The sequence below is a fragment of the Haliotis asinina genome, chromosome 4 (assembly GCF_037392515.1).
Source record: "Haliotis asinina isolate JCU_RB_2024 chromosome 4, JCU_Hal_asi_v2, whole genome shotgun sequence".
NCBI classification, from domain to species: Eukaryota; Metazoa; Mollusca; class Gastropoda; order Lepetellida; family Haliotidae; genus Haliotis; species Haliotis asinina.
Window position 1 is genome coordinate 12,949,300 of NC_090283.1, and position 72,089 is coordinate 13,021,388.

At 41.0% G+C, this 72,089-nt stretch overlaps 2 protein-coding genes and 1 pseudogene across 3 annotated transcripts; 2 read left to right on the forward strand and 1 right to left on the reverse strand.

Moving 5' to 3' along the window:
• The first annotated feature begins 24,245 nt into the window (after positions 1-24,245).
• Positions 24,246-56,663, forward strand: LOC137281296 (chitin synthase chs-2-like). Of its 2 annotated transcripts, none has more exons than XM_067812460.1 (16): positions 24,246-24,338; positions 24,766-24,974; positions 25,883-26,309; positions 29,895-30,856; positions 31,143-31,236; positions 35,496-35,665; positions 37,181-37,257; positions 39,850-39,958; positions 40,674-40,827; positions 42,741-42,951; positions 43,722-43,922; positions 46,129-46,295; positions 48,424-48,654; positions 49,958-50,456; positions 51,951-52,013; positions 54,647-56,663. In XM_067812460.1, the coding sequence occupies exons 2-16, from the start codon at positions 24,865-24,867 to the stop codon at positions 55,768-55,770; spliced, it is 4,599 nt and encodes a 1,532-aa protein (XP_067668561.1). In that variant the 5' UTR covers positions 24,246-24,338; positions 24,766-24,864; the 3' UTR covers positions 55,771-56,663. The 2 variants fall into 2 exon arrangements, with proteins under 2 accessions (XP_067668561.1, XP_067668562.1); XM_067812461.1 differs by lacking the exon at positions 24,246-24,338 and adding an exon at positions 24,523-24,619 and having other exon boundaries at positions 24,766-24,890.
• Positions 56,664-63,687: 7,024 nt separating this feature from the next.
• LOC137281297 (uncharacterized) lies at positions 63,688-66,308 on the forward strand. Its single transcript, XM_067812462.1, has 3 exons — positions 63,688-63,781; positions 64,864-65,612; positions 66,080-66,308. The coding sequence occupies exons 2-3, from the start codon at positions 64,883-64,885 to the stop codon at positions 66,163-66,165; spliced, it is 816 nt and encodes a 271-aa protein (XP_067668563.1). The 5' UTR covers positions 63,688-63,781; positions 64,864-64,882; the 3' UTR covers positions 66,166-66,308.
• Positions 66,309-71,161: 4,853 nt separating this feature from the next.
• LOC137280778 (uncharacterized) overlaps positions 71,162-72,089 on the reverse strand; it is an 8,384-nt pseudogene continuing 7,456 nt past the window's right edge.

Consider the following 72,089-nt stretch of genomic DNA (forward strand, 5'->3'; position numbering starts at 1 on the left):
ATATCAACATGCATGAAATATTTCCATTGGCATGAAATAAATTGTCACAGTTTCCCCTCAATTTCTCTTCATCATGTCTTTCCTCCATGGCTTCATCATTTGATTTTTATCATTCTTGTAAATCCAACATCCCCTAATTTTTTAATGGTACATATAAAACCCTCTTTCGCGCTGCAATGAAACTTGCTACTGTGAAATGATTCCGTGGAAAGTGAAACTTTCTCGTGTGTGTATATCTGAAGCAATAAAACAAATTACATGTCATAAACAAGTACCATGTCACACATTGAAAGTGTGACACGAACGCCAGAGGCCACTGAATCTATTGAAAATGACTTATTTCTCACCTTAATGCCTAACGTGGTATTTACCTAGTTTATCCACTTAATCAAGTTTATACACCCGCCCTCTGTGAATGACCTAACCGCTGACATCCTCCTGTTGTATAGGGTACTAAGACCCAAGAGCAACTGAGGTGCATTCCGATCACACCACCCGAGAACGCCCCTTTCCCATTTTCACCCGGGTAGGCTCGAAACCCGATCTTCTTGCTCTGCGAGAGTTGTGCCATCTGTCTTTTATCACCTCAATTACTTATCATTAATTCCGTATTGGAATACCTGTTGATCGTGACCATTAGGGTCGCATTACGATCATAAAGGTTGTGCAAGATTGGAAGACCCTCGAGTGCCCGGATGTTGACCGCGCTTTGGGCTGTTCGGGCATGCTTCTGTTCGGTATGGAACGGAGATGCGTGGTGTTACTGGATAATTACTCAGCGGTATCTGGGCACAGTAGGTAAATAGTAATTGGGTTTATTGTCTTGGTACAGTGATATGCTGTCTGTAGGAGAATAATGCTGTAAAACTCCTGACTGGCAGGACGCTTTGAATACACGGTGCCCGTTTCGGGAAGATATGAGAAATATGAATTTTCAATACCCTTTTAAAAGGTGTTCTTGTATGAAAAACGTTATACGTGACTGACTGACTGACTGACTGACTGACTGACTGAATGAATGAATGAATGAAGAGTACACTACATTTAGCGTTGACAATGAGGTGCTTAGGAAAACAAACTCAAAAACAAACTCAGAGACAAAAACCAAAACTGAACAATAACAACAAACAAGCATACAAAATATCAAACAAAAAAATCGAAAGAAACCAAACAACAAGAACTCCACCCCCAAAAAACAAACAAAAAACAAACAAACAAAAAAAACAACAACCCCAAAACACAACAAAACAACAAACAAAACAGAAAAAACAACAGCAACAAACCAACAAAAACGTTTGTGTCTCGGGTTCTTGAGGCAAGTACCTCTCTTTCTCATAATCATAATCAAAATAACTCTCATAATTCTACCTTCTGTAATCCAGTGATGATATATGTAATCAACCGAGTCACCGAGCATAGCTCCCCCACCCCCGCCACAATCCGTACATTCGCTTCTTACAAGGGTAGGTTCCTGGAGACTGTGAACCCATTGCAACTTGGAGTAGCCAACGAGACAGATCATGGATAACAAGACTTCTGCCATAAACAAAGACTGCAACTTTTTAATATACCTTTTACAATGCATTAGGGTTACTTCTTCTCTTTAACAGGTATCCCTGTAGTACATGTATTATAAAGAAGAGTCTAAATATATACCAAAAAAAAGAAGACAAAAACAGAAAATGCAAAACAAACGAAAAGGAAAAACAACAAACACAACTCTAGAAAAACAGCAAAACCTTAAAACATTATGAGAATGAGGAACTTTCGTTTAATAAAGTTAATATATTCTTGCCGATGGTGCATGTACATGGCGCCTTGGCTAGCCAGGTACAATGCCTATATTACGGGTATAGAGTGTATAAAGCAATATATCTTCCTTGTTACACACGCCGCGCAGACGAGCGGGTGTATTGCCGTGCCACGCCACACCTCCCAAAGTGGGCCGAACGAGAGTGTCGACCCTCTGCGCTTCGCCATAAATCAGCCGTCTGCTTGTGTCGGCCATTGAATGAAAGCGATCTTCCCGTGACAAACCTTATCACAGAGACTATTAAATAACTGTTCAAAATACAACAGGCGCCGTGTGATGGGCGACAACGCCATAAACCTCATGGCGAACACAACAATTGAAATTTTACAACTTAAACCAAAGTGTGAAGCTAATTGTTGACGTCATGAGGTCGTTGCGGTCACGTGGGTTTCAATGCTGAGCAGACGACACTTAAGAGGTGAGAGAAAAGCATGCGATAAAACTATCAGCGCGTTTTCATGGAGTTATGCTCCATGTAATATCGTATAGGTATCTGTTGCCATCTGTTCATTGTGATCATTACTGTGATCATGTGTGCGCGTAACAGTTGATACTTACACCGATAATACAAGCAGTGAACAGTGTTCTGAATATAAATGTAAAATACAACTGAATTTAGATGCACAAAACAGTGAAAGAGTTTACTCTCCGTTTTCTGGATGAAGCAGAGCAGTGAGAGAGTTTAATCTCCGTTTTCAGGATGAAACAGTGAGAGAGTTTAATCTCCGTTTTCAGCTTGTAAGTCCGGAGTGATGCAGGTTTTACTCATTTACGACTGGGTGAGCGAGTGAGTTTAGTTTTACGCCTGGCCAAGCAACATTCCAGCTATATGGTGACGGTCTGTAAATAATCGAGTCTGGATCAGACAATCCAGTGATCAACAACATGAGCATCGATTTGCGTAAATGGGAACCGATGACGTATATCAACCAGGTCAGCGAGCCTGACCACCCGATCCCGTAAGTCACCTCTTACGACTACATTTTGGGATAAGTAAATTGGATCAGAATATTTGATCGATCTGCGCAGTTTCGAACATGTGTCAAGTCAACCTGACCACCCGATCCCGTTAGTCGCCTGTTACTACAAGCATAGTAGCCTTTTATGGCAAGCATGGGTTGCTGAAGGCCTATTCTACCCCGGGACCTTCACGGGTGATCAACAGCATGAGCATCAATCTTCGCAACTGGGAATCGATGGCATGTGTCAAGTAAGTAAGCGAGCCTGACCAACCGATCCCGTTAGTCGCCTCTTACGACAGGCACGGTCACCTTTTGTGGCAGGCATGGTTGCTGAAGGCCTATTCTACCCCGGGACCTTCATGGGTGATCAACAGCATGAAAATCGATCTGCGCAACTGGGAACCGATGACATATGTCACCCACGTCAGCGAGTCTGACCACCCGATCCCGTTAGTCGCCTCTTACGACAAGCACGGTCACCTTTTGTGGAAGGCACGGGTTGATCGTTTACTACTGAAACCAGCGAGCACCAATATTGCTCTGACAAACCTGGAAACACTTTTGAGGAAAACTGTTATGCGTTTCTGGGACGAATCGTGTTTCCTGCTTTTGAACAAACAATTCTGATAAATTGCCTTATTCTTATCATCGGGATGTAGATATTTCCTGGTGAAAACTGAAAACATTATTGTACCTAACGCAAACGTTGTGATTTGAACTTTAACCTTTCTTTGCTGAATTGTGAAACATGCATGCCTTGACCGTTGATGACTTGGTCTCATGTGAACCCACAATGTCCTGACCAGATGTAAAAGTTCGTAGCCGTCAAGCCGAGACACTACGTACACAAATGAGGGGAAAGGGTATGTTTAACTTTTTCCTTATTAATACCATTATTTCCTTCTGTAACAAACAGGTTGGTTGTTGATTAACGTCGCATTCAAGAATATTCCAGCTGTATGGCGACGGTCTGAAAATAACCGAATCTGGACCACACCATCAACAACAGGCGCATTGATCCACGCAATGGGGATACGATGACACACACATGTCAACCAAGTCAGCGAGCCTGATAACCCTCGCCTCTTGCAAGCATGCATGTGTTTTGGGGGACCTGTTCTAACCAGGATCTCCACGGATCTATGACAAACTGGAACTATTGTGCTGGGGATCACCATTAGGACTTTGTTAACACATAGATTAGTTGACCGGTTAATGCGTAAATAAGAGTCACGGTTATTGATATTACGTTCGAGTCACTATTTTTACTTTGTCAGTACTGTTATCTGACATACTGTTATCACTTTGCTAGCTGTCAGATCAGTTAGAGACGACTCAATGTCATACCGTTAACTTTGTCAGCACTTAGATGAACATATTGTTATCACTTTGTGAGATGTCAGTGTTATACCGTTAACTTTGTCAGCACTTAGATGAACATATTGTTATCACTTTGTTAGCTGTCAGTGTTATACCGTTAACTTTGTCAGCACTTAGATGAACTTATTGTTATCACTTTGTTAGCTGTCAGTGTTATACCGTTAACATTGTCAGCACTTAGATGAACATATTGTTATCAGTTTTGTTAGGAGTGTGTTTTTTTCTATACAGTTTGTTATTGATTAAGCAATAATTATTATTGGGTCACAACGTTTAGAGTTTTGAATAAAAACTATGATGGGCCACATTTCATATAATGGGTGGTCAGCACTTTTAGGATTTTGGCAGCAGACTTTCCGGAAGTTGAGTTGTCTGCCCTTGACCTATTTGTTTACTTCTGGGAGATTATTCTAGAGCTCTCCACGCTAGTGGCGATGGTCGTATGTGCTCGAACTTTCAGGATATGACTGTATATATATATATTATGCAGAACGTAACACAGCGAGCGGCCTGACGGCGGCTATCTAGATTCAGGCGTGGACGGATTTGTTTGCGATGGTGTATACTCCAGTGAATGTACGACTCAGTGTTATCACGTTAAATATATATATAAAGGCATTCACTGGAGTATACATCATCTCAAACAAATCCGTCCACGCTTGAATCTAGATAGCCGCCGTCAGACCGCTCGCCGTGTTACGCTCTGAATAACTGTTTCTCTCTCGCATTAAGACTTTGGAGAGTTTGTTATGTTATATTTTGTGACCCATTGCCTTAAATTTTTTCTCATTTGTATTGTTCTTGAAATCGGTATTGTGAAATTGACTTGTGACTTTGTATAACTTGCTCTGTTGCTTAATAATACAATACTGGAATGTTTTACACTTGCCTTTGTTCTGTTTTGCTGGTTCACAGAGGATTTCTTATACCCTCTGTGACGGAAACATCCTTGACCATAACACTGTTAGATCAGTTAAAAGACGACTCAGTGTTATCACGTTTACTTTGTCAGTATTTAGCTGAACATATTGTTATTACTTTGTTAGCTGCTAGATCAGTTAAAAGACGACTCGGTGTTGTACCGTTAACTTTGTCAGTACGTAGATTAGTAGACTGACCAATCACGATTATTACTTTGCCAGCACTGAGCCCAAACTAGATTCCTCGCTATAACTCACCCTAGAATTAGTTAGCAATGACCACATCGGCTGTGGTCACTATCTGTGTAGATGCAGGTGAGGCAGTTGCATTTAAGACAAAACATGCTTAAAACAGCCTTGGGAAGGGAACAGGTCAAAATGGCCAGACGAAAAAAATCAAAATGGCCTCACAGTAAAGTCAAAATGGCCATACATTGTTTCACTAGTTTTTAATGCTCATGACATTTGTATTATTTGATATCAAAGTGTAAAAATGACAAAAAAATGCTATATCACAGACCAAAACTTGGTGTTTATTATTGAGGTACTTTCCTAATTGATACTTTGAGACTGAAGTGGATGAGAAGTTTACCATCCTCGAGACTGGCTCACTGAAGGGTAAACCTCTACTGATGGAGTCCAGTGGATAAACCTATGTCCCAAAGGTACATGTGGTACTTTGACATGTGGCCATTTTGACTAGGACCCCTAGGGCATATTGGCCGAGTGTCAGCTGGTGTTATGCTCCTGTCGTAAGCATCGTTTGTCTCACTCAAGATCTGAGGGTCCAGAGCTGTAAAGAAACTGCGGGCAGGAAACACGATTAGATGAATCACACTTGCTTTGATCCGTCAAGAAACAAGACTGCGTGATCTGAACCACACTTACGTTGTTCCACAAAGAAACACGATTACATGAGCCATGGTACTTTGATCCCTCAAGAAACGAGACAACACGAATTACACTTACTTTGTTCTGCCAAGAAACCCGATTACACGAACCACAATGACTTTGTTCCGCTTATTCAATGAATCTGACCAAACGACAAACACTGGCAATCGGTTTAGTTGCACACACGGCCAAAACGTTGCAAAAAATAAAAAAACAACTGATGTAACACGAATAACACGTGCATACTGACGGTACAAAAGAGCATACGTGACACGTGAGCAACACAGTAGTAAATTGAACAACAAAATATGCCACGTTTAAGGCAAGTCGAAAGAGCTGTCGGAAGGACCCAACAAGGGACTACCTATACCCTCATTGCCACAGTCCTTCGGCACTGCCATATATATGCATCTGACTGATACAACTACTATAACAGACAGGCAGTAAGTCAGACAGGCCTCGGAGTGGTCGACCACGTGTGACAACACATGTGGTGACAGCCACATACGGCGACGTCAACGGCAGCGTCGGCACAAGGACACTGTATTAATCGATAGTATAGATAGTACCAATCGAATACAGTGTTGTAAGACGACACGGTACACCAGCACTTCGAATCTGCCCTGAACCCGGCACTTCAGGACGCCGTCGACGAAATGGACCAGGGACATTCGACGTTGGCAGATGAGTGACTGACAACGTGTGATGCTCACCAACAACTGTTGGTTTTGCCTGTACAGTAAGGACGGCTGAACTCGTGTTTACAGACGAGGAGGTAAACGTTCAGAGCCGATTTGTGTTTAGAAGGTCCGACTGTTTGGGGCGGTAGCGTGGTAGTGTGGGGTGAGATTTGCGATGATCTGTGAACGAGACTTATTATATGATTATGATTATTCACAACAACCTTAATGCTCAAAGGTACAGGGACGAAATTTCGCGACCAGTTGAGTTGCCGTTTATCCAGTAACTACCACGTGTCATTGTCTTCCTGCATCATAAAGCAAGGCAATCGAATTTCTGCAGAAAACGCCACCTTCGTTGTTTCGTCATGGACAACATGTTCACCGACACAAATCCTTTAAAACAGTTATGGGACTATCTGGATCAACAAATCAGAACACTACCAGAGCCACCTGTCACCACTCAATAACTGGAAGAATATTTCTTACGGGAATGGCAACGGATCACGCCTGACGTCATTCACCGTCTTAAGCCATAATGCGTCGACGTGTTTTTGGCGTTTATTGAAGCAAATCGTCGTCACACTCACTATTGAGTCATTATTACATGACATTTTGTAGCAAACACCTGACGTATTTGCTGATTTGTGTAAAAGTTCAGACTATGATACTATGTGTCTTTCAGCATATGACGAACAGTTCGTCAGCTGTGTATGAAATGAAATTGTGCACATTTGCTGTAGAATTGAATACTCCATTGACATTAACAGATGTTCATGTATTTATGTTTTTCTTTTCTTATCAAGTTTGTCCAAAAATAACGTATATTTTCATTTGATTACTAGCTTATCTTACATTAAAATTTAAGAATTTGGTGTATTCTTCATTTTAAAATAGGATCCGGCTAATATGTCCGCTGTTTCAGCTCACTGAGGGAACATGATCAAACTGCATTTGAAATAACAGTAACGCATTCAAAGCTAGCGTAGGGGAGGTAAATCGAAATAACGTTTATAATTGAAGCGTCCTAAAATTCCCTAAACTGTGGATTTCGTTAACATATGTTACATTGGGGATTACACTTTCTTAGTAAAGTACAAATTCTGGTATGTTTTTGAGTTGAGCCATACGAGATACGAACCCACACCCTCAGTTTCATGCATCTAATCGCCAGCACACTAAGTCAGCCGCCTCACCCGCCCAGTCACCGCGACGTCAACAAAAATGAAAGTCCGACAACCAGTAGTCTAGACTACGAACTTTGTGTACCCCTCTGATAAGTGTTAACTGGCAAGCCTCCCATGGCCGAACGCTATGATTACACAATGCCATTTAGAAAGTGGTCCAATGTAACATATGTAATATTTAGGATTACACTTTCTAAATAAAGTACAAATTCTAGTACTTTATTGAGTTGAGTCCCATCCGGGATTCGAACCCCAAATCTCAAAAGCCAGGTACCTAATCGGCACCACACAAAGTCAGCCGCCTAGCCTGCTCAGCTACCGCGACTTCCAAAAAAATGGGGTTACACAAAACCAAATGTGTTCCCATATAGATGTCTGCAGTAATTTAATATTTTTAGGTCCTCCCGACATCATCCATTCAATGTACACATGGATACAGTCTGACAGTTAAACTATGGTAAAAACACAAATTCTAGTTAACGTATCCTGCATATTTATGAACACATCAACCACAGATCAGCCCCCAAATGTTACCTACATGGAAATATGTGTGCACGCATCAAGTATAAGACATGGTGATCATAAGCTGATAAATGTGTTTTATAAAAGCAAAAGATCTTACACTATTTCATCCAATCACAGCTGTCACATGTCTTCACCTGGTTCGATGTTTGCACAGGACACTGGTCGAAGTGATTCTGGCTTTTTGAAAAAGGATGGGGAAGTGCGCACGCGTGTGTGTGTGGTGGGGGTGGGGGTGGGGTGGATGTGGTGTGGTCTGGGACTTGCACACTGTTGTGGAAAAGTGTGTTGTGTTCTGGACAGAAGGGGGTTGCACACACACACACACACACACACACACACACACACACGTACACGTCCTTCTGTCAGCGATCTCAGTCTCAGACCTTATGTCTTCTAGCCTTCCTCACCCTTCTGTCATTGATGCCTATTCTCGCTCTTCTGTCATCCATTTCATTCTTCACCCGTCTGTCATCTGTGTCAGTCTTAACCCCTCCCTCATCTATTTTATCATCTTCTATGTGTTCAGGTAATGAAACTGCAGGGCATTTGCTTCGAACATCAAACACTTCTAATCGAGATCTGACATACCTAAAGGGGAAGACCCCGTCAGTGTAAGCATGCGATCTGCGATCTGCGATTACTCCGTCCACTTCTACACACCCACTTGTTAAGAGAAGGCACTTCAGGGGTCGCGTATTAGGGTTCTGTGACCGTTTTGCTCAACTAATTAGTTGCGAACGCGCCCGGATACACAAGGGAGACAACTCTGTTTTAATTGCGACTACGTTTGTCTGTGGCGCCTGAGTGTACAACGTATCGATCGGTGTAGGCACAAACACCGTTTATCAAGCAAGAGATGCATATTTTGCTCCGTGTGGATTTTAAGAACAGATAATTCAATGGATCATCCTCTGGATGGTCCTGTATATTGCAGATACTGCTGATTACCACACATGGGTGTCTGAAATTTGCTACGTACTCTGAATGCTTGCCATAAAAGGCTACTATGCTTGTCGTAAGAGGCGACTAACGGGATCGGGTGGTCAGATTCGCTGACTTGGTTGACACATGTCATCGGTTCCCAATTGCGCAGATCGATGCTCATGCTGTCGATCACTGGATCGTCTGGTCCAGACTCGATTATTTACAGACCGCGCTATATAGCTGGAATATTGCTGAGTGCCGCGTAAAACTAAACTCACTCACTCATTCACTACATACTCTGTCTGCTCACATGTTTTTTTCAAATATGTCTGACTTTTACAAACTGTCGGTGATCAGTGCGATTTTCTTCACATTTTTGTTTTACCAAAATCGGACAAGTGCTCTTTAAGACAGTTCACGATATAAATCCTATAAGGCTCTCCTTGAGACAGATAGGTGTCTTCCATCTGGAATATAGATAAAATATTGATGAAATGCAGAGCAGGTACCTATCATTTAAAGAATAACCTTGGAGGGTGGTAAAATATTGATGTATCTGTAATATATGGCCTGAATGAAAAAGTGATTTAGAAGATGAATATAATTTATAGTTCAAATGTCCAGCTTACATGTACAAGGAACTTTGAGATTGATTTTTGCCTAACAATTTGCGAGTCGATATAATATGTTTTAGCAATATCATCCAAGAACCTTAAAACTGAAGGCATTACTAGTCTACCGTTCTTCGTGTTTTATACATGCGAAATAAGAGTAAATTCAGAGGACTGGGAAAAATGTATTCAAATTCTGAAGGATTCAGCCCAACTGTACATATACATGCTACTTCTATATTTTAGAGAGGGTGTAAGGTAATCTATGCAGGTATCAAGTATGTAAATACTTTGAATTTTGAGAAATTGTTTGGTTTTCTTTCGTTAACGACTTCATTCCTGCTTGGAATTAGGGCTAGATATTTTTATTATCATATTTGACATAATCTGTAATACTTATTGTAATATACTGACTGAAAGGTTTCTGCCCAAGTGCGTCGTAAATTGATGATAGCTCTGTGTGTGTACTATCATCGTTTCTTTCATACTTTCAGGCTCCTCGTCCCCATGGTATATGGCTTTATGTCATTAATTTCAAGATAAATAAAGTGATATAGCTCCTAAAAGTTGAATGTTTTATTAAAGTATTGCAGCAAAGGTTTGCGGACGTAATGATAAATGTAATGTTATAACAGTGCTGTTTGCTTCAAGAGAATGCGCTTCTATGCAGCATGTATTTATTGTTCCTGTATGTCAGTGAGTCATTCAGATTTAACTCCAAAGTAACATGTGTAATCATAAACTATTCCAAAATGAAACGAAAACATGATATAAGTGGCCGACGTGAACTTAAAACCCCGTGTGACTTAGGCTAAATTTATAACATATGTCCCATTATGAATCAAACAAAAATAACGAAATAATGTGAATTATGAAATGATCACTCCGAGCCAGAGGCCCTACTAATAGGCCGAAATAAATATTCTGATCCATGTGATCCAATTTACTTATCCCAAAATGTAGTCGTAAGAGGTGACTAACGGGATCGGGTGGTCAGGCTCACTGACCTGGTTGATTTACGTCATCGGTTCCCAGTTGCGCAAATCGATGCCCATGCTGTTGATCACGGGATTGTCTGGCCCAGACTCGATTATTTACTGACCGTCGCCATATAACTAGAATTTTGCTGAGTGCGACGTAAAAATAAACTCACTCACTCCTCCAAAATGTCACACACGAAACCATTCAAAACGACAAAACGTAAGACATTGGTGCATTTGGAATATTTGGCACTTTTGAGCCATCTACAGAGATACTTCCACTTGTGAAATGTAACTTGAAACCAGAATAAATACTGGCATATTTGGTACTTTTAGAGCCCATTTTGTTGCTGTGGATGACAAAGGTAGATAATTCAAAGGGAGCTAACTCTGGGTGACCCAACGTTTTACAGAATCTGAACCATATCGCAACAGGTATCGCGAGGTTCTGTAGCGAGCTGCACAACCCTTTTTGGAATATGCATATTAATATTTATTACCCATACGTTAAACATAACCAGTGTCCTATATATCATATGCGCACACGTGCACTTATTACTTTTGCTTACAAACCATTGTTTCTATATTTCGTCGTCTGTGACGATTGAATGTGACTGAAGATTGCCGTCATGCTTGCTTACCGTGTTTACTCCACAAATGTACATGAATAAAATGCTTGGTAAAGAAATCATTACTCTGTAGCAAGGCTCACTGTATATAAAACTCGGACAATTTATCCATTGCCCTCGTTGTCGTTGTGATAACGCAATATTTCACGCTCGTTTCGTCTAATTCGTATGACACACTTGTTCGTGTTACAATCTGTATGTATATGGGCCCGTTTCCTTCATACGTAATGCAGATTTTATGATGACAGCATAATAATTGTGGACACCTGCACCGTAGACATAGAAGTTGTTCCCCAAATTAGTAAAAAAAATCTATCAAATAGTTTTCAAGATATTTGAACAAATTTGCCATGTTTTTAGAATTCAGATTAAATCAATAATGATTAATCTTGACAATGAAGACAATATCTGTATCACACTTTGCATGCCACCTTTCCTACGAAAATAGACTGTCGTAAGACTAAGATATCGTAGCTTTTCTCGTAGCATTCGTTCCCCCTATACTGAAACGCTGAGGTACAAATGCCGCGACACCCGTAAAGGTCTAGGGGTAGAATAGCCTTCAGCGACCCATGCTTGCCATAAATGGCGACTATGCTTGTCGTAAGAGGCGACTAACGGGATCGGGTGGTCAGGCTCGCTGACTTGGTTGACACATGTCATCGGTTCCCAATTGCGCAGATCGATGCTCATGTTGTTGGCCACTGGATTGTCTGGTGCAAACTCGATTATTCACAGACCGCCACCATATAGCTGGAATATTGCTGAGTGCGGCGTGAAATTAAACTCACTCACTCACTCACTCACTCACTCACTCACTCATGCTACGAGGAAAGTTGCGAGATATTAGGCTTATGAGAGCTTTGTGAGACTTTGCGCAGCACCATTGCCCAGATCTGACACATTCTTTTAAATGAAGGAGCTTCAGATAAGCTTTTGGCCATGTGGGTATGATACCCACACATTTAAAACAAAGTGGGTATTTCCAGTTTCATGTAGGTATCTACAGCTTTAGATACCCATAATTTTGTTTTGTCAAAATATGGGTATTCATTTCAGATACGTTTAGCAGGTGTAATATTGTTTTATTGAATAATAGAATAAGACAAATTCCAACAAACAATGCCAAAGTATAGTTAATGCAACTTTATGTACGTGCTGTAAGAAATAATAATAATAATATACTCATGCCAATAAAGGTTGTCACATCAGTCCTATTAATAAAATAGAAGGGGATGACAAGCATACTGCATGGGTATATGTATCTTTCAGTACACAATACACCAAGATGGCTGTTCTATGATATAACAGCCATGTCTTCACTCGAACAGTTAGGGTTTTTTTTAAACCTTGTTCCCATCGTATTGTTTCAATTCCATGCCGCAAGTATAGCTAATGTTAGATTTTCATTTTAATGAACTAACTAATGTTACATCGTCGGCAATTGATTGTGATTGTGAAACACAGTACTTGTCTATCATTGCATCTAGCAGCTCTCTAATGAAGATAATTGTTGTTTGTAAAACATTATGAACTAGATAGAACTAGATGTAGTTTATGCTGAGCGAGTTCAAGCTTTCTTTCACACTTACTCTCCATTGTCGATTTGGTTACAGAAAGAAACAGCTATTTGATTGGTCGCTATTTACACATGGGCCAATCAGTGAAGGGTTGATAAAACACCATAAGTCTTCTATTTCTGTCACACAGTTTAACTGCATTAACATTATTCAAGAGTATTTAGAGATGGAAAAACTTTAAGTTCGATTAACTTGAATTGATACAATACGCAACATCATTTTGATGCATTGGGGAAATACGCCCTGTTATTTAGATATAGCGCAAAATTAAATGTTTTGTGTTTTCTTCATTCGGTGGTATTTATTTTTCTCGCGTATTTCAACTTTGTGTTATCGTATTTTACGCAAATATGTATCTTATCTGGAGCTCTGTAAATGACTGTAATATTATTGGTTGAACAAATTCGCTATTTTCAGAGTTCATGAGATTTAATTTGTTACAGTTATTTATAAATTACTAATATCGAATATTAAACAACGTTGCAAAGAATCTTTCCAACAGATTAGGGGAATTATCCTTCAATTTGAGTTCAAGTGTGTTCAAGTTATTGTTTGGACAAAAAATCTAGCTCATGTTTTTAAAAAAACTTCTAAACATTCAAATTGACATATCTCCACTCTGGTCCTTTCCTTTAGACAAAGAAGGTGACACTAAAGAAGGGGTCCCTCAGAAAGGTGATTCCCCAGAAGGTGATCCCTGAAAAAGGTGGTCCTCCAAGAAGGTGGTCCCTCAAGAAGGTGTTCCTCAAGAAGGTGGTCCATCAAAAAACGTGGCCCCCTAAGAAGACGGTTCGTCAAGAAAGTGGTCTCTCAAGAAGGAGACACCTCAAGAACGTGTTCCCCCAAGAAGGCGGCTCCAACAAAGTGGTCCCTCAATAAGGTGAGACCTTAACACGACGGTGTCCCTGACGAAGGTGATCCCTCAAGAATATGTTCCATTAAGAAGGAGGTCCCCAATAAGGTCGTCCTCCAGAAGCTGGACTCTCAAGAATATGGTCCTCAAGAAAGTGACCCAATAAGAGGGTTGTCCCTCAAGAATGTAGTCCTCAAGAAGGTGGTCCCTAGAGAAGGTGAACCCTTAAGAAAATGGTGATCCGGAGACAGGTGGTCCGTTAAGAAAGTGGTCTCTCAAAAGGTGGTCAATCAAAAAAATATTGGTCTCAGGAAGGTACTCCCTCAAAAGGTGATCCCTAGAGAAGGTGGTCCCCAAAAAGAAAGGACCACAAGAAAGTGGTCCCTGAAGAAGGTGGTCACCCAAGAAGCTACTCCCCAAAGAAGGTGCTCCCTCAAAAAGACGGTCCTCAAGAATGTGGTCCCTTAAGAAGGTGGTCCCTCAAGAAGGTGGGTCTCAAGAAGGTGGAATCCCAAGGAGGTTGGAGTCAAAGAACCTGGTCCCTTAAGAAGGTGGTGGTCCCTCAAGGAGGTGGTCCATCAAGATGGTGGTCCCCAAAGAAGGTGGTCCCCCAAGAAAGTAGAACCTCGAAAAGGTGTTCCCCCAAGAAGGTTGTCCCTCAAGAAGGTGGTACTCCAACTCGGTTGGGGTGGTCCCTGAAGAAGATGGGACCCTTGAAGGTTGTCCCCTGAGAATGTGGTCTCCCAATTTGAAACAATCCAACTAACAGATTTTAGTTTATTGTTTGAACAACATTTTCGTCGGAGGAACGGACGGAGTGCTTTCAATGATATAGCTCTAGACCTTAGATTCTTTCACGTTGGGTAAAATGAAGTTTTATTTAACGTAACCCACGTTGTGGTAACACCACGTATTGCTTAACTTGACATTTAACAAATATTTAAGGTGCAGTCAACCTGTGTTGAAACGAAATGCAACCTAACATTAACAATTATACAAAAAAAATGTTTCACGGAAGTCTTGAGGGGCCATAAGTTTTGGCTTATGGCCCACTTGAAAGATGAGAAGGAGTGCAAACTGACAATGAGATCCTTTTTCATGCCACAAAAGTTTGAGTCAGTGCAGTTTGGGGATCAGGAGGCGACTGGAAGGTTCAGATTCAGGGTATTCAAGTTATTTTACACCAGCGGAATCGATCTATTGCCATGAGAAGAATCAAGTATCTCGGAACTTCTGTCAACCAGCAGGCATATCAGATGGATTCGTTCTGAGAAGAGGCTTGTTTTACCGTTTGTGCAATAAAGTTGGATGAGTTATGTTGTGTTTATGGGGTCATGTGTCATTCGGGTCTTGTTTGTCTTTCAGAAGCGACTGACAGCGACAGGTTTTAGGGTGTTATCAGAACAAGAACCTTGTTCAACGAATGTGTTGTGATTTACAGTAATGCGCGTAGTATGAGTCAACTTGACTGTTTTACTCCTGGATATAACAAAAGTACTTTAACCCCTGACGATCCGGAATTTAAAGGATCTTCAGCAACCCATGCTTGTAAACGACGTGTAACAGGATTGGTTGACATAATGTACAGGATGTGGTTGTACAATTAACGTTATTATACGATAATACACATACATATATCCACGCAGCTAGTGCTTGCTGAAGGCGCTGTTTTTTCCCCTTGATCATTGGATGTCAGTCTCAACGCCATTGCGTATTATGAATCTCAACCCCCTTGGAAGTATACAACTCTTGCTGCTTCAAGGCCCTCAAATCCTAACGCGATACCCATTCGTAGCTGGGTGCACTTGGACACATAGTCACAGTATTTTGCCCAAGTTCACTGCACGTTGCTGTACTTGCAACTATAGTCTCTTTGCGGTGAAAACGTACCGATGAATTTCATTTAAACAAAAATGTAAATCAAATAAAGTGAAATTATGACTGAGAATCCTCTTGATTTCAACTTGCCATTTGAAAATTTAACTCTCAGAATTTTATTCAACTTAGTATAAACGTTTTTTAACAAGCGATCATGGTTTCAAATAGCGAATATTGGTATGTATTACATGGGGGTAGACGCAGTAGATGAAACAGTGAAACTAATGCAAGGGCCTCAGATAATGGGCATAAAATAAGACCAACGGTCCTTGTTCTCGGTGTTTCGTTTAATGTGCATACCCCCTCGTAATGCAAACCAATAATAGGTTTTTGAAACTAAGACCGTTTGTTAAACAAGTTTTATTCTCAATTTAATAAGTTTATATGCTCAATTGGAGGGGTAAAATTATGAGGATTCTTAACTTTAATTTGAGTTTATTTGATTCACATATTTGTTAAAAAAGGAATTCATAGGTACGTTTTCCCCTCAGATCGACTATAAGTGTTTGCGCATGTGGCCACTATTTGGTTATACCTCAACGGATTCGTGGGTTCTCATAAGTGTGCAGAGTTGTATATTGTATTCTAAGGGGTCTGACAACACGGAAACACGGAAAGAGTCTGCACACAAAACACATCGGGTTTTACACCCGGTCACAGGCGGGCTCGATCCCGACACCTCAAACTCGCTTAAGTCGGCTCTCCCACCGCGCCGCTCATGCTACCGTATCCGGTGAAATAGATCAATTCTCTAGATTTTCAAAGAGTGTAGTAGTTTCACATCGCCTTCGTATAGCTGGGATATTGAATCAAACAGAGGCTTGTTAATCAATATGACGTTGGCCTTTGGCGTGGCAAGCAAATTATCACAGATGTTGATGTTGGCCACTAGGCCAGACTCTATTTCTATTTATGGGTTGGCGGTCCAACCCCCTTGGGATCCCACCTTCTTGAGAACCACCCTCTTGAGGGACCACCTTCTTAAGGGACCACCTTATTCAGGAAGACCTTTCTTGCGGGACCACATTCTTAGGAATCACCTTCTTGGGTGATCGTCTGTTTGAGGGTGCATATTCTCGAGAAACCACCACCTTCTTGAGGGACCACCTTTTTGAGGGACCGCTTTCGTAAGAGACCACGATCATGAGGGCCGGCACATTCTTGAGGTCCCACCTTCTAGAGGAACGACCAGTGCTACTCAGTCTGTATGTATTTGGGCAATTCCAAATGACCAATGAACATAGCTGTAGTAAATTAGGAGCAACGTGAGCATAGGTTAATCCGAAATAATTGTCTCGTTTTACTTCATTTCTAATACGGAAATCGAGTGTTCTATCGTCTCGAAGACAAATACATATTGTGCTTTTAGTGATCAGAAACATTATAAACTGATGAACTTTTAAATCAAAGCAGTTTTAGAGCATACTTGTTCCAGTTCAGTGCATAATTTCGAAATTGAGAATCGAAAAATCCACTCTTCATTTTAGTAGCGCCCATTAGCTTTAAAGAATTAAGCCGACTGGTTTTATAGAATCGGTTCGAGACGCGAGTTCACTAACAGTACTGCGAGTGTTAAGTACTGGGCGCTGAGCAATGAGTGTACGTGTTATTCCATCTAAGTAATCATTGAGCGAATCTACGCGCACTTATAGACACTGTCAGGATAGAGGTACTTCTGATCAAGTCTTACACTCACACCCATCATACTAACTTCATCAGACACCAAAGAAGAGGTACAGGTTAAAATTTGCCTTCAATAACTGATGCTTGTCGTAAGAAGCGAGTAACAGGTCAGGGTGGTCAAGCTCGCTGACTTGGTTGACACATGTCCTAAATGCGTAGATCGGAGCTCATGCTGTTGATCCCTGGATTGTCTGATCCAGACTCGCTTATTTACAGACTTCTGCAATGCAGCTGGAATCTTGCTGGACGCGGCGTAAAACAACTCACTCAATCACCCAAAGAACAGGTTTGGTTTATTTCTTAGAAATATACTTGACAAAGTATTCTTATTTCATCTGTAATATGTTTGTAATGAAAACCTTCCGATGAATTTCACTTTACACCATTAAACATTATTCGAATACAGTGAAATTAAAATTGCAAATGCTCATAATTTTACCTTGCCGGTTGAATATTTAAATCTCAGAATTTTATTCAAATGCGGATAAGAGTTGTTTCAGAAGCGGTCATAAATTCAATTTTTTATCATTGGTTTGTATCACAAGGAGGAGTGCTCATAAAATGAAACACCGAAAACAAGTAAGGGTAGTCGAAGTTAACATTCATCCCGTACTGCACGCTCATTTGTTTCACTGTTCTATCTTTCATGCTTACCCCCTTCTCATACAAACTCATAACAGCGTTTTCTTAAGTTGAATTAATTCTGAGATTTAAATGCCGGGGGATATGTCATCTTTGGATGACTCGCTACCATCCGCCATAAAACAGAAACAATATAGGACCATATTTCTTCCGTCAATCACTGGGATTCCATTGCTTGATATGACAAGACCCTTGATATGAAATGTCATATACTGGAGATGAGAGTCCCGAGGATCTCTAATTAAAGCAAGTAAGTCTGTAATAGACGGAGGAAATGGTCATCGCGATACTCACCAAGTAAACTTAACCCCAAATCATCTCACGTCCTTCTCACTAAATTTTGTTTAATTACGCAGGGACCTCCAACGTTAAATATTTTAATGGTTTATCTTGCTTACACACAGCCGTCACTTAGCTGGAAAATTGCAAACAACAATACTCCGTAGACTGTTGGTACCTGGACACTGTCACGCTCTACATTATCTGACAATACCAACAATTACCTCTTCCCCAAAGTCATAGTGGGAGGGTGAAGTGAGGACAAACTGGAAATTCCCCGACCCTCAGATTCGAACACAACGTCGTCATTCATTGCACTCAAAGCACCATTCAGTTGTATATTCGCTTTGAAGAAGGCCCAGTTTTACATATCACTCCCATTCACCCACTGAAATTCTGTAGGATTGGTGTAGCGTGAGGCACGGTGTTCGTGACCATGTGGCAAAAGGCTTAGGGAATTATAGAAGGGTTCACGGAATCTGTTTGACGCATGCTGCTTTCAGTATTGTCAAAGGTGACGTAGTTCTCAACAGCCTCTCAAGTGAACGTGTCAGATCGAGGAAGTAGTTCAAACTGATCAAATGATCCATATAAATCTCTTCTAAAGACGTCTGAGTCACTGATATCTAAAACTCGACTTCCATAATACAATCGTGGTATCGAAAACGCCCAGCGTACGCTTATATATTTTTAGATAACCTATTCAATTTCAATCCGATAAGGTCTCTGATCATTGTGCAATGTGTTAAATTGGTTGTGTAACTACATTCTAACATCTTAGCGTCTAAGGCCGTAATTTTCATTTTTTTTGTCACATTCGTTTTTTAATGAAAAACACTTTGGTCGGTGGTAGAAGTTAACGCTTGAAATTAAATGATCAAATCTCAAATAATTCACCATTTAATGATTAATGCTTCACGTGGGACAAAGGTCACACTGAAGTAAAATAACAGAACTAGTCGTGACTTTATCTCAGGGCAAAGGATTTATTACAATTCAATAATTTGCCAACAATGTTGTTGCTTCAGGTAAGGGAAAAAGTTGCTAGCTCAGGAGAGGAAACAATTAACTGGTTCAATCAGGTTACAAATTGTTGGATGAAGTGTGGAACAAAATTATTATTCAAAGATAAAACAAAGGAAGGAAGGAAAATAATTTGCTGGATCAGTTGGGTAAACAATTTGTTAGTCCGAGAAGGTAAGCAATATGTTTGTTCAAGCGGGTAAAAATAGTTGCGGTTCGAGTGTGGAAACAAGTTGCTGATTCTAGTGTGGAAACAAATCGAGGTGACAAACACGTGGCTGGTTCGAGCAGGCAAACCCGTTACAGGTTCGCATGGTAAACAAGTTGCTGGTTCGAGTGAGTTGCTGCTTCAAGTGGGTAAACCATTTGCTGGTTCAGTAGTGTAAACAAGTTGCTGGTTCGAGTGTGGAAAAAGTTGTTGCTTGAAGTCGGTAAACAAGTTGCAGGTTTGAGTGGCTAAACAACTTCTTAATTCCTTCGGGTTTAGATACAAGTTGCTGGTTCGAGTGGGTAAACATGTGGGTAAACGAGGTGCTGGTTTCTGAAAGTTTGACAAGAAAGGTACCTGTTCAAAGGAGCTGTCAGTCACCCTTTCAAAGGAGAAACAAGTTGTTGGACCAAACAGTAATATTGTTCTTAATTTCTGAATGCTTGTTCCACCTTCCTGTTATTACTGATTTTGTAACATACAACATTCAGCAATCATGTTGATGTATCGGGTCGCACAATGAAAAGTTTCCAGGTTACGATACGTCAACACAACATACAACACAAATTTCGTCAACACAACACAAATTTCGTCAACACAACACAAATTTCGTCAACACAACACACAGTTGCATTGCGGCAACTTTCAACCACCACACTCGTAGAGAACGATAATTACTGTGCAGGGCTTTTATCTCTTCATTGATAGGTTGCCGATCATTTTACAGGATATGCCGAGTCGTCGACCTACTGCAATATTCATCCGTAAGACCTGATTGACCTAACAAGATCTACTTCCTGGTTCTATTGGCATGGCTCCGTGACGCCCCGCGATATATAGACACACACAAATATCTCTTAACCTCGGCATTGCTCTTGCACATGCCAAACTGGGCGCGCCTTCACAGCATAAGGTAAGATCGTATGATTGTTTCACCACCCCATTTAAATGGTCGAGTGGAGTAGGGCAGAGACTTGATCTGCTGTTCGTCTGTCATATTCAGAGTGTAGTTACACGGGGGTAGGGACTGAGAACTCTACCTCATCGGAATTACCTGCACTGGAATGTGTTACTTGACCGTACCCTGTGAGAGGTATTTATTACTTCAGGGTGTCGTTTAATATCAATTTTACATGTACACTGAGCAGCAAAAGAAACGCAAAGTTTCGCAAAAAGGAAATCTTATAAAAGTAAACGTTTATGTTTATTTTCTGTGTAAAACCTTGACAAAAAGAGTTGCGTTCTTTTTCCTGTACACTAATATTACTGGCGTGATGTTCAAAACCACCTCACTCACTCAGTGCCATAAGTCTTACCCGGATATCCTGCTATTATCATTGGGGTTTGTTTGTTTGTTCGTTCAAAGCCACTCTCAGTATTACTGTAGGCAAGTGACGACGAACTGTAATGAACGAGTTTAATTTTATGCCGCCTTTAGCAATATTCAAGCAATATCACGACCGGGGACATTGTACTCATGTGGGGAAGCGAACGAGCGAAGGCTTTAACCACTTGGCTACTATATACCCTCATCCCCACCTGTAAATATTCGTGACAATCCAGTAACTGACACCGCGGTTTTGGTGTCATAAGCGAATGCTTTCACCGTTGGACTTTCACCCCTTTGTGGACGAGCGAAGTCGCAAGGGTGAATATTGTGTTGTGGTACAGCCGTATGAAAAGTAGATACAAACGTGAAATGGTGAAATGGTGCTCGAGCTTAACTCATGTCTTTGGTAAGGTGACGCGCACTTCAACAAGTGAGTTTGATTTCGTACACGTAAATCGTACCTGACTTCCATTGTGACCACCCTATCCACAGTTTTTACAGTATTACTCCACATCTTGAAAGTAACATATTGCGATATGATTAGTAAAATGACACATGACGTGACATACATTAAAGGTGATAGATTAGGGTTTTATGCAATATGGCAACAATATCACCACATTGAACACCAGAAATGGACTTCACACAATGTGCCCATGTAGAGAATCGAACCTGGGTCTTTGGCATGAACTCCGAACACTGAACAACACAAACGCACCATACAAGACAAAAATACCATGACTAAATGACAAGAGTAGACAGGTTGATGTATAAGTATCCAGAAAATGTATCATTACACAGTTTCCCGTTCACCGGAATGGTGTTTACTGCATGGACGATAATAGAGCTGAACTTTGGTATGCTTTTCCTGTTTTATTTATTCGATTTCAAGATAACACGTCCATAACGATAACAGCATACCATTCCTAAACACAGATCACAATACATCCAAATAAAGTATGTTTGTTCTTGGAGATGGAAATAAAGCGTCGCGTTAAGAGGAATGAATATCATGATCATGTTTAAAATATTTGTAGATACCAACCGAAGTGGATGAAACAATATATGCCACGTTGATTGATAGCAGTGTAGGATCATGAAGCCGATATCTAGGTTAACTTAGCCCGAGACGTTTGCTCACCTCTTTCTTTGTGTGTAGACCAACATTCCGGAGTAGATATATTTAATGAGGTCTCTTGAAGCTTGGGCTATATCAAGGGACAACTGGACACGGATGGACGAGGTCTTGTGTTTCACCGACACTTGATACTCCCTTCAATCTGAGAGTTCACTAGACGGGATATGAGTGAGTTGTGGAGACAGCACTGTAATGGGTTTTTTGGGATGGGGTAGTAGTCTAGGCATTAAAGACGTCTCTTGTGACGTCGACGAATTAGGTTTGATTCCCGAAATGGGTAAAATTTGTGGAGTCCATTTCTGGTGTCTCCCCTCAGTCATTGAATTATCTCTTTGGTGTGAAAGCTAACATGACACTGAAAGTGTGGAGTCCAAGCATGTGCCAATTTACACTCACTCACTCACACAATCATATCACTCACTCACTCACTCACTCACTCACTCACTCACTCACTCACTCACTCGTCTGTTCCTCTTCGTAGGGCAAAGACCGTCCAATACAGATCGTCAGATCCCCCTGGCTTCATTTGCGAAATATACCCTCTATGCATTTCAAACATAGAGGTAGTTATGAGAACGGGAAAGAAAAACTGTAACAAAGAGACGGAGGTAAATACAGCATCACCTTGACTTACACCTTAAGGACATAACATGAAACTAATAGTCGGCAACTAATCCACTTGAACAAGCATCTCCATAATGACAATGTGAAATTATACCTCTAAGATTAAGGTTTTCCTTAAATAGAACTTCTGTGTGAGAAAGACTTAACGCCCTCATGGCTCAGTCAAGCGTGAACCACATACAAGGAGCGTCAGATTACGTTGTCACAAGTGACTGCGTTTCACCATTGGAAAGTTATACCCTTGCGCGTTTCACTCCGTTGAGAATGAAAACATGTAAAGTATGCATAAGTCCTTTACTATAAACAGTTCACGATTTCTTTCCGTACACACAAAACACATCCCGGAAAAGTTGTGTAAATATATGGGTGTCTACACTGATGGGGGTGATTGCTGCTTGTTTTGTAACGAGACGTTTTCTGCTGCTGAGGGTACCCCTGAGAACGGTTAGCAAATTGCCTGTTTGGATTTTAAACACAAACGACTACGACCACGATGACGATGACGACGACGACGACGACGATGATGGTGGTGGTGATGATGATGATGATGATGATGATGGTGGTGTTGGTGGTGGAGGTGATGATGATGTAACGATGATGATGTAGAAACTCGATTTCAACTCTCAACAACTCGCATTTGAGGTCATTAGGTTAACAGTCACGTCATCAACTAAACGGGTACCCATGAACAGATATATGATGAGCACACAGTCACGTCACCATGCCTTAGGTCCGTTTTCGAAAAAAAAAAAGAATCCCAGGAAACAGGAAAAGCTAAAAAAAAAAATCTGCTTGTCGGTCATTCTTATGACCTTGATCACTTCAAGCTTGTACTTCCTGACCTCTCCACGTTGACTTGTGGCAACTTCACACCAATGTACCTAGTACAGACAATCCGACCACCTAGTTCCTTGCAGCCGCCTCCCCAGTACCCTTACCGCCGTACACCACTTCTCCCCTATACCACCCCCCCCCCTCCTCAATCACCATCCCCGAACGCCAATTTACAAATTACCTCACATCCATGTATCACACGTATATCAATCCCTTAACTGCATCGAGCCACATGCTGCGCCTATTGATAAACAGACAAATCCTTGCTATATAGCATTGAATTACATACACACATACACACATACACACACACACACACACACACACACACACACACACACATACATACATACATACATACATACATACATACATATCAATATATATGTTATACTTCAAGCCAAGCTCATTCAACGATTATCATTTGTGTATGTAAATCCACTTTCGTGTCAAAGTTCAGAAACGTCAATTTGAAACGACTTCACAGAGGACTCTCATATGAATCGTGTCGGTGAAGTAACAGTGAGCGACAGCTCGTCATGCTCAAGCAATGGAACGCGACATCCGGGTTATCAGAGCGACGAATTTGTACAGATAACACAATATGGACCTAAACAACTCCTCTGTTATCAGATGTCAGTTTACATGGTTGTCAGTTCTTGGAAAAGCTCACTCCTGAGCGGAGAGTCATATATGTGAAACAGTGTTAGTGGCTGGCTGCGACTATCCTGGGTGCAATCGGGTGGTGTCCGTGGGAGACAATAGTCAGTTCTTTGGAACAGTCTGTCGGTTTCGTGTGTTCTGGGTTCAGTTAGGCGTGTCCATTGGAAACAATCGAGATTTGTTCTTAATTGGAACAGCCTTACCGGCCGCGCCTGTCGCAGTTACAATCGGGCGCTGTCCGAGGGAGACAAGAGTGTTATTTGGAACAGCCGGACGCTTGCCTCTGTCCCTGGGTATCCATGGGTATATGCTATTTGAGGGTGGAGTCAATCTGTGGACCTACCCGGGGTGTGATCGGATAAAGTGCTTGTCGTGTCACAGGGTTTGTCGTGTCACAGACAGTTTGTATCGTCTTTGTGTTTATGCTCCAATGATTAATGTCTTTGAGTTAATAGTTGCATGTAATTAGTCATGTGTGAGTGCTTTGTTTAATGTTTGTGTTAATGTACTTGTGTTTGGATTCATTAGGTACCTGACGACCTGTGCTGGGATAACCAAGGGAAACTTCAGAGTAATACCTGATGATGTAGAGTTGGTGGTTTGAGACGCTACATCACATCCGTTACCATGGCAACGGGAACAGACAATCCCGGGTATGTAAGCGAGGAGGCTGACACCGTCAACAGGGTTTCATCGTATGATAATAACGTTCACAGCGGTCGTAGGACCTCCCCCATGTAAGTAATTTACGACTGTCATAGTTGAGATGGAGGTGGAGCTGGCACTGTCCCAAATAGCCCTTGCAGCACTCGATGTAATTCAAGTACTGGCCACAGCACAATGCATTTCCTGATTAGAACAGAGTGCATTACATCATGTTAGATTAGATAATGTTAGCTTAGCTTAGCTTTGTACGAAGGTGTGATAAGGTAAAATAAGCCAATGTAAGCTAAGCTGAGCTAAGCTAGGTTGCATAAAGTTAAGGTAAGGTAAGGTAAGGTAAGGTAAGGTAAGGTAAGGTAAGGTAAGGTAAGGTAAGGTAAGGTAAGGTAAGGTAAGGTAAGGTAAGGTAAGATATTCTTAACTAATCTAAAGCATGTTAAGGTAAGAAAAGAATCGGTATGGTTTGGTTAGGTCAGCTTAACTTCTCTTAATTTAAGCAATTTCAGATGAAGTCATACCCTTTCATGTGTAAGTAGCTTAGCTTTGCTTGCTTTAATAAGCCTCCGCTCATACACACAGCCACATTGTGATGTAGGGTTTGATGAAGATATACTTGCGTGTATACTATATTACATACATGCGTGGCTAATGGCTAATTACCAAATGCCGCACAATAAACATGTAAATGTATTCAATTAATCAAATATAAAGTCGTATGCGCAAGAATAGCTGAAGTACTTTTACAATTCGCTGTCAGATTCACCGATTTCAAAACAGTGAGCTCACGAGGACCATGCCCCTTTGGTTAAAAAATGTAGATCCGTCTAACATAAATATTTTACAAACATATATCAAGCCTTAAAACAACATCCAAAAATAATTTATGGTAAATGAATGTTCAGTCTGGAAGGGGGTTTCGCAACATTGCATCACAAGCAAAGTTTATAACAAATAATCGATGGTCATTTTCGATTATTTTCAGAGAGAAAGCCAAGCCATGGGATATATTCCAAGAAGATGCCAAGACGAGCCTGTCAACTTCCTCGGAATACGAAATATGGAAGACCATCAACGCCATCGTCAAATTGTTTACGTACATCGTTTTCATTGGTCTTATTCTCGGTTCGTCCGTGATGTCCAAACTTTGCATATTCTATATGACGTACCATCTACCCATCCATGATCATTTTATACTTGGCAAAGAACAAATCAAAGACAACAATACGGCTCATAATGGGAACAACAGGGTACGGTTCCTGTTGAAACAGAAGGACCTGATTGTAGACATGAAATGGGTGTGGTCACTTATTCTCGTCATGTGGGCCCCCTATGTATTCACGGCGATGTCGTGCACGTGGAGGATGATCACAAAACAGAACAAATCGGTGCAAGTACTACCTGTCATTGTGGTGAGTGATACTGGAAAACATACTCAGAAATCATGTTTCATAGTACCGTGAAGAACCTATGTTAGAATTGATGTTCACACCGATTGTCTGTAAAGAGGAGCCATTTATGAATATTGGTGTCACACTTAAACTGTAGCCTGGGGAGTTGGGATTTGTATTTAAAAATATGTTAGCGGTTAAATATCAACCCAGAGGCATCGCAAACAGCGTTAACTGGCACGCCCTCGTGCTTATCTGACTACCTACAGATATTCATATGGATTGATTTTATTACTAACTTTTGTCGCCAGACGGTAGTACAATGCAACCCACGACAGAGAGTCCTGAAAACGTTTTCTGAAATAGCATTTATAAATATTCTATTATGTTATTCTCTCAAGAGAAAAGAAAGAATGACGTTTAGTATATTTCTTAGATTACCATTTTGTACATTATCTCTACGAGGGGATGTCATTAAGTTTTGAGCCTTGCATCGAAAAACACAAAATATTAGTCCCCGTGAGTCAAGACATCTTTTCTGCCAGTCGCTGATGAAATCTCTGTAAAAGGCGCCATTTTGGTCCTCAAACCAAGCCTCATTAGCAGCAATAAGCTCATTATCATCCTGAAATCTACGACCACACAGGTGTTTCTTGAGATTTGGGAACAGATGGTAGAGTAGGGGCGGGGGGGATGCGGCAAGTTTTCGTACCCGCATTCCTGGACAGCAGCAGCTGCAACACGAGAGGTGTGTACTGGAGCATTGTCTTGATGTAGAAGAATACCACGTCTGATCTTGCCCCGGCGCTTCTCCTACATTGACTGTCGCACTTGCCTTAACGAGTTAGCGTAATATTCCCCATTCATTGTCTCTTCCTTTTGGTAAGTAATCTATGTAGATGACGCCTTTGCTATCCCAGATGACTGTCGCCATTACCTTCTGCACTGATCTGGAGGCTTTGAACTTTTTGGTCCTGGGAGAAGTGACATGTTTCCATTCCATGGATTCTTGTTTGCTCTCAGGATCATAGTAGTGGATCCAGGTTTCATCACAGGTTACTAGCCTAAAGTGAAAATCTTCTGGATTCTTGTTGTATCTGGTTAGCATGGAGTTGCTTATGGTGACCCTTGTTTGCTTCATTTCATCTGTCAGCATTCTTGGCACCCATCTTGCACACACCTTAGACGTGACGAGATGTTCATGAAGAATTGTCTCGATGGATCCGTGTGAAATGCCTGTGGTCTCCTCTATCTCGTGGAGTGTGATTCGACTATTTTCCAGCACAAGTCTATGCACTCTGTCAATGTTTTCCTGACTAGTGCTTGCTGTTGGGCGACCTGGACGGGGGTCATCTTCAAGACTCTCTCTACCATGTTTAAATTCATTGACCCATCGTTTGATGGTAGCAGATGAAGGGGAGGACTTCCCATAAACTGCTGAAAGCCTTTCTTCAATGTTCTTCGCCGAGTTTCCTTCAAGAACTAAAAACTTAATTACTGCTCTATACTCAATTTTATTCATTTTCCCTGCCGTGGTGTGCGTGTGTGTGTGTGTGTGTGCGTGCGTGCGTGCGTGCGTGCGTGTGTGTGTGTGTGTGTGTGTGTGTGTGTGTGTGTGTGTGTGTGTTTCTGTCAATGTGAGCTGTTCCATAACTTCTGAGAGTAGGATACCCAAACTCATATATCACATCAGCTACACCCCAAGGTTCAATGTCGTACCATAGGCTGTAACATCTGGGTATGAAAAATGCTCAAGGCTCAAAACGTATTGACATCCCCTCGTATGCGTGATCTACGTTACTAATGAATTAACAAAGTCTAGAACACGCAAATACCTTGTTAAAATCTCAAAATGATGTGAAATAGCTCAAAAAGTAATGAGGAAAATGTGTTAAAGCTAAACAGCAGGTTACTCCAGATTCCTTTACAATAAAAACATAATTAAAGTTTATATCGTTTAGTTCTTTTAAGGGCGTAACCTACCTGACCTACATATAACAATATTTAACATAAAATAATGGACGTAACCGACATAGCGAGGCAGATGCTTCAAGAGGATACAGCAAATTGCAGTAATATGTCACAGATGATACAAAAAGAACAAGACAAAAATCCCTGTGATGCAATGTACGAGATGACATGTGATCTACTTGGCAGCGAAAATACATTCTTTTCTTATAGAACTAATACCTATCGCTAATACAATACGCACTATATAAAATCCAGCTAATGACTTAATCAATGCATTTGCTAGGTTATGTTTCTAAGGCGTCTTGACCTTGGTAACGAAATTACATTAAAGTGAACATTCTTAACCTAATCGGACTCCCTCTAACAATGCTATCCTTCGATACCTTTCCATGGCATCTATAGGTTTTGTTTCATCAATACATAATATTCATTTGTATTATGAGCTACAGAGCTATCATACAATGAGGGGTAACAGAGATTACCAAAAATGTTACATTTTCCGAAGTTCTTCATTATCCCCATCTGTGCCCTTTTCAAGAAGAACACTGTATTGATTTGTGGTCAATAGTAGCTGAGATTATGCAAAAGGCAAAGTTTTATTCCATATTTGTTTCATGTAACATTATGATGATTGAAACTAAATGGTAAGGTAGATTGCAGATGGTAGTAACGTGGATTCCATGATTTTTGTTTTCAACGAGACATCTATGAGATTTATTTTTCCAAAGTTACAAGCTGTATCCCACCAACTGTCCCTGGTTCTGATGGAGAGTGTTGTACTTATAAAAAAGGGGAACATCAACCTTACTGTAATTACATTTATGTGTTCTTAGTCTGTGTTATTCGATTTGTCACACAAATCAGGTAGATTACAAAACAAAGTCTGAAGATGCCTGCATTTGTTATAAGACTGAAACGGGCCAGGGGAGTGTTCCCTATTCGTGATTTGTGCACACAGTGTTCCATGAGTTGTTACCAGTTAAAACTTATTCAAAGAAAGTCAAGACTTCGTTTTCCATAAAATATACTTTGGCTATTGGTTCCACTCTACAGAGGATTGGTGTTCAGCTACACGCACTTGCACTAAAAGGCGACTATCGTTATCGGGTGGTCAGCCTCGGTGACTGGGAAAGAATCAGTGATCATGCGGACAATGGTCACGACTGATGGGTGAAATAACAGACACAGGCAGCTATTGATTGTTTGATCGGCATTTTAGGTGTCAGTAACGAAGCAACCAACTTATTGGGTAACTCATGACGCGCTGCAAGTACGCACTTACACGTTTATTTTTAAATACTTGAACACTTCTGGTCAAATATCAGTGTCTTGTGAGATTGAGATCCGGATTACAACTGGCCTTCAGCAATTTATACTTTATGCGTATCAGCTGACACATGTCAGTGTAATCCAGTTACGTAGACCGGTGTTCATCCTGCTGACCACTGGATTGTCTGATCCAGATTTGATTATTTGCAGGCCGCGACTATTTACCTGGAATAGTGTTGGGTGAGTCGTTAATGAAATTGTAAGTGCAAGCTCCTTAAAGGACAAGAACTACACTGTACTGCTGTGGTAATCCCGTTTGTTTCCATACAAATATAACTGGTACCGATGATGTCTTTCTATCTCCAGGCAAGCCTCGTCGAGATCATTCACTCCATCGGCCTCTGCGTCTTTGTCTTCCTCGTCCTCCCAAACGTTGACCCGTTGCTCGGTTTTTTTGTGACGTTTAGCGTAGCTGTGATTCCTGCGATCTTCAGAATATTTGAAAGAAAGGAACAGAATGGCAATGCTGACACAGGAAATGACTCCACGCAATCAACAGCAATGAAGGTCGTGAAGGGAGTTTTGAACTGCGTCCTGGCAGTTGTACACATAACGACTGTTGCCCTGTGGGCACTGAGAACATACACCCAGCAAGACAACATCACAAACGCAATTCTACTTCCTGTCAGCCTCGTTCTGATATCGGTCACGTGGTGGGAGAACTACGTGAGTGGAATCAAAGGTTTGGCTACAATACGACGTAACATCCGTGAACAGAGGGTGAAGATTGATTTAATTACCTCCGTCATTAAAATAATTACTACACTTGTTGTTCCGGCTGTAATCTTTGCTCCTGGTGGCGATGACTGCGCCGCAACTTTTTTCCTTACAAAGAAGAATGCTACAGGATGCTCCATATATGGGACGATGACTCTTGAAGATGTTAGAGATGCAACATCTTCATGCTCTGCGCAACTCCCTTTTCTGGTAGCTGCAGTGTGCATTCTGTGCAGCGCGGTGTGCTACGGCATGTCCAAGGCCTGCTGCAAGGTGCGTGCACAGATCCCGTGTTTTTCAGTCCCAATGTTGTTTTCGACGCCTGTTACGTTTGGTCTCATCCTGCTTTCCTACTCCGTCAGTAATATTAATGGACAGTTCCTGGGCTGCAGCTTCGAGTGGGTGCAACCAATTCCAGAGTTCTCAGACTTCCTGCTGCAGTTTACCGTGGATTACTGGATTCCGATCGGCGTGTTTGGGTACATAACCTTATTTTGCATTGTCGATCATATTTGGCATCCGAGCGACGAGAGACTGGCCAGGACATACAGGTAGGAGAACTGGTATTATTTCGTAATATATGATAAATTCTCGACAGTCAATATCCAGTGTGTTCGGAGACCATGCTTTCCGGGCTATCTTGCTTTGAAACACTATACTTATGCATACGTGTACAGATATTTACGGATATGCCGATTCGCTGGTTTGTAAGTGACATTAAAGAGCGGAAATATTTCTCAAAATGTATTTGCCGTAAAGCACTTTGTATTTTTCACTTGTATAAGTTGTTAAATCCAGTGGCAGCCCAACTCATAAACCCAGTTACGAATATTACAGGTTATTTGCCAAGCCGCTGTACTGTGGAATACTGCTTGACCAGTCACTGATCCTGAACCGGAAGCGTGTGAAGGAAGCCCACATAGAAACGAAGGTACGTGAAGTATCGCCATCAATGACCAATCTTGATGATGAGAGTGAAGTATTGCTGTCAGTGGTCATTCTTGATGAGACCCGAGAACATCTGGGTTAGAATTTATCATCAGTCAGCCATGTGTCTCGTGAGAGGCGACTAACGAGATCGACTGTCAGACTCGCAGACTTGATTAATGCAAGTCATCGTGCCCCAGTTGCGTAAATCGGTGGTCAACTGTTGATCACTGGATTGTCTGGTCCAGACTGTTATTTACACCACCATGATATATCTGGGTTACTGCTGAGTGCGGTGTAAAACTAAACCCACTCACTTTCTCACTCTTGATAATGAGACATTCTGCGTGTTCATAATGGTTTAAGGAACTGCTCTCGATGTCAAAGGCCAGCGTTTAAATGTGAATCCCAAATACTATTACAGAACCTTCCAAACATAGGTATAAAAACAAACCGACTCATCTGAAGATTTCAATGTCTTTAACGCTATTTTTGAAAGAAACAGAGAGGAAGAGAGAATACACAGTAATGTGTACCTTGTTCATGTGAGTGCAGTGTGTGAGACCCTCATGCAGCGTGTCTTTTGGTGTTAGAAGGGTGAAGTGCGGGTACGGGGTGGCAGAGGAGACTTATATGGGAAGTCGAGTGTTTGTAATGTGTCATCAAGTGTTTGGAGGGCGGGGTATGTGTGAAGGGTTATGGATCGGGGTTGACAAAATGTATTGTTGAGTTGGTAGGTCGAGTGTTTGTGTGAGAGCAGATGCAGCATATCGTCTAGTGTTTGGATGGCAGGTGTATATGAGGAGATTTGGATCGGGGTAGACCGAATGTATTGTTGAGTTGATAGGTCAGAGTAGACACAATATGTCTTCTTTTGTAATCTTTGAGGGGTGTATGGGATATGGATCAAGGTATGCGCATATATTGTTTGTTTGGTTGGTACAATGTTTGTGTCTTCTAATGCTTGGAGGGCAGGGTGTATTCGAGGAGATCTGGATCGGGTAGATATGATGTATTGTTGGGTTGGTAGGTCGAGTGTTTGTGTGAGAGCAGATGCAACATGTCTTCTAGTTTTTGGATGGCAGGCTGTATTTGCGGAGATTTGGATCCGGGTACACAGAAAGAGTAACTCGATTGGGAGTGTTTTTGTAGACCCTTCATAATTTCTAAAGTTATGAAGGTGGAGTGTCATGTGAAGGATTGGGAACATGGAGTTATATGGGAGGGTTGTATAACTCTAAATCGATGGGGGTGCGGTGTACATTTTGGGTTTGATTCAGTATGAGAGACGCACCTATACCTATGAGGATATGCCCAGTCCGCACGTTATCCCTGGGCTGTTGGTCTGTGTGTGGGTGTAGCTGCTTCATGGGTTAACGTCCATAGATTACCCGGATGTTTTGAAGCACAATATTTCCTTGTCCTGTCCACAGTGGTGTGTTATGTTTCTTAGAGTTTTCCCTGTAAATCTTATTGAATTGCTCAGCGTGTTTCTGTCACGAGAGGCTTTTACACTCTTCAAAAGATTACAGCTGTCTTTGTCCTTTTGAAAAACGTTTCAGTTCCACAAGATACGTTTAACGGTTAACTGCCTTTGCCATGGGTAAGCTTTGTGAACGAGTGACCTAGTTTCACATAGCAGACTAGCAATACTCTCGTCCTTTCGCCCAATGGTTCAGATGTTAACTCCTGTATGAATAGGGTCGGTAGCCTAGTGGTTTAAGTCCTTGCTTGTCACGCTCAAGACCCGCATTCGATTCCACAGATGGGTACAATGTGTGGAGCCCATTTCTGGTGTCCCCTGCAGTGGATTGCTGGAATATTACTAAAAACGGCGTAAAAGCGCACTCACTCTTTCCTTTATTGAGTTGCTGCATGGTTTGAATTCATTGAAGTGATCGTAGTTTCACCAAATATTCAGCTATATACCATTCTGTATTCTATATACCATAGTGTTCTTGAAGTGATCGTAGTTTCACCAAATATCCAGCTATATACCATTCTGTATTCTATATACCATAGTGTTCTCGTCCAGTCTGACTAAAATAATTTTTTACTAAGAAGTGAGTGAGTGAGTTTTACGCCACGTTTGGCAATATTACAGCAAATTCACGGCGGGGACAATAGGGCTTCATGTGTTGTACTAATGTGGGGTATCGAACCCTGCCCTTCTGTGTAAAGAGAGAACGCTTAAACCACTAGACTACCCCGTGGCCCTGACTCAGGATTCACAAGGATCTATGATTCATCTAGTTCCAACATTACAAATAGATTGAATCATTTTATTTAACTCGAAATTCAACACAACTCCGTGGCTAAAGCCAAATACCTACATTTCTACCCGTACACCCAAGGTTTGCTTTATTGTCGTGAATGTAATAAACTGCAAGGTCGGGTTGACCATAAACAATGCCAAGTACGTGTACAGCCATTGGGAGCTCCTTGAAGTCCTTGAGAGTCATACATTTATCTTACTGACTTCAGCTAATAAAGCGTAACAGAATATTTATGTGACCCAGCTCGGTGTGAGTTGTTTGTTTAGTATAGGCTACATTACTCGGCAGTCCGATAGTAGACAACAATAGGCCTCTATAACAAATTCAAATCTTCTTAAAGTGTCGGTTTTATAAATATAACCTTTATTTATCTGAAAGTTTGTTGTCTTAACCCTGATGAAAAGTTATCTGTGTCATGGGACAATCTGGAGGGGCATACCATCAATCTACTTTTCGCGTGTCACCTAACTGAAATGTATTTCACAACGTAGGGGCCTTGTTTTGGGCGACATAAAATATCAACCAGTCAATCATCAAAACATGATTTAAAAAATAGAAAACAGAAAAACGACCTATCGGTCCTATTACTTATGGGATGCGAAAAAAACCCCATCAACATTGGTTATTTTTTTATTTTGCCTTGCCAGTAATATTCGAAAGCTTCTTAAGTTGAATGAACGATGGATTGATTTTATGAGCAAAGGTCTACACTTGACAGTATAGTCGTGACTTGATATTCAATGAATATGAATGGTTTTTATGAGGATATGGGTCGTTCTTTTGGGATATTACGGTACCATCTAAGGGGATGGGAGCAGAGAGAGGAATCGAGTTCCCGGAAATGTAAAGAATACAGCCCTTTCTGTCTACGTTCTGAATATTCAATCACGATTTGACAGAGATTTTTATTCAACATTTTAAAGGGTGGCAATAAGACATTAAAACGTATCTGTAGCTATTTATATACGTCTGTTTAACCAGTGTAAGAATAACACTATTACGTATGTTCCTCGTAAAGTCACAGAACATTTTTCCTGCTGTTACTGTCACTTTACTACGCACTGCTCATGCGCAGATAAATTACAGTCGTTAGTAATAAGCTCCATTAGCGGACAATACCAGTGGAGCAAATGTGTGTTAGGTCAGTAATGAAAAAAGACATGTTATTATCTGCCCTTGCCATTTCATAGTTATCTCTCTTTCCGGGTACTCGATTCCTGGAAATGGGACGGATTCGAGTAACCGATTACCCGTTCCAGCCCTACCAGATACTGTACCCATGTGGGGATTCGAATCTTCGGGGTGACAAGCCATCGTTTTAACCACTAGACTACCGTAAATGTTCCGGGTAGGAATCGCTGACATAGTTTCAAGCACTGTAATTGAAAAAAGAAATTGAATTTAGGTATTCGGAGTGACAAGCAAACACTTTAACAATTGTGCCACCCCAATTAGCTCACATTAGGAGTGTTATCTATCTTCTCTCAACTGTAAATAATTACCTGAAATAGTTACCCTTTTGGCATTATGTTCAAAAATAGAACAGACTGAAGAAGGTATTTTTGATTACTTGGCCATGTCGTATACTAAATCTACTCTCTGAAATGAGCATGTTTCACAGAAATAACAGTTCATAAGTTACAATCATGAAATATATGAAACGTAGTTCAAAGACTGTGGCATTCTTTAGATGCCATATATTCATGGAATTATTTGTTTCAGGATACGTATTACAGAATGACACACACGCATCATAAGAAAATGGGAACTCATTACTTCGAACTCATTACTTTATGGGCTTCACATAATTGCGACACAATCTGAGGTGTAAGATCATATATATCTACACATGTATCCCCTTCATGAGATAAATCTTCTTTCATCAGTTTGTGTCACGGAGCGTTTGCGTTAATAATAGTGCTAATAGTTTTGTCAAAGGGAGAATACCTTTAGCTCGTACTTTGATGATACATGCCATTTGTTTCAGGAGAAAAATGTATCACGAGTGAACGTTCCTCACCTCGGCGACAGTGATGTCTTTGACTTGAGGGACACCACCACTATGAGGAAGGACGACACCCCTATGATCTATGTGTGTGCTACCATGTGGCATGAATCGGAGAATGAAATGATACAGATGCTGAGATCAGTGTATAGGTGAGAATATCAGCTGTCTCATGTTTACACCGCCTTCGAAAAAACCGTCTGCCCGGAGGCCCGGTGCCGGTTGTTATTGTATCGGGCCGGCCGGGTTAATATTTGCAGTCCCTCGTTGCCTTCAGTAAATTCTCTGTCTTTTCTTAACTGGAATGTTTTCTCATAATTGTTTTCTTTCTTTCTTTTTTTATTAACCTTCGGGAATCATCCACGGTTTGTCAAGTTACGATAACTTTATTTTTCACTTCCTGATACTTCAGCGTTCTGATCGTAGGAATGTGAACAGTGTAGTCTGTTTTGTTATTATTTGTTTGAATGTAAAGAAATGGGCCTGCAGATTTTCATTCAGGGACTGTACGTTTTGAAGTCTGCAGGCCCCGATGGCCGACTGGCAAATTAAAGCATTGCAAACGCAGCGTATACACGTGACACATGCAGTGCCCGGAGCTCTATACCGTTCGATCAGCTGTTTTTGAGTTCACTTTCACCACTTTATTTATATATTTTATACATTACATCTTTTGCACACTCAACATAAACATAACTAATCATTTTTAGAGCAGTTTTAACCCTGTCAGATTATGTTTCACTGGTTTTAAAAATCCAGCCGAGAGGCAGGCGCCATTTTGTTTACATTTTACATAGTGGGTAGCGATCTTCATAACAAAATGAAATGATATTTTGTAATTTAATATGACAGTAGGATAAACACGTTGTATGCTTCTTTCTCGGTTAATTCGGTCTGATGTATGGCTCTTTGTAGCAGTGTTATCCCTTCCAAAGAGACGCACACCTACAGCCGAGTAATAACACTGCTAGAACGAGGCGTACATCAGACCGCATTAGCATCTAGAGAAGCATATGATCTCCTTTGTTTGAACACATTAGTGGGACAATGTTTTATTCAGTGCAATCTGACCAGCAATGGACCTCATGTGTGAAACATCTGGACTGGACATCAAGCTTTCATAATAGTTACCTGTATTCAAGTCAAAACTCAAGACGCATATATTTTTAGGCTATTATTCGTATACTTTTTACACGCTGTCATTCGAAGACACTAACTCATAGACTTCACATCCTGCCGTTATTCACAGGCCTTCTTCCATGCTCTTATTCAAAGGCTGTATTTCATACTATTATTTCATGTCGTTTACTTTTTCTCACATTTTATTCGCCTTGAGTAAGCACATTGTGGATGGATACAGTGCTCTGTTAATAATCTTCAGCATTATTAGTAAATTCTGTATACGGCCAAGACTTAGATTTTTATGTGTATCGAATTATCGAATCGCGACATACAAACGTTTCTAAATGCAATAATGAATAAAGTAAGCTGACATGCTCTGATGATCTAGGTGGACCTGCCAAACAAGTTCACCTTCAAACATAATACTGAACGTTTGTATAAACGTTCATGATCAGTTGTCATCCTGTGAAAAAATAACCCCAAACTTCTGTGTCTAAAATATATTGTGATCTATGTTTCAATATTTTGAACATATTTCTCCCCAGACTGGATGAGGATCAGAGTGCCAGGCGAAAAGCCATCAAAACGTTTGAGACCGATATTGATTACTACGAGTTTGAAGGTAAGGAATATTCGAACTAATTGACCTCTCAATACGGCGTATACGGCGCCTCAAAATGCAAATCAGCATGGAAGCTTTGATCCCGCTGGTCTGTTGATACTTTTTCGGATATAGATTTCTACGTCAGACATTTGATCGCTGACATGTTGATGCTTAAAGATACAGATTAACTACGAGTCTTCGAACTAGTTGTCATGTAAATAGTATCACACCACATTCAAAACTAAACATGAATTATTTGATCGCTGGGCTGTTCTGAGTGTTCATACTAACGGATATTGATCTCAAGGAGACTGAAGAAAGAATCTAAAAAACTAGTTGTTCTGCCAGTAATATCGCGCACCTTCCCTATATTAATTAAAAGGGCACTGAGGCGGAGCAATTTCCGTGGACCCGTTTAAACTTTTGTTATTGTTTTTCTCCCCTGAGTACCCGGATGATATCCCAGAATTCGTGACTGGTTTGTGACCTCAGTCCGTAGGCGCAATTGAGAGTTTAATTATGGACAGATCAACTAAGGTGAAGTCATTTTTACTTCATTACAAATGCATTATGAAAACAAATGAAGCACTTTGAAGGTTAATCATCTGCCATTGGTAGAAATGGTAAAAAACTATTAGGACGGGAAAATAACGAAGCCAATGTACGTCTCTATATTTTGTATCATAACCCTAATTAGTTTATTGTCATATTTGTATGATGTTTAAAGTTAATAAAAGAATACACGGTCTGTTTGTACTTATAGTAAATTTCTAACATGACTGTAACATTTAAACATTGTATAGGCTGCCAATGTGGATCCTATTTCACACACATACGCAATCTAGTGTGTATTTTCTGTCATATAGATTCTGCTGAATGCTACAACTAATATATTAAAACAAAATGCAAATAATGAATGTAAAACAGACTAATTTTATAGCAACAATGTCAGGCTACTACCTTGTTCAGGAATGTATCCATCAATATCCACATAAAAGAACGATATTCCATTCATCTGCAGCTGGCAAATAATCCTGCTCTGTGTCGTGTTTCTTACAACAGTCTAATTTGCGAAAAAGTAACACATCGTTTCAGGTCTTTCACATTGGTCAAAACCTGATAAACTTCTCATTGGTCACCCAAGATAGCACACCTGGCAACTAACTGTATGATGTCCGCCATTCTAGGTAATTTAGTTAACCAATAATGAGCAATCAATCAATCAACGCAATGGTGCACGTGGTTAATTCTTTGAAGGGAGGATGCTGTTTTTACACTCGCACTTTACGACAGGGTGTAGTCAGTATAGATTAGTACATCAACACACAGTGCATTTTGACAAATCCGCTGTAGAAGATAAAAGCAATTAATCAATCAGTGTGTTATCGGTTAATCCTTTGATCGATGTTTGTTTTAGTAACTCAGCTGATAAACCCTCTTGCATCACTTACATGCACATATTACATAACGTAAAAAACATTTGCCACTACAGGCCTTAATTTATAATGTTGAGTATTTACTCCAGACAGGAGAAATGAGAAAAAGGGAACCTTTATTGAGTAACCTGAGTGGCGTTACCACTAATTATACCTTGTTTGAGAGGCATTTTAGAAGTTGAGGTGTATTTGTCCTAATTATACCTGTCATAAAATCATTAACTGACCATCAAGAGAATGATGACAAATTACACGTGTATGTTTACACCATCAAACGCGAGTTACAGCAAGAAAGATGTAATCTCAGTGTCGCATGCAGCCTGAAAATACTTATGGGCCGAAACTGTTTTGAGGATACCAACGGAACTTCGTTACATAAGAAATACACACAGGCATTTGCTGTGTACTTGGGTAAATAGGTGTAATCATTTTTTGATAAGACAATTTTCAGATTTCTCTACCAATGGCAAAATCTTTGTTTTTAGTTTACGAATACAAATAAATCAACTCTGTGTTTTTATTATCATAGATAATAAACCAGGGTAGCTACCATATCTACCAAAATTTACGTATGATATTTGCTATCACAGTTTGGGAAACACTCAAAACTATCTAGATATAAAGCTTTCCATTCTTTCGGACTGAAACAAATGGTTTGCTATGTGCCTGTAGATATATTTTCACATGACATGATTAAATACTAGTATCGAGGTAAAAAACACAGAAATAGGATCGAATTGGATCAGTCACTATACCATCCAAGCATCCGGAAAAAAAACCTACACTGCTGGGATATTTTGTTACTTTGTTATTTTGTTGTTTTTAAATAATGGCATATGATGGGTATCCAGCCTCCTGACTGTTTAGGTGAAGATATTCTCCTAATATGGACCGGACCCCAGTCCCTTTGTCCGTCACGGTCGAGGGAGCGGGTGCTGACCAATTTGCAGTTTGGTTTTACAGTTAGACCATTGGCGAGAAACATTATTCGCCCCGCATCAGTGCCCCTTTAACCACTGATCCATAGATACTTACAGATATAGATTATTAATATCAGCTTGGAGCGAGGCGTCTTCGAATTAGTTGTCCTATAAATAATATTTTTGAAATTTCCCTATACAAACATCAAAGATTTGATGGCAGATCTGTTGATTGTTAAGTTTGTCTGTTTCAGCTCACATCTTCTTCGACGACGCCTTTCAGCCTCACAAAGACGGCGATGTGGATTACGACGTCAACGACTGGGTGAAGCAACTTCTGCGGGTGATTAACGTCGCCTTACGGTACGTCATTGACGCTGGTCTGGACGAACGTCGGACTTCCTCTCTTTAAGTTGTTTGCTGTTTAACGTCGCACTCAGCAGTAATCCAGCTGTATGGCGGCGGTGTGTAAATAATCGAGTCTGGACCAGACAATCCAGTGATCAACAGCATGAGGATCCATCTATGCAAATCGGATACGATGACGTATCAATCAAATTAGCGAGTCTGACAACCGTATCATTTTAGTCTCTCCAAACGGAAAGCATGAGTTGCTGAAAATCAATTCTAACCTTGAGATTCATGAGTCCGTATGCACGCAGGTGTGTACTTGCTGCTCTGCGTCCGTATATGCGTGTGGTTTGCGAGGGTTGCTGCAAGTACTACTCAAGACGTATTACAGTGTTATTGTGTTAGCCTTAAGTGATATGGAAAGTTCTAGGGGGCCGACAAGACTGTTTCATCTAATGTCACTCTTCATGCAAGGCAACAACAATCGCCATCGGTTAGTGCTGCTCAGGGGATGAACCACCGGTATTCCGATCTTCGACTCTTTACACCATAGAGCAGTCCCAAAATTAAATGCTGGATTTTAGAAAAGGCGTTTTATGATCCAGCGTAGCGTAGTGGTTAAATGATGTCGACATTTGAAGCCCATTTCTGGTTATACGCCGTGATATTGCTTGAATATAACTAAACGCCGCGTAAAAACTAAGCTCACTCACTATGTTCTACACAGAGACGAATACAACACGCCACATACTATCCCCGCTCCAACACGTACTGAGACTCCTTATGGGGGCCGGCTGGTGTGGACACTTCAAGGGGGCAACACGCTGACGGTGCATCTGAAGGACAAGATGAAAATACGTCACCGAAAGAGATGGAGTCAGGTAGGGAGAGACCTTAGCACAGGTAGAAATGTCGTGACGCCAACGTATCGGTAGAGGTAGGACTGGAGAGGCAGACTTAGGAATGACTGGAAAGTAAGTAAAGAGATAGAAAGTTCGGGGACAGGAACGTCAAGGTATTCCCAGATATTCTGGTATTCCCAGAGTGAGGAAGCTCAGGGTCAGGGGCGTTGATGGTTTGGTAGGTGTGAGGTCAGATATGTCGCGATTTGGCAGACTTGGATCATCAGCATCGAGAGTGCGACGGAGGTAGAGGGGGAAATTCCAACAGTTAGACAGTTCAAGATCAGCATTGCCAGAGAGGTAGGGTCAGAGTTAGACAGTGTGGGGGTTAGAAGCGGGTGTAACAGACGTGGAGACAGACGTGTCGCGAGCTAGGCAGGGATCAGTTTAGACACGGCAGAGGGATTGTCAAAGTTGGCAAACAGCAGGAGACAGATGGGTCAAGGATTGGGCAGATGTAAATCAGGTAGGCCTATCAAGCGGGCGTTTTCAACACATTTCAGTCACAAGTATGTACTTGAAGGAACACGGATCATTTCAGGTGTTTGGTAAGCAAAATGAAAAGATGTCCGATCAGTCTCGATAATACAGCAGTTTATTCAGTGGGGGCAAAATATCGCGAATTTCACATCCACATCATTTGCACTAAGTAACTGAGTGTACCATGTTCCAACATATTCCAAAGTTACAGTTCCTGGTATCAGACATCCACTCCGATACTAAATACAAACGTCTGTGATGATTAAACAGATGTTTCTCATAATTAACTATCGCCTTTAGGAAAAATATAACCGAGAGTATCCTGAGTACTGGTTTTAATACACAGGTAAATTAAGTGTTGAACCTTTTCCTTTCACTTAATGTATTCTTCTACATGTGATTGTGATTTCGATAATGATTAAATGATAAGATGAGGAACCAATATGGCTCAATAAGAATAAATTAAGAGATCGGATAACCTTGGCCTTCCATTATGCATGTTATGTTGTGGAATATATTACAAATCACCTTGCAGTTGTGTAAAATATATAATGGATATACAATATAATAATTGATAATAATGGATATACAATATAATAATCCATACATAATGGATATACAATACAATAATCCACACATAATGGACATACAATACAATAGTCCAGACATAATGGATATACAATATAATAATCCATACAAAATGGATATACAATATAATAATCCATACATAATGGATATACAATATAATAATCCATACATAATGGATATACAATATAATAATCCATACATAACGGATATACAATATGATAATCCATATATAATGGATATGATCGGAAACAGAAACCAAAAACAAAAAGAAAGAAAATGACTACTGGTTGTGCTTACAGTGTCAACATGGATGTGCTTGAGGTATTGGTCTGTGTTTAAATATTTGATCTGTTTCTTTAAATATTTGAACATTTCTGGCTAAATTCCAGTGTCTTGTGAGGTTTAGATCTGGGTTAGGATTGATCTTCAGTAACCCATACTTTCGTAAGAGCGACTAGCGGGACACGTTGAAACGTGTCATCATAACTCAATTGCGTAGATCGATGCTCATGCTTTTAATCACTGGATTATCTGGACCAGACTCAAATATTTACAGACAACCACCGTATAGCTTGTATGTTGCTGAGTGCGGTGTTAAACCATAAACCAACCAGCCTACGAACATTAAAAACGTATTTGTATTTTTGTATAATTGTTGTTTAACGCCACAAGCAGCATTAGTGCAGCGATATCCAGTCAAAAAAATAGACTGATGCTCATGCTGTTAATCACTGGATTGTATGGATTGTATCATAATTATACTATTATCACTGTCAGCACAGATGAGAGGAACATGACTTCAACTCACCATGTCGTCCTTGCAGGTGATGTACCTATATTACTTCCTGGCCAATAGGCTCATGTCTGAGCAAATCGACATCAACCGGAAGCGCGTACGAGCCGATAACACGTTCCTATTGGCTCTTGATGGTGACGTCGATTTTCAACCCGAGGCTCTCCGAATGTTGGTGGACAGGATGAGGCGGGACCCGAACGTAGGAGCTGCGTGTGGAAGAATACATCCAATTGGCTCAGGTGGGGAGCAAAGACACGGGATAAAATTTGAATACCCATGACCAATAGAGACTTTTCATAAGATGTTTTAAATAAGGCTACATATCGCTCAGCATCTGTGTGCATGAGCTTTGAGCATTCACTTGGCGTATGGAAGCGCTACAGACGTGAATATTATTTATATCACTAAAGTGTTAATAATCGATCAGGATCAGTAAGCCTGAGCAACTATCTGAGATTGGTAGTTCGACCACCCGATCCCCATTTAGGCTGACTTTTACGACAGACATGCACACGTGATCCTCTAAACCGTAAACGCAACAAAACTGGACATTACGAGTATTAACAAGTAATTACATATACCCCTCTTGTACTTTTGTACATAGCTCGTGATATAGCTTACACAATGTCTGTTTACCCGGGAGTATCTGAAATGGTTTAATATGGGCGGGACTTAAAGGTATCGACGGGACCATCAGATCCAAACCCTAACAACGTCCTAAGGTAGTGGGACATATTATTTGGAATACGCTCTGCAAACTGTCCAAATGGAATGGTTCCGTTTGACATTCTGTAACTAACCAAACCAACAACCTTATGGATGCTTTTGTGGTTGGTTTATGTGTTGTTCAACGCCACACTCAGCAATGTTACTGCTATATGACGGTGGTCTGTAAATAGTCTATTCTGGACCAGACAATCCGGTGTTGTTGTGAAACGAATAATTCAAACAACACAAACCATCAATGACGAACCATCTTGCCAGTGTATATTACTGCGTTTCTTACCAGGTCCAATGGTGTGGTACCAGAAGTTTGAGTATGCTGTCAGTCATTGGCTGCAGAAAGCAACAGAGCATGTGATTGGCTGCGTCCTGTGCAGCCCCGGGTGTTTCAGCCTGTTCCGAGGCTCCGCCATGATGGACGACAACGTGATGAAACGCTACACGACAACGCCAACTGAGGCCAGACACTACGTGCAGTATGATCAAGGTAAGAAAGAGCGTGAGTGAGTGCGTGAGTGCGTGAGTGCGTGAGTTTAGTGTTACTCCGTTTTAGCTATATCTTCGAATCTTCGGCTTGACGAGCGAACACCTTTACCGCTAGTGTACCCCATCTTCGCCGCACTAAGGTAAATCATGAGCATATTAAATGTAGAATAATCAACGACAAAAATCAATCATAGGTTATAACCTGATCGATAACCTATCTGTTGTTTGTTGCTGTAGATACATAACGATCCGGGTTAGAACTGATCTTCCGTAACCCACGCTTGTCGTAAGCGGCGATTAACGGGATGGTCATGCTCGCTGACGTGGTTGACACGTTGTCGTGTCCCAATTGCGTAGATCGATGCTCATGCTGTTGATCACTGAATAGTCTGGTCCAGATTTGATTGCTCACAGTCCACCGCCATATCGCTGAGTGCGGTGTAAAACTTACTCATGCACTTATTGCCTCAGTTAGCAATACTAGGCCTTTATCGTGAAGGGTGTGTAAAGTGTCGACTTTGGACCAGACTAGACAAAAAATCGTTCTTTGTTATCACTGATGATCCATCCTCCTTTTGATGCACGTGGACACGTAATGAGGATGTACTGTCCTCGATATCAGACCAGTATCAGATATCAGACCCTTCAGAACTGACACCACTTTCACAAAAAAATGTTGAACAATCTTCCCTTCTTTTCTATATTATGCTGTTATCAGCACTTGTTTTGCAAGTGACATATACAATGGGGCATACATCATTAAGATATATAAATCATTCAGGAAGTGAACGATATTAAGTTGAAAGATCTAATACTTTTATCGCTGTATCTGTAATTCGTCGGAGGAACAAATAATTTTTGGGAGGTTTGGGAGAGAATTGAAAACAATAACCCTATTTTGATTTCTCTGATTGGAGAATGGAAACGTAAAACATAAACCATACCTCTGTTCAGGCAATATCCTCAACTTGATTCCACTACCACGATAACCAAGACTGAAAACAATATTACCTTCTTACTCCGGAGGAGAGACAACAACATTGTACCCAAAAGAATCTCATCATGCCTCTGAGGTCACAAAGTAAAGTTATTCGATGACACAAGGTGAAATTGCTGTCGGAATGTTTGGCGTACTCATGGGAATTTGCGAATTAACGGCGAAATTTACGGTCTCTCGGCGTTGTTCCTGCCAACCGGATCAAAACTTGGGTGTGAGAAGTAGTTGCCAAGATATCAGGTCTGATTATCGATAAACCAATGGGCGAATGGATTGTGAACCAAACGGGTCCTGACCGTTATTAATGGTCAGAACAATGTCGAAGTTCTAAATTTGTATATTATGTGAGAAAATTATGACGTTTCCTTTCACAAAAGTTAATATACAATAATATTATCGATAACACAGTGTGGATGTCCATAGTCATTAATAATCTATGCGACGATATGTAAGTTTAGCCAGCCCTATACTGAACCTGTAGTTGTGACTTGGTTGTGTGGCCACTTGTACAGTGTGTGAAATAGTTTCCAGATTTTCCAGTCGGGCTAGCTATGCCTGAAGTTACCAGCCCACAAAACTATTCACTAGTCCGAAATTTGATTGCAGACACGGGTTTCATCATTAGACTGCTAATATGATGACCCAGGCCACAATCTTGCATCATTTAAAATTGTGTAATTACTTAACAAGTCAGAGAGAGCGATATATTTACACAATGACTCCATGACAATCCACCAGGCATCGGGCCAGTGACTGTGGAAAATTACTGGCCCTACTGGAATTTTAATAAACACGGACTAGCGGGAAATAGTGGCTATTTCGCACTGCACCTGTATGTTCAGGTATAAACGGACACTGCAGGTGTCTGACAAAGGATCCAGTCTACAGGTATCAGAAGAAAGGGTGGATGAGTATAGTTTTACGCGTTTCCAGCAATGACGCCGGGAAAACCGGAAATGGACACATTGTTCCCACATGGAGAATCGAACCTGGATCTTCAGCGTGCCCAGCGAACGCCTTAACCACTAGCCTAACCTACCACCCCGTTATCAGATGAAACGCCTCATTAACAGACCTATGTGATGGTTGTAAAACGTCATGTTACTGATGTCATTAAATATTTGTCCAAACTTCCACGATCCTCAGCAGGTGTTGAATAACTGTTGAGACTTTAAATGATATTTACAACCCAAGTTTCTTTTACTTGAAGGCGAGGATCGATGGTTGTGCACACTGCTCCTACAGCAAGGCTACCGAGTCGAGTACTGCGCAGCTTCCGATTCATTTACATATGCACCAGAAGGATTTTACGAGTTCTTCAATCAGCGTCGTCGCTGGACTCCATCCACGATGGCGAACACGTTGGACCTTCTCCAGGTACTCTTGTAGACTCACAGTCCCTGAACACGACATGCGAAGTAACCACTGGTCCGCTGGCATGTGGCTAATAAAAGTCAAGTCGGGCCAGTAAAGCCCCACAGTCTTTGGCCTTACTGGCTGGTGAAATTTCATTGGGTCATTTTGAAAATATGTGATTCTCTCCGTTAAGTTATAAAACACTTTTAAATCATGCAATGGTATGGCCTGAAAACATGTTCATCATTTTGTCAGCTTAATGATGAAACCTGTGTCATACCGACAATATCTTATTCTCATCTAGTTTTGTAGCCTTCTGATTAGTTACTACGTTCAGATTTGGGTCTAGTGAATTATGTTCTGGGGTGGTAACATTCAGAGAGAGACTGGAAACTATTTCGCTCCCTGTCTGAAATGCATCATTTTCCTTCTACCAAATATTTCTGCAATACTAAAGCGCTGCTAAATGAAGCACGAGTCCCTCAGGTTCACCTTCATATTGGAGTTCCTTTTGAATTTATAAGGAACTATTTCCTCCTGTCAAATTATACGCCTTCAGAGAAGGGAGCAGGACAATTCCCACCCGGACAAAATCCACCCGGACAAATGCCACCTGGACAATTCCCACCTATGACAATTCCCGCCTAGGGCAATTCCCACCTAGGACAATTCCCACCCGGTTATTCTCACTTATAATCCCCACCTTATGTGTGTCACAAAATAGTGCTTCCTTACTTAAATGCTATCATTTGTTATGTGTTAAATAGGATCAGTAAAACTGATACTAAAGCATGTCAAGAAGAAGGTAGTTCATGTTTCTTTTATAGGGCACATATGTTTAAATGATTAAATGTTGAAACTGAACTATGTTCTTCATGTTACTCTTATTTTGGGGTGGGGATTGTCCTAGGTGGGAATTGTCCTAAATGGTAATTGTCCTAGGTGGGAATTGTCCTAGGTGGGAATTGCCCCACGTGGGAAATTTTCGGGTGGTAATTGTACGGGTGGGAATTGTCCGGGTGGGATTTGTCCGGGTGGGAATTGTCCTAGACCCTTCAGAGACTAGGCCTTAGCATATTGCTCGACGTGCCCCTGAGCTCACATACACAGAACAGTCTTGGCGGTACAATTACTGCAAATCCGGAAGACCGCCATTTTAGTCTTTGGCTTCATATACACTCAACATCCAGTAACACAAACGATTGTGGGATGAAATCATCATGACCTACCATCGAATCACTATTTACACGATTTATTTGTCCACGCTAAGCTTCTAACAACCCTATCCTTGACAAATCCAACTGGAACATGTCCTTTCCTATATTTGCCAAGGCTATGGGATATTACAACATTGGTTCTTGTGCATAAGAAAATGTTGTTAAAATATGAGACAGGGATTGAAAACAAAAACCTAAAAAGTACTTTTTCTTTGGGTAAGATTTTGTATGGTTTTGTCAATATTAAAAGGCACTTGTTTCCACTTGTTGCGAAGTTGCATATTCTCCTCAACGATGCCTATGTCTGTCACATGACACATTAAAAGTCGACACAAGTTTTACACGCTCACACATAAGTCATATGTATTCAGATAAGACCATATTGTTGTTTTCCTTCCCATCATTTCACCCAAAGATCCGAAAAAGCCGACCCATGAAGGTCCGGGGTAGAATAGTCCTTCAGCAACCCATGTTTGCTATAAAAGGTGACTAACGGGATCGGGCGGTCAGCCTCACTGACTTGGTTGACACGTGTCATCGGTTCCTAGTTGTGCAGATCGATCCTCATGCTTTTGATCACTGGATTGTCTGGTCTAGACTCGATTATTTACAGACCGCCGCCACATGGCTGGAATATTGATGAGTGCGGGGTAAAACTAAACTCACTCACTTACTCCGAAAAAGCCGAATTTTGATAGGACGTGTTTGTGTCAACGAAAAGCATATGCACGATACTGTGGATATTTCAGTTAACAGTGGTTATGTCGAATACATCGGAAACACAACCTGTAGTTAAAACAACCTGTAATTTAAATATCTTCACTGAAATATACCAACCGGCAAATAAAAATACCATCCATCAGCTAGCCCTAAATATATTAAATGTACAGCTTTCAGAGTCACTAACACCGTGAAATTATGCTGTATTTTAGGACTGGAAGAGTGTCACTAGGAAGAATGCAGATATCTCCTGCCTGTACATCATCTACCAGATGGCACTGATGGCATCCTCCATCATAACTCCAGGAACCATATTCCTCCTCATCGTTGGAGCCATTAATGTTGCCTTCCCTGAAATGCCTTTATTTGGTGCACTCATCCTCAACCTCGTACCAGTAGCTGTCTTCGTTCTTCTCTGCTTCGTGGCCAAAACCAACATACAGGTAAGTCTGCATAAACAAATAAATATTTCACGGGCACATTTGTTTCAAAAGTGACGAGGGCAGTAGGACTTTGCTTTAAAGTTTTGGTAGAAAAAAAAACCGTGTTGAAGAAGGAACACATTTTCATTTTTTTCTCCCAGAAATACAATTTGGGAAGTTTAGCTGGTGTTAATGAGTAGTAGATTCATTCACACTCGTTCTTTCAGACAATCCTTCTCATTGTGGACAAATGGATGATCGGGACGCGGCCACGTCAAAACTACTATTTTTAAATGGCAATAAAAAATGTAACGCGCACAAACATAAGTGACGCGCCGATGCCCGAAAAACATTTCGCTTTCGTATTTGGCCTAAATGTGTCAGGACAGGCCTATGTGAGGCCTATATCAATTACGTGTATGAAGATTTAATTTAGACCTGATTAATATACAATACGTGCATGACGTGCGTTGGAGGCCTGACTCATTTAGAATACGTGGTTTAACCCGCAAGCTTCTGGGACTTCAGTTCTGACCCACAACGAGGCACGCGTGACACAAGTAACCAGCAGCAAATGGGTATCCGGTGGGATAAACAACGTGGCAGCTTGGGTTATCCAGGGCAGTGCCCCGTGAAGGTCCCGGGGTAGAATACGCCTTCAGCAACCCATTAGGCGACTAACGGGATCGGGTGGTCAGACTCGCTGACTTGGTTTGCACATGTCTTTGGTTCCCAAATGCGCAGATCGATGCTCATGTTGCTGGTCACTGGATTGTCTGGTCCAGACTCGATTATTTACAGACCGCCGCCATATAGCTGGAATATTGTTGAGTGCGGCGTAAAACTAAACTCACTCACTCACTCACTATCCAGGGTAGTAATAATCAGATAGTAACCCTTTGATCATGTCCCTCCTTTGTGTGGAATTCAGCCCATTACATATGCTCCTTATTAATACGTACATGGGGATGCATTTCCGACCTGAATACTACAAAATACATACATGGGGACGTATTTGAGGTTTGAATCATATATAATACGTGTACGTGTATTTTATATGCAAGACCTCCAACGAATAAAGGATCGACGTCCTTGCTGCAGCTCACATCTATTTGTATAACTTAAAGGGTAAATATTCCTCTGGGCATTCAGTTTTATATATACATACAATCCTGACGTTATCAAGCAGGTTTCAGGATAAAGGTGTTGGCATCTGAAATAAGAAGCGGCATCAAGCCAGACATACGTAATAGTTTCAGTTTTATCAAAATTAATATATCTCCTGTTGAACAATATTAATAACAAAGCGTACGTCATCTTTCAGCTTGCTTATGCCGCGATCATATCCATCGTCTACAGTCTGGTGATGATGCTGGTGATAGTAGGGCTGATTCAACAGGCCGCAACATTCGGATTCTGTTCCACTGCAACCATTTTCCTTGTGATCGTCACTGGGATCTTCTTCGTAGCCGCCATCTTGCATCCTCAAGAGTTAACGTGCATTATCCACGGCTTCCTGTATTTCCTGGCCCTCCCAGCCATGTCAATGATCCTCATGATCTACTCTCTTGGCAACCTCCACGTAGTCTCATGGGGAACTCGCGAGACTAAGCAAGCAGCGCCTCCTCCAGGTCAACAGCCGGAGAAGAAGATGAATGCATTACAGAAGATGTGGACTCGGATCACGGGGTCGGATGAAGGAGGAGCGTGGGACGCATTGTGCAGATGTGTCTGTTGCTCCTCCACCGCCAGCAAGGACCAGCTGGACCAGGTGATGAAGAGGTTGGAGAAAATCGAAGCTGCAGTGGTGGAACAACCCAAAAGTGTGTACCATATACAGTAATGATTTACATATGACTGAGAAGTTATATATATATGTTGGGTACATGATAGTTTGCCTTTTTCAGTTTATATAATGAACATAAGGGGACACTCTTTCTGAGACAAATTGTGTCACTCAATGAGAGAATGAAAGAAAATATCTCTGCTGCCCGAGCTTAGTCTGTCGTACAGACCCTGAAGTATATATATCCAGGAAAGCCCACGCAAGTCTAGAAAATGTAGCAAGTCTACATTTCCATAGCTTCTGAAAATGAAAAATGTCTCAGGGCTCCATTTCATTATATTATGTTTTTTTCACTATGAACGTTTTTTCAGTAAAATATGTTCATTTCAGAGACTAGCTGTTAGTCTAGCCCGAGCTGTGATCTTGTAGACACTCGAGCCTCAGTATGTCTCTGCCAGTTCAAACACAGGCAAACTGTAGCGCAGCATAGAGAATATGACAAGTCTTTTTATATGCGAGCGAAGCGAACAAAGGTTGGCAACGTACTTTCCTGGCTTCGTATCGAAAACTAGTTTTCATGTCAAAATAAAATATCGCCACCATCAAAAGCACATTTCCATTTCCTCCCTTGGCTGTGCTCTCGCATTTCTACCCCATTTTACTCACGTGAAACATGTTTTATTCAACATTTTAAGCGCCACTCGTGGTATTCAGATCGTTCTTCGCCACCATTACACCACCAACTTCCGGTTGAACGGACTGACAAAACAAGAATATGCAGAAATTAGAAAGAAATACCACATGCCTAATTTTATCATGAACCTGTTGGAGTTTATTTGTCTTATCTGTCGTCGCCATTAGTAGCATTTTCGTAACATTTATTCTCCATAAAAGACTTCTGGCGCAATGGTCGAATGAAGCAAGGGAGGTAACTGTAAGTATTCCATATTGAATAATACCCCCTGTTCCTTCACTCCGTTGAACCGGAAGCTGGAAGGGGGTATGGAGGAAGGAGAACGGTCAGATATACCACGAGTTGCGCTTAAAAGTTTGAATGAAAAATATTTCACGTGACTAATTGTCCAACATGGGGTTCGAAATGTAAGAGCACAACCCAGTGAAGAAATGGGTGTATACTTTTGATGGTGGCGATATTTTATTTTGACAGAAGCGAGGAAAGTACGTTGCCAACCTTTGCTCGCTTCGCAAAAGTCTGGCTGTGGTTCAAACACCAGGAAACCCACTTGTTCAACATAGTCTTTGACAAAGTGCCTTTGAGCAGTAGGTGCAATAGAAATATTAATTATATTTATCATAAAAAAACCACCCGTATACTCACGTGATAATCCGTTGAACTCTGCTGGACCCGAAAGACAATTATGGACGAAGACACTCAATTGTTTTGATCTCATTAGACTTACATACTAATACTATAATTTGAAGCTGACATTTCCATAGGCCCGGTCATATATATCAACTCTTTTTTATCTTTTGCATACAACTGAAGACTACCGTGTCTTTTGTTACGCAGGTCCCCAGAGAAGTGATTCCAATGCCAGACAATTGCGACAGCGAAGACAAATATCTTTACCAGGTAGGTTCTCAGGAATCACAAAATGCTATGGTTCATAACTCAGAAACACTAGTGTTCAATTCGTTTTGCATTAAGGGAGACAGTATCGTACTAGTGCCAAGCATACAGACTTCAGCAATTACAAAATTTGCACATTCGGTCATTTCATTTGATCGCAATGACTTCACTTAGTTTCAATCTGGATAAAGGCGAGAAGGCAGGTGAATGTTGTTGATTCGGCAGGAGGTGTATCTCAGAACTTATACTGAAGCTTATATACGAACGCCAAGTAATCGACTGCCTTAAAAGTCTAACTAAATGTCAAGTGGAAATACTGTATAGGAAAATAGAACAGTTTCATAAAATTGACGTTCACTTCTCATTTGAGAAAAAACAACATGGAATCAAACACATACGATGATTTACAACCAACTATGTATATCGAGACTGCCAGCACAAAGTGAAAGAAGTACTAGAAGCAATAGCAATTTTGACGCAGTTAGACAAGAGTGCAAAGGCTAAACGTGACATCTAGAAAAAGATATTGGTGTATCAGAAAAATATCACGGATACATTGGGGAGATTACGAAAAAGTATCTGAGAGATATGTTCCATTTAACAGCATCGCATGGTTCTTTTGCATGTTCGTGATGCCCAGCTTCCACCTTTGGTAAACAGGCTGAAATTGTAGAGTTATGTTTCAACTGGACTAAAGAGTAAATGCAATCGCGGATAAAAATCAACGTTCATTTCGCAGTTTATCTGCAAAGCAAGGGTCCTTCCTTTAGTCATTGACTTGTATGTCAAGTAAGTTAATACATTTTGCAAGGAAAAGTTGATTACAATACGTTGCATGACATGAGTAGTATGTAGTATAAGCATGGGACTTTCAGTATAGATTTATAAACAGTGCCGATTGTGCTAGAAAAGTGCTGGTGCAAATGAAGATAACTGAAACTAACATTTGTTCTTTGTTGTCAGTCAGAACCAGAAAGTGTCCTACGTGTATTCATTTAATATAATCTTGTACAGGAATTTGGCGAAAAGGTTGAAAACTTTATTGATCCTGCACATTGTAATGTTCCCATTTCTGATCAAGACATTCTCTTTTGCAACAGTTCTGTTTGTCTGATGGCAACATACATCATCCTGCTCGCCAAAATATATTCATATGAAACAGAATGGACTATCCATTGGTTGTCTTGTTAATATCGTCAAGGATTGTGTAAAGTAGAAAGAATTATGGCTTGTAAGTACAATGTTAGGGCTAAATTTCATCCATTGAAACGTTTGAATATACTATCGATATGTTCATTTACATGACTTGTCCATCATTTTATGAGCGCTTCATTTTGTTTGGACAGTCAAATGTACACTGAAGTGAACCGAGTAAAAAAAAATGACAAAAAGGTGGCATGACTAGTACGATGCGTTTAATCTGACTGGCCAATAAGAGAGGCATTGTAGAGATAGCTCCTAATAGTCACCGGTGGTACTTCGATGGAGACATGAACTTGTAAAATAACTCAGTAAGGATCTCTCCTTACTCTCGACCCGTGAAGGTCCCGGGGTAGAATAGGCCTTCAGCAACCCATGCTTGCCATAAAAGGCTATGCGAAGAGGCGACTAACGGGATCGGGTGGTCAGGCTCGCTGACTTGTTTGACACGTCATCGGTTCCCAATTGCGCAGATCGATGCTCATGTTGATCACTGGATTGTCTGGTCCAGGCTCGAATACTGACAGGCCGCCGCCATTTAGTTGGAATATTGCTGAGTGCGGCGTAAACCAAACTCACCCACTCACTCACTCACTCTCCTGCCTTGGGAGATGTGCCATTAGGGCCTTGTGAGTCATATTAAGGATGCTTCCATGGGCATGCTGCTAAGAAACAAATGGCAACTCAGAGAACAAATATGAACCAAAGTGAATTTGTAACTGAGATAACGTATGAGTATTATTCTCTTCAAGAAAGTAGGGGATACTGAACTTCCAATCTGGATAGGAAGTGTAAACGTTAACAAACGTTTCAAGGACAGACATCATATGAACGCACCACCATTTACCTCTATTACCAACACTAAACACAACGCATGATATGCACGTACTCAAAGCAGTAGCCCCACACACGTGCATGTGGTTCCATTCAGTTTGACGTTTTTCAAGAAGGTCGATCAATCACTTAAAATATTAGTTTTGACACTCTTGAATCACATATTTGTTAGTGTTTGTTTCTAGTCGTTTGTTTTAAAATGAAAATCGCATACATGCAAATTACATGCCATACACCAATCATCTGTCAAGAGCGAATGCATTCTAAATAACTTTGACTGTAAGGAAGTGTAAATTGTGATGCACTCACAAAACATTCTATAATATCATATCAACATTGATTGACTCCGATAAATCTCCCAAATATTTTTAATCGAAAATAAAAAAATGGAGATCCCCTGCTAGTTTTGAAGAGTATTATAATACTAGTGCGAGTTGTCCATGTATGCTTGAGTTGATTCCACAGTATGTTTGATTGTACAGTATGTATTACTACATTGATGACATCGTAGCTACTTCCACTTGCCTGTATCACATTTTGGCATACAGGCTTGTTGGATTAGTTGACTAAATTTGACATTTTGAACATATTTAATATCTCAGGCGAAGTCATCCAAGAGCAGGTCGATAAAAATGGCCCCTTCGACAGTGACCCCTACTGGATCCTGGATCCTGACCTCGGTGAAGGGCAATTCAAGGATCTCGATGGGTCAGAGGTGACGTTTTGGAAAGAGCTGATTGAGCGATATCTGTTGCCTTTGGAAGAGAATAAAGAACAACAAGAAAAGATAAAGAATGATTTGCTGGAACTACGGAACAAAACGTGTCTCTTTTTCTTTCTTATCAATGGTCTTTTTATTATATTAATCTTCACACTGCAAATGGTATCAGATTATACACCGAACCTGAAGATCCATTTACCATGTCCAGATCCCACATTCCAAGGTGATCAGTTTGAACCAATTTCAATCACCTTCATGCTTGTGTTTGGTGTGTTGTTGGTCATCCAGTTCCTGTCCATGTTTGTCCATCGCTTGTCCACATTCCTCCATATCACGTCCATCACAGACGTCCGGGACATAGGGAAGACACTGAGAAAGACCAAAGAGAAACTAGCGTCTGACAAGGAGGTGAAGGGTGAGGAGTATGTTGAACTTACAAAGGATCTCCAGCGATACCATGAAGATGAACTAGAGATCGAGGAAACTTCCGACCCGTTTGAGAATAGCCAGAAAGTGAAGTGGGCCAGAATACAGAGTAGAAGACACATACGACAGCAGGCAGAGGCAGATACACCAACGACCTTTGATGAAAGGTTCGTTGGAAATCTTGCCAGGCTTGCACAAGATGTTGAACAGTCCGGAGACTCCTTCCCAAACGACAGGGAGAAAACCATTCACCGCTATAGGAAAAAGTCGGTTAAGACGTTAAAGAGTCTAAATGAATCTAGTCCCCATTTCACTAAATCTCTCGTCCGGAAAGCAACGCTCATGGCAAAGAGAATGAAGGAGGAACGACAGCAGGCTGACCAGAGCGTGCCTGATGCACCAGCCAGGAAACGAGCACCTGCTGAAAGGGTCAGAGACAAACACAGGAGGAGACAGGATCAGTCAAAGACGGCGGCTGATACAGAAGATGTGGAACTGTATGAAAACTTTAAAGGGCTTAAAGGGAAGGATGAGATAGAAGTGGACAGCATCGGAAATGCAGGACATACCGAGATGTGAGATGTATTTTTCATATGAGAAGTATAATGATACAAACAGTTGAAACACATCAGCTTTCAGTAGAAAAAACCTGTGAAACGTGCCATGATTTGTTTCTTAAATTGTTTCCCTAGTGTTATCTGAAAATATTACATTTGATGTATATGCATAGAGAAGCGAAGGTTCTCCTTGTTGAACTCCATCTATTTTAATCACAGTTGTGACATCATAACCACTTTTCGTATTGACTATGACGTTTAAAAATTAGTCAATTGATTAGGACCCATCTGAGGGTTTCCATAGATGCTAAATGTGCCGGAGTTATGTGTTATATAGATATGATAATGGATTTGCCCTTACTTGTTGAACAGTCCTTGAATGCATAGAAAAATCTACTATGAGCAGCAAAAGGAACGCAAGTCTAGCTTGTCTGTCACTTTGCCGTGAACGTTCCATCAACATAAACGTTTACTTTTATGAGATTTCATTTTTTTTTCGAAACTTGCGTTTCATTTACTATTCAGCATATAGTGTGCATTGCCAATAACGCAGCAAATATGTAAGACAAATGGTACATTTCTAATGACAGACACTATAAATGAATCATGTTTAAGGTCTCAAATTCAAAGGCATTCATGGAAGTGTTTGCAAAGGCAAATAGCATCTTCAATACCATTTTTAAAACTTTAACAAGCAAAAGAACACTTGGTCCTCGCATGTCAAATGCTATGTTGTAATTTAATCATTAATTATGTAAATGCTTTGACTCATGATTGCTGAGTGCGGCGTAAAACTAAACTCACTCACTTACTTTGACTCATGGATGACATCTCTTCCGTTGGCATATACCTGTGTACAATATTGTATATCTGTTATTCTGTACAGTTTCTATGTTAATAAATGTACCCTTCGTACATCGTGATATTTGGGTTGTACACACAAGTAATGAGTCGGTATGGTAGCCCAGTAAGAGTCCGCTCTTCACGATGAAGCCCGAGGTTTGAATGCCCACACAAGTACACTCTGTGAAGCCCCTTTCTAGTGTGCCCAGCAGTTTGTATGATAATAAATATGCACTTTATACAACGTGAAGTTTGAACTGAACTACCATCACACTTCAATAGACCTGTATTCAGGGAGGGATATACAACAAAAGATAATATATTTATACTGTATAGCCCAATACAATGATACCTCATCTCAAAAGGTGGAACGTTCTACGCACTATTTGTTGACTTTGCAAAGGTTTTTGATTCTGTGCAACGCGATAAACTTTGGGGGCTTCTGCAATCGCACGGTCTTAGTAGTAAAATGAATAAACTGTTCAAGAGTATATACAAAAATGTTAAATATGTGTAAGGAATAAGCATGAATTATGCGTTCTTTCATTGGTGAACTAGGGGTTAGACAAGGTTGTTTTTTAAGCTCTTTCCTTTTTAGGCTTTCCATTAATGAACTAGCAGTACAAATATGTGAGGCATGTACGAATGGGATCCAGCTACAACCAGATATAACACAACTAATTCTGCTACTCTTTGCCGATGATATTGTATTATTCTCTAGTACTGTTAACGGTTTACAGAAACAAATAGACGATTAGACAATTTTTCTGACCAAGATAAATTGTATGTAAACAGAGACAAAATCAAACACCAAACTGCCAGCGTTTATAAGTACCTGTATTTCTCTAATAGCCTTTTCTGGTCTATACACACAAAACAAGCGTCGGTACAAGTTTTGAAAATCTTAATCGGTGTTTGTGAAAATATGCGATCATTGGGCAAAATGTCCTTTAACACGTTCTTTAAAATATTCGATATGAAGATAAGTGCAATAGTCCTATATGGCTCTGAAATATGGGGATTACAACAATATGCCAGTATTGAAAGAGTCCATTTATATGCATGCAAAAAAATCCTTGGGGTAAAACCGAACACGTGTAATATGATGCTCTCTGGAGAATTGGGTAGATCCCCTATGTTTATATACTCTTCCATCAAAGCAATGAAGTACTGGGTAAGATTTTTGCATTTGCCATGCCATAGGTTTCCGAAAAAATGTTATGATATGATGAAATTGTATGACAAAAATGGGAAAAGAAATGGGGTGGCTGATACCAGAGAGCTGCTGTACTAAACTGGCTAGGGTTATGTGTGGTGTGATTACAGCGTTCAGTTGTACACAAACTTTATCATACCATTTACACAAAGAATGAAAGATGTGTATTTCCAATTTTGCTCGGAATCGCTACTTCTATCCACAAAATGCTTATACTATAGTCAATGGAAATCGGATATACGTTTTGAAGACTAATTAGCAAAAATAGACGCTGCTCTTCTCATGAATTATTTATTGAAACCGGCAGGTATACAGGTACACAAAGAGAAAAAGGAGTATGTCATTTATGTAATATGAATGCAGTTGAAGATGAACTACGTTTCCTTGTAATCTGTCCTGCTTATAGGACTCTACGAACAATCTACCTAAAACCAAACTTTAATAAGCACCCAAGTGTTAGAGCATTAATTTCACTATTAACAGATACTACCACATCACTATTACAGAATCTGGCAATGTACATCTACTTCGCTATGACACTAAGAAAACGTATTGTTACAGAGAACTTATAAATGACTTCTGTCTACTCATGTAAACTCTAAATGTACTACAGGCCTGCGACCTTTTAAGTACTGAAATAAAGATTGACTGATTGATAAATTAATAAATTACTAAATATACACTTTATAAAATGCGATGCTTGAGCTGAACTACCATCACACTTCAATAGACCTGTATTGCATTCATTGTGATTACAACCTAATCTGTAGAAAGCATCACAACTGACCTAAAGGGCTTGTGTTATCTCAGGTTTTTACACCGTCAGAGGGTAAAAGTGGTGGCGAGACAACATACACTGAACTAGATTTTAAACCAACTGTGCTGTTCTATTCTCTATTAGATCCCCTTTTTTATGAGGTTGTGAAACATTTCGGTAATTGTACACATACGTGCTGGGTCGGTGTGGTAGCCTAGTGACTGGAGAGTCCACTCTTCACCTGAAGTCCGATTTTCGAATGCCCACGCAGGTACAATCTGTGAATCCCCTTTCTGGTGTCCCACCATAATATCACCATACCTAATCGCCAGCACAAAAAGTCAGCCATCTAGCCCCCCCCTACTTCCAACAGTGAATGAGCGGGTTAGGTGAATGCCTGTGTGTGCTGGTCACAAGCTGCCTGAATCTGAAGGTATCGATTCGAATCCGGGACCCATCCCAAACCAAAATACTAGAATCTGTAAATTACTGAGAATCTGTAATCCTAAAGTTTACAGTTCTTACATCTGACCGCTTCGACATTGCATCGTGTATTCATTAATTAAGAACGAAAACCGACTATTTATGCAAGAGAGATGGAGTTCCCAAAAGACAAAATAGACTAGAATTAGTAATGATTAGTTATATCATGTACATTCAGAAAACGAGCTGGCATAAAAAATGTTCAGTTTGACGTTACTGCTGGAGAACACTTGGCAGAGTGTTATTAACACCTGAATGAAGTTCCTGTGCTTGACTACAATTCCTCCTTCCGCAGCCCCGCCTCCCTACACACACGCACACACACACACACACACACACACGCACTCACACACATACACACACAAACACACACATACACACACACACGCGCGCGCGCGCACGCACACACACATACACACACAAACACACACGCACTCACACAGACACTCACACACACAGATACACACAAACACAAACACACACACACAAATAAAAATACAGATACAAAAAATACCAAACATTTTTTAGCATCAAAAATGCTGAAGTTAATCAACTTGAACAATTAAGATCTGTTCCCACGGATTATAGTCGATGAATATTTGAGAGGTTAGAAGACGTATATTTCTAACCTGAGGACTTGCTGATACAACCTGAGATGTCGAACAACTGGCAGTCTAGACAGCGTACCTTGTGTACCCCACTGATAAGTGTAAATTGGCACGGCTCCTAAGGCCGAGAGCTATGATTGAACAATGCCATATAGAAAAAGGTCAAATGTAACGTATGTCATGTTTGGAATTACACTTTTTTAGTAAAATAATAGTAATAGTAATTTTTGGTTGAGTCTCATCCTAAATCTTGCGTAGGACTTACTATTTCCTACGTAGCAGATACAAAATCCCACGTAGGAGATAGTAAGTCATACGTAGGAGATAGTAAGTCATACGTAGGAGATAGCGATAGCGAACACAACACATGGAATGCACGTGCACAACACAGTAGCACAACACACGTGCATGGTTGTCAGGTTTTATTTTGACGGTTTTCATAGGAAAGTACAAGTGGTGATACTTTCAAAACATTCACTATTATAATACAAACACATATATCACCTAATATTTTCACTAGTTAATTACACCCGTGAAGGTCCAGGGTAGAATAGGCCTTCAGCCACCCATGCTGGCCATAAAAGGCGACTATGCTTGTCGTAAGAGGCGACTAACGGGATCGGGTGGTCAGACTCAGAGACTTGGTTGAAACGTCATTCGTTTCCAGTTGTGCATATCGATGCTCATGTTTTTGATCACTGGATTATCTGGTCCATGGTCGATTATTTACCCGCCACCGCCACATAGCTGGAATTATGCTGAATGAGGCGTAAAACTCACTCACTAGCTCACTCACTCACTCACTAGTAAATTAAAAATGACGTTGCCCTACTCTTTTTAAGAGTATATATAGATCTTGTTTTGAAACTCGTCTAAACTTACAGCACCAGAAAACGCCGGACAGTACATCTTAAATCTCGATTACCACAAGATTGTTAGAGACAACGCTCATTGTGAAAACAGGTGAGCCGTTATGTGAACAAACACACGCATGCATCGAATCTCTCACCATTGGTGTTTCTATCATTATTTTTAAATCATCATGAGACAGAACTGTTCTTATACCAATGTTCTTTATAACGTCAAAATGACAACATATATTTTTCACGATTTTAAAGCAGTTACATAATCCCATCACCATTGTGGGTAATTGGGATTATTTTTATTAAATACCTCAATCCTTCCACACATTACCAGCCCATCTCGATTTTCATCCCCACCCACTGTTTGCTAACGACTTAGAAACACGTTTAGTGCCTTTAGACGAGAAAACGAGACAGCGACGAAACAATTCAAAATCGCTTTCTTGTCACTGTTTGTTCTTTCAGACATGAGAATGACAAACTGTAAAAACCACTGAAAAAAAGATCGTCATTTTCACTTCACTTGATAGTGGTAGCCATTTTCCCCGCGAAATGCCGTTTACCGCGGATGCAAAGGTACGGCATTTCACTCCTTATACATTACCCCTAGGTTACTAATTGAGCCATATACTGAGAACTGGGTCTCAGAAGCTCAAGAAGATTCGCGGAAACTCCTCATGTCGGCTCTTTATTCCCACGGAAGCCGTAAAAGCGACGACCCGTGTCGGTCAAGATTTGTTTGTCAAGCACGCACTGGTATCGTGCGATATTGTGTAATGTATCTGACACAAAGAGGAAATTCCACAGCACAATCCCCGGGGAAACCCTACGCTCCATGTAAAAATGTAATCATGGCAACTATTGCAAACCGCAAGGAAGTGTCACGTAAGTGCAGAATCAGAAAATCCCAAGCACTTCTGTTTAAAAAGAGTGATATAATGCATTCATTCAGCCAAGCACGCACAGGTGGGGGTAGAGGTCGGGGTGTATCACTTACTTTGTATATATAATTTTAGGGGGGTGCGGGACCATTGACACTGTCCATGGAGGTAGAGGTCGGGGTGTATCACTTACTTTGTATATTAATTTTAGGGGTGTGCGGGACCATTGACACTGTCCATGCAAGTCCATTAAAATCATCATCTCATAACCCATGATGATGGTGAAATATTGATCATTTTGTTTACACATTTCCCCATTATCTATAAACAAACGGGGATCGTTTACTAGACGTTGACAGAAATTATGCAGAAAGATGAAACATGAAACAGCTGCATTAGTATCATTGTCCTGGTGAGGCTCACTATTCTTTTACATCCCCTTGTTTTGCACACTGTGATTATGATACTGATTAATGTGTTCACTCAATCAGTGTCATGCAGTACATACATGTCTTACAATAGATAGTATCATTTTCACAGTGGCTCAGTTCGATTACAAGTTCCTAAACCTGCCGATACCTATATCAGACATTTAATGTACAGTCCATGTTGTTCTTGTGGATGTCAGTGTGAAAACGCCCTACACTCTTTTTTCATTTGGGATAACTATATTCAGATGTGAACTAATATCTATTTCAGATGTGAACTAATGTGTATTGTTATACTTAGGATTATAACGGACGGACACACGGAACTTAGGCACTGTGAAAACCAGAAAATAGTTGAATCCGTCCACGGTTTTATCATCAAGACACAATGCTTTTAATTGACACCGAAAAATGCTGAACTTAACTTAACTTAACTTAACTTAAAGAAGATTGTTGGAAAGGCCAACCCCAACGTTTTCGAGATGACAAATTTTCGTTGGAGGAGCCACAAATTAATAAACTTAAAATGCTGTAACATAGTGCCGACCAGACACCACTCCCAAAGAAAAAGAAGTATCAAGATCTCCAGAGAGAATTGTTCACTCTGGAACACAGACTTACGGTTGACGTATGTTGTATTGCTTAAAGGTGGTATCTCATTGAATGAAATCTGCTTAAAATTATGCAATATGTGTAATATGAATTGTGACTCTATAGTGATATTAATACAGTAATTACTTAACAGTCAGAACTCAATTGTACATACAACAGAATATATATTCTTCTTGGTAGTAACTGGTGCAATATTTGATATATTGATATGTCGTATGATATGTTTTCAACTTGAGATTAATAGTGGTAACACCAAATACTAGTAAATTATATCATGAAATGTCACATATCAGTTTAGACCTATTTCATTTCTTTTCCACTTCAGTTTTCCTTTCCCACCTTATGCCTGTAAAATATAGAATGGCTTTTGTTCTACTTGCAGGTAATGTCCCCCAAGCTCACTCCAATGTTTTTTAGAATTCCACTTCGTGGGAACTAACCCTTCTAAAAGCGATCGGTACTTCCATTGCAAATACAGTAATCTCATCTCCAGTATGTGACAGTTCACATAAGATATCTTTGTCTAACCACGAAGCGACCCATGAAAGTCCCGGTATAGAATAGGTAAAAGGCGACTATGCTTGTCGTAAGAGGTGACTAACAGGATCGGGTGGTCAGGATTGCTGACTTGGTTGGCACATGTCATTGGTTCCCAATCGATGCTCATGTAGTTGATCACTGGATTAACTGGTCCAGACTCAATTATTTAGAGATCGCCACCATATAGGTGAACTATTGTGGCGTAGAACTAAACTCACTAACTCACTCACTCACTCACTGTAACCATGAAGCATTAATAACGGAATATTATTCCGGAACACATGACTTCTTGCTTGCTACAGCTGTATTCATTGGTCACATGGAAATGCTAAAATACAAAGAAACCAAGTATCGTAGGCAGAGCGAGTAAGTGAGCTGAGTTTTACACCAGATATAGGCTTCATGACGAGTAATCCTTTAACCACCAGGTTAACGGCCGCTCACATATGCTGCGAGTTATTTTGACTATTAAGACTCAGTGTATATTAGCGCATTTCGCCATAGCGACAAATTCAGCCTGAATAAAGGGTGCAAGGTGTTAGACATGTGAATCCAACACTTTTGTTCTGATGGGTGAATCCCCTTTTCAATCTCATATTTTCATGTCCCCAATTTCCTCTCATGTATTGATGCTGCACTCAGAGCAAATTTTCCACAGAGAACTTCCTTGTTGATGGGGTATAAAGGGGATAGTGTAGCGCAAGGTACATTCTCGTCACGGACCTGGGCTCAAGACACACGCTACCCTACATCAAGTTGTACAGACAGCTGAGCGAAAACGGACGGGGTAGGCCGCCTCCTGGTATGCATGTTTTTTGTTTGTTTGTTTGTCAACACATTCAGATATATTCCGACTTGTTGAAGTCGTGAGTGAGTGTGGTTTTGCGCCGCTCTTAGCAATATTTCAGCAATAATCGAGGTGGGTTGTGGGGGTATGGTGGAGGTGGGGGATGGGGTGGGGTGGGGTGGTAGCTGAGTGGTTAAAGCGTTCCTCGTCACGAACATATTAATAATGCCAGCTGTAAGTCTGTACACTAGGGTACTGTTTATGGTGTCCCTGCTCGAGTATTGCTACACTTGGTGTTAATGGCTTACGATCTACCCTACAGCGCACGTCAGCAACAGGGCATAGTCCGTCTGGCCCCAAAGCGGTCAGACGAATTGCAGTCTAACTCGAAAACTAATAAACATAAAATACTTAATGAAAACATCATACCAAGTACGTGAGGTTTTTGCAGCATTTGTGTCCTAAAACATACAAGCGTTTTCTTAGCAATCTATCATTACAATATTGACAAAGTTTGCTATTTGTTACAAGGAAGGAGTGCAGAGAATGGAACAGCCAGGTGTGCGAAACAGGATGGAGATGGTACAGCAAGGGTTAATGAATATAACACCTGGGTGTCCCTTTCTAAGTTTAGTAGTTTTCGAGATAGACTGCATTTCATCTGTCCGCTTTTCAGCTAAATGAGTTATAGCACGTGTCTCGCTGAGCTATGAAAATATATAACATATATTTAGTTCTATATACATGTAAATGAATCACAGAAAACCTGGGAAGAGTCCAGGCTTCGTGTATACTGCCTACCGTTACCATTTGCATACAAATATACATATGTGTCCTGGATGAAAATCCGGTTCTTGTAGCTGCTAAGACCAGCAATATATAACAACTATCTATCAATGAGCCATCTTCGACTCGCCAAGTTTACTGTCTGTTCTGTCTCGGCTAGATATCTTCTGAGAAGCTCCTTTCGACATTTCAGTTTGTTTGGGACGGACGTCCAGGGATGCATTCTAATCTGTACGTTCCACAGAAGTATGATCTTGTAGTTGTTTGATCGGAATAATATTTAAATGTATGCTATTTCAACGTTATTTCAGCCCACCGGTTACTCCGACGATGGCACTCACAAGCATGCTGATTTGCTTCCTCTTGATGCTCATTTTGACCTTGACCTTGACCATGGAATCAGGGCCGTCATCAGCACGTGATGGGGACTCACACGGAGGGGACACCTATATGGAAGATCAAGTACTTCGGAGAATGAAAAGAGCACGTTTTGGAATGAGAACACCCAGTTTTCATTTTAAACCAATCGAGGTCAAGCCACCGCGTAAACTGACTATCGACGAATCGCCGAGACTCAGGACAGATTCTGACAGTGATGATGTGCGGAGTCACAGACACAGTCACAGTCACGACTCGCGACGACAGAATGATGCCAACACTGACATCGACGACGCCAACGACCCACATAACGACAAACCAATGTACAGAGAGACAAGGGAGCAGGTAGATGGATTTACCGCCAAGATTAATCACCCGAAAAAGCACGTGTTTAGGCAGAAGTTCCGAGAGGCGATGAAGAGAGCTTACGAGGGATCCGCATCTGCTCGCAATAAACTCAAGAAAACTGCTAAACTTCTTTTGGAGTATGGTCCAGACTTCTTTGATCTTGGGAGCTCCATCATGGAGATGGTCATGGTGGCAGAGGAGTTGCAGGCGTCACTCCAGCCGCAGGCGGAACCCACACACAGCACTGCACGGGACCAGTATGAAGCAGTCGACAGCGCGGCAGACGACAATCTGGTTCTCCTTTTACAGGCGATGCTGCAGCAGCATAGTTCAGGTATTAAGTTGGAAAAATAGTCCACTGCATGACCATTAGTGAATTAATTTGAACTAGGACAACCTCAAACTCTAAAAAATATATTCACAGGGTGTAGGAATATGCGGAATCAAACGGGATGTGCTTATAGATACAGGATTCACTAGCTTGTTTGAATGTGTGAATGTATTGTCTAGCTCAATGTGTCCTATGTTTAAATGATAGTTCTTTATACGAACTCCAGTGAAACGTGCATTTGTGTTTGTTGCTAATACCGGTATCGCCAACAATGTTTCAGGTATATAACGGTAGCGTGAACGCTCTTCAGTCAGTCATACATAACCCATAAACAAGAACAGAATCTGCTATCTGCTTATTTGATGATGCCCCATTAGAGAGATTAGTCATTATAATTACCCCATCACCGCTGCAGGATCGTGCATACCTTCTTTAACCTATTTCAGTGCAATACTGTTTGACTGTTTCAGGTTCAGGATCGGATCTCCATGGCAACGGAATCTTCCCTGGAAACGTTGTCGTAATTGTTGCAGTGCACGCCCTGGTTTACGTGTAGAAACACTCACCCGTACTTATTTGAAATGTGAGTTCAGAAGTGAAAAATTCGAACTTTCTATGTGTCAATTCGTGACAAAATAATATGTTCTTGAGCAGTATAGAAAGAAATATTATCTGCTTGAATACAATTATATTTTGAAATTTCTCCATGTCTGTTCTATTAAGACTTACAATGATAACAATTCCACACAACCAATGAGAACTCTTGCCTGCATCAAGTCTGTGAGAACAATTGGCTCTGTAAGAAAAATTGCAAGAGTTGTGTCCCCTAGGATTGCCAGGAACCCGAAATCGTGGGTTGTCATGCCATTACAGCACCTAATAATCTGACACGTTTTGATAAGATGTGAAAAGGTGCTTACTCAATTCTAGATTTGTTTAGATTTTGATTGCTCTGTTATGAATCTGAGAAGTCCAGTAACAGATTCCTGGGCCATCTGAGAGTGTGTGGAGAGTGAGTGAGTGCGTGAGTGCGTGAGTGCGTGAGTGCGTGAGTGAGTCTTACGCCACTTTTAGCAATATTCACGCAGTATCACGGCGGAGGACACCAGGAATGGGCTTCATACATTGTATCCATTAGGAGAATCGAACCTGGGTCTTGAACACCGAGATACAACTGAAAGATGTCATTCACCATTGCGTTGTCTCCACACCTGCTGATTTCGCTGATTGTGTATCAGGTACACTGAGACATTGGGTATTCCCATACTGGTTTGACTGATCCAGATACAAGCCGTGAGAGGGATGGAGTTCTGGCAGTAAAACAACACTCATTCATTTTGGGAATTTGCATTGCCATTACTTTTGTTCTAAACACAATTCGCCCCTAAGTGAATAGTAAAGTGTGTTAGTGTGTGAGTGAGTGTGCGAGAGGGTTAGTGAGTGTGTGTGAGAGAGGGTGAGTGAGTGAGTGTGTGAGTGTGTAAGTGAGTGTGTGAGAGGGTGACTGAGTGAGTGTATGAGAAGGTGGGTGTGTGAGTGAGTGGGTGTGAGTGAGAGTGAGTGAGTGACAAAGAGGGTGAGTGAGTTTGTGAGAGAGTAGGTGAGTGAGTGAGTGAGTGGGTGTCTGAGAGGGTGAGTGACTGTGTGAGAGAGTGAGTGTGTGAGAGGGTGAGTGAGTGAGTGTCAGATCGTGGTGCATGGTTGTTTGTTTGTACACGTGCGTTGGTACATTGTGTTTTACGCTTTAACAATATTTGTAATTATTATCGCTACTGCTGGCAAAATAAACGCTCAATACATTGTACCATTTGGTAAATGTTTAATCAAATGGTTACCCCAGCATTCCTTCCCCTAAAGAAAGAACAAAATGCATCCCTACTCTGGCACATGATTGTGCCAAATGGGAACCATTCTGCTAAAAATGGTAGACGTTATCTTGAACTATTAAACAGTCACCTGGCTATTATGTTACGTGTTTCGTTGTTTCGTGAAGCGAAATGGAAGTGGCTGCTGGTACGTGCCGACTCATGGTTGATAGGGAGGTGTGGTTTTAGGGAGACCTTGGGACTTAATGGCCTACATGCTTCCAACACTTAACAAACTGTTGCATTTTTGTTCAGCTGAATTTCGTCTTACTCGTTTTAACCTCTTTAACAATCACAAGCTAATTTCATCGCCAAATGGAATTGTTTAGTTAAGCTAAAAGAAACGACAACACTTTTTTATATTAAGTTGAAGATAGATGTATACACACATCGAAGTTGTACACATTTACAAGTTATCTCCCTTACTGAGAGCAGTTTGACAGCTGATACATGCTGGACCAGAACTACACAGTATTATATATAAATGTCCACTGGTTATGACTATGTCAAATGTTTTGGTATTAATGTCAGAGAGTGAGTGACCGAGTTTAGTTGTAGATCCCACTCAGCAATATCTGGTGATTCAACACCATGCGCATGGATCTACGCAACTGGGATAAAATGATATGTGTCGCCCAAGTCACAGTGACTGTATTCCACAGTGAGAGAAACGAACGGAATGTTTTTTTCAGTTCTGCTCAGGAAAATAGTACTACCACAAATTTCAGTAGAAGCCAAATTGTTGCCAAACAATATTCTTTTCAGAAAGCCGAAACTACCAAAAAGCAGCAACACTACTGTAACGCTACACACAACATCGTTAAGTCAGGTTCTCTCGGGTTTTCTTCCAAAGCAATGACAGAACTCTCAAGGCGATTTCTTGAGTAGGAACTATTTATTAGTTACAGGAATTTTTGTTTTCTACGTTGCAAGACAGTCCACGCGAGTCCCCAGGCCAGTACACCGAGGCCATGCACTGGTCCGATTGCTGAGAAGCTCCCTTATGCTCTGTCCATCGCCTGGGGTGCTTTTATACCCATTCCCCAGCATCCGGGTCACGTATCAGCCAGTGGTCAATAGAAGGACTAGTGTCATCCTGTCTACCACCGTTGACGTTTGATGGTGATCAACATGCGATAACAAGTTGTTAATAATTATTGGCGTTACATATCAGCTAGTGTCATCCTGTCCACCACTGTCGATGATTGGTCATAACCAACATGCGATACCAAGTAGTTAACTGGAGTTGCATATCGACTAGTTTCATCCCGTCCATCACTGTCGATGACTGTTGGAATGATCCTGGCACGGATCCTTATAGTCTATGTATCGTCCGGTGAATCGTCAGTAGTTGTTCCTTTGCGTTGTGTCTTCATTGATATATTCCAGCTGGATGGTATCTACCTGCACCTAGCTTTATAAGATTCGCTGTGTCTGCCCAGCATCCAGGCCCGGATACAAAGATCGTACCTTGGGATGCCGTTTCCCAGTCCTTCCGTCGTTCCTCCCGCCAGCAATGGTGCAGAGGGTAACCGCTCTCTTGGCACCATCTCTAGGTCCGGATCGGATCGGGGGTGTCTACCAAATCTGAACTTTTTGGCGAACCAGGGTCTATACACTAGACCTAGTGTAATCATGGTACCGATTATCAGTGTAACCACTATGCCGAGTTGAAGAGTATTATGAGAGCCGCATGTTTCTGGTTTCCCGTTTCAATATTCCCATCCCAGTTCCGTACGAGTGACAGTTCTTTAAAAAGGCGTTTCATAGGTATAGATCGTATATCACTATACTAATAACATCAGGTAGTGTAATGCCGATTCATTCACTAACTAAAACTACCTACAACATTGACCATTACCAGAACGTGGATACAATGAGTAACTATAAAATACCATATGAAACAACCCCAAGACAACTATATAAAATGATCCGTAACCCTGCCACTGTGTAGCCTTATAGCAGCTTGGGTACTGCTCTGAGTAATGCTTAGACCGATTCCTTTGTTTGGGTCGGTTTCACGTTACAGTGTCATTGTCCATTTGGGAGTGATAATTCTCTACCGGGTCCTCAGGATCACTGGATTCTCTCAATCGGAAACAACACTCGTGTCCATGGGCTTCTGCTTCATGCGTTTTGCTATTTCTGCAAGTGGAATGTTGTTGTCTTCATCATCTGAATCAGGTCTCCCCTGTAGGTATCTCCTAACTATAAGTTGAGATCCTGCAGTCACGTGCTTCGTGACCTACTCGACTGCAATTCTGGCAACGTGGACAGGGTCGGAAGTGATCAACTTCCATAAGTTCAACTTGCCTGTCATGAGTTTCACTGGAACTACCCTTACCTACACATAGAGCGAACCTAGCCCTAAGGTTCTGTTCATTTGTGGCGGCTGTCGCTGAATTGGGCGGATATTCGCGCATAACCTTCATTTTCATTGGTCATGACCCAACCCGTCTATGGAAAATCCCACCAACCGACGTTCAATGGCAACACCGTTGTCACCATCTTGCCTAAACCCCATGTAAATATATTTGATTCATCTAATTTCCATAATTTAGGCGCAAAATCAAAGTCTAATCGATAAAGCAAATACACAACGAGATTGTCCAATTGGGCAGTTTTCCGTGTACGGTATGTGTATCGTGCCTGAATACCCTGCAACATAGTTTCCATGGTAACACATGGCTTTGTTTCTGTACTCGGCACAATGAACATTAGACATTTTATCATATACATGCAGTATGAAAACTAGACAGTCAACTCATACATTTATCGGACACATCTACTAGTGAACTTGACATCGTAAAGTAACTGAATACAAGAAGTTCCTAAATGCTGGATTCTGGGATAATTTATCCCCTGGTTAAGCCTTGTAATTTACAGGAGGAGTCGACAGATCTGAGTCTAACACAGTGTAAACTTCTAAGAGTGGCACATCCATCTCTACACACTCCATACTAGAGGAAGTGTTTCATAACAGTATATCACACACAGCTTTCAATTTAACCACATCGGGAGCCGTGATGTAATAAGCTGACATGGTAGGATTGTACATTGGACATTATGCGTGTAGATGAATTGACCGAGAGGAAAAACACAAAACAAACACTCTGTGGGGAAGTTAAATAATTTCAAACACAACAGGACTGATTAGAATGAAGAAACGGACAGTTTAGTAACTCATTTCTTTGCTGACACAAGAACCATTGCACGTTTAAACTGGGACATTTTATGTCCGCGTCAGTCACTTTCATTGTCTAACTGAACTGACATCAACATGTCTATTTTTACAGCTACAAATATTGTATTTCAATCCATAAGCTTTACGTGGATATCAATTTTACAGAGTAAAAATAAAATATGTCAAGATATTCATGATATGAAACACCTTTTTACTCAATAATCAACTCAGAAATGTGTGAAATGTTTCATAAAGTGATCAGTTATTACATAATAATAATCATAATAATATGTGTGGATGCAAAATGCTGCTAGTCCACACATGAAACCTGTCATGTAGAAAACCGACATATTTAGCTACCCTTGTTACACTGTTGTACACGACGTACAACACATGAACGGGTAACCTCTTTGTCCGCTTCTTTCAGTTCTGTTGTATTGAATTTGTCTGAAGTAGATGTGTGATATTTAAAGGTTTACAGTGGGTCATGTTTAGTTTATTTCTTAGGCCAGAGCTTCACTAATGAGCGATTTCTTGGTGTCAGATATGAGGATCTCCTCCCCACTAAATACATTCATGTTTACTGTGTAGTGACTTGTTGGATTGACAGTAAACACATTCAGGAGACCCCCCTTGAACTTCACATCAACCTGTCCCAAAACAACGGACCTGTCCACATCAATAAATCCTATTCTACCCCTCCTGACATCCAACACAACGCCATAGTGAAGGGTGTCCTGTAAGCCGGGTGTGTCAGACATTGTGTTTCTGTAACACCTCCCCCACACCCCAGCGAGACACACCCTGTTACAGAGACTCCCCGGGTGCGTGTCACATCTCAGTACATTGACACACCAGGAGCGGCGCTGTAGACAAGCATACCACTTACTGTCCACCTGGTTCTCCTTCCCCACCCCCACCTCTAGAATAGGCCACCACCCTCTACTCAACACACCCACCCTGGTGTGGGCCTCCCAGTATCGTGTTGTGGGTAGGACTGGGGTGACAGCAGATGAGGATGGGGAAAGGGGGATGGGATTGGAGCTATGTGTCCCGCTCAGTCTCTGTCGTCTGTCCCTGTCCGTGTGCTGTGTGGCGGGGGGCGAGTTGACCAGCTCACCGTCTGTAGTAACATGGCAGCAGCAGGTGTTGGCTCGACCAGCGTCCAGGTGGAGTTTAGGACCTGCAAATATAGAAGTGTCATTTAATGGAGTTTAGCAACTGTATTTCCTCTAAGATGTCTTTGTATTGTTTGTCCCGTTTCAGTGAATCCAAAACAGCTCACTAATTGATCGACTGCCATTTCTGTCCGTCTGTAAGCGCAACGACACCCGTGCCCTAGATAGTAATAATAACGAGATGATACTATTCATATGGGTGTTTAAACTGTTTGTCAAACAATTCATTTCTACGTACATTGGTAAACAAATA

Coding starts and splice junctions, on each gene's coding strand:
- LOC137281296 (XM_067812460.1), top strand. CDS start 24,865: ATGGCAACGGGAACAGACAATCCCGGGTATGTAAGCGAGGAGGCTGAC. Junction 26,310..29,894: donor AAGTACTACCTGTCATTGTG/GTGAGTGATACT, acceptor TTCTATCTCCAG/GCAAGCCTCGTCGAGATCAT. Junction 37,258..39,849: donor TGATTACTACGAGTTTGAAG/GTAAGGAATATT, acceptor TGTCTGTTTCAG/CTCACATCTTCTTCGACGAC.
- LOC137281297 (XM_067812462.1), top strand. CDS start 64,883: ATGGCACTCACAAGCATGCTGATTTGCTTCCTCTTGATGCTCATTTTG. Junction 65,613..66,079: donor GCTGCAGCAGCATAGTTCAG/GTATTAAGTTGG, acceptor TGACTGTTTCAG/GTTCAGGATCGGATCTCCAT.